Raw genomic sequence first — 51,692 nt, forward strand, 5'->3', positions numbered from 1 at the left:
CTGTAATACCTGATTTCTTAGGGACTACATGAACTTGGCTCACCCATTCACTATCTGAGATGATACCAGCATCGAGTAATCTCAACACTTCCACTCTAACTACCTCCTTCATGGTAGGGTTCAAATGACGTTGTGGCTCACGGGAAGTTTTCGCATTATCCTCCAAATGTATGCGATGTTTGCATACACTAGGGTTGATAAACGATAAAATGAATAGTTTACCTACGAAATGAACGATGAAACTCAAAATGTAAGTAAACTAAAACTAGATTATGTGTCTATATTTATCAAAGTTTCTACTCTCAATTCTATCGAAATAGAGTGGAGTAACAAATTCGTTCCACTCCTAGTTCTCTAGCATGGAATGTTTTCTAATCTAATTAATCGGTCTTAAGTCTAAAGAGAGATTTACGAAGGGTGTTATACTACGATACAATATGAACTTGATTATTTGAATTTAAACTACGAATGCTATGGAAATATGATTGTTTTTTAATCTAGAATAAGGATTAGAGGGGAATTGAATCCACCTCGAATCCAACTTGATAACCTAGCATAGATTCTTGTATCTCGATTCTTACGTTCTTACGGCAAGAATTTCGAGTTCTAATCCCTAGTGTTCATGGCATTTCTACCAAATACTAACTAGCATGTGAGGTCGTCCACTCATTCTCATGGCGAATCACGATCTTCTAGAGTGGAATAGATTCTACAACGCTTCTACACTAAACCACTAAGTTTTCATCAAAGCTTCATCAACCCCTCTAATGGAGGTTTTAGCCTTGTGTCATCAACCCATCATTTCCCATTGAATTATAATTACGCATCATATTAAAATTCTAACTTAACTAATTTAACTAACAATGTTTCAATCTACTTAAACTATGAAATGATAATCAACAAGAATTAAAACTAAATCTATAAATTGAAATAACAAAAATCGAAATTGACAAAAATAACTATTTTATTTATCTACTCAATCAAGAACAATGATTCAAGGACTTAATCTAAAACAAGAATTGAAAATGGAACTTAAACTTAATTACTCTACTGAAAACTAGATCTAGAATTCTATATAGTTTTAGGTTTAACTAGCTACATTTAACAAAGAGTGAAGCTTTGGTTTTTATACTTTCGGATCCAAAAATCGTGCATGGGCTTGGAGCCATGTTTTGGGCCAGAGAATAAGGCCCAAAACCCAATACTTTCAGTCCAAAAAGGCCTCTTCAGCTGCAGTTGGCTTCAACAAACTTTTTGTCCACTTCTGCTCCTCTGATTAGATCGAGGCTTAGACCATTGGAAAGCTCTTTCCGAGCCAGTCGTTTTGACATAAGGTAGGCCCCATACCAAGGTCTAAGTCCAAAGATACGGCCTTCGGAAGTTCTGCTGACTTGTGTGCTGTTTCTGCCCGCGTCGACTTTTCAGCTTTTGACTGGGCTTTAGAAAGGCTTTGTCTTCTTGAATCTTGGCCTTTAATCACGGAACTCCTTAGTAACCGACCTTTGCTCCTTTATCTCGCTAAAGTGGCACATTTCTGCACAGAATGGACTTTGAAACCTGAAATGCATAAAAACACGTAATCAGTGTTAACTCTTAATTATTACTCACATAATTGGTCTAAAAGTATGATTCTGTAGGTTAAAACTACAGTTTTGGGCTCTTATCAAACCACCCCAAACAGCATTTTGCTTGTCCTCAAGCAAAGATGAGAAAATTAGAATAAGTGACCAAAAATGGAGTTCTAACTACTCGTTTATTTGAGTCGCGATTGCATTGAGCATATGCAACAAGGCCTTAAACCACTAGGAGTTCCCTAGTGGACGAGTTATAGCCTCGTGAGAGTTTTCCAGTGAAAGTACTTACAAACTTCAACTATACTACAACAACTAAGAAATAAAACTATTGCTTCCTCATTCATATCCCAACTATCTATACATCTCACTAGCAAATGAATAAGAATAACCAAGTCAAAAACCTAAGTTAATATATGCATAATAATCAATCATCTATGATACGAATATAAATACTATGAGTAATACTATGAAATGTCTAGCAGGTTCATTTCTGAAAACTCGGAATAGCGTCCTTAAGTAGGTCCTCACATAAATGTCAAGACGAAAACCACTCACGATTTTTCGCTCAAGTTTTTTTACTCCGAAATGCAAGTGGGCACACTTTACCTTACAATCTCAATGACAACAAGGAAGCCGGAGTCGATGAAACACATCTCCCACTTACTATCACACTAACATATTCCTAATTGAGCTAGAGGTCTTTATTAGGTGTTGCGGGGATTAGGAGATGGTTTAAGAAGGAAGGAAATGGATATTCAAAAGGACAAGTCTGAGATAGTAGAGTCTTCATATTATGTAACTTAGAAAAAACCTTGTTATTTACTTTTGCTTCTACACTTTGTTTCCATCCTTAGCCATATATTTTTTTCTTTTTCTTTGGCTTTTGACTCCTTTTATTCTTTTTTTTTTTTTTTTTTTTTTTTTTTATTTTTATTTTTTTATTTCTATTTTTATTTTTTTTTTTCTTTGGATGGAAACTTCTTTTCTTTATTTTCTGAAGCAATTAACTAACTTTTGTTTACACCGTTTTTTTTTCTCTTCATCTTTCTTCCTCATTCTATTCTCAGACTTATTCTAGATTGGGTAGGTTGATTATTTATTTATTTTTTATTTTGTTTTGTTTTTGTAACAGGATAAAGGATTTGTGGGTTATGAAAGGCTACCGAAGGGCTCAGAGGGGCGACTAGCGGAAAATAATTCACAGGTTTGAATTTCTGGCTATATCGATCCAAAGAGGGCCTAAATTCTCGCTTAGGATATGGCATAGTGATCAAGCAAGTGGACGTGTGATTTCTCTATCCGGATTTTACTTCTCCCTTGTGTCATTTCTCAAATGTTTCGCTCATATAAGGCTTTAGGCTATATTCTCACAGGATTTGTAGAATAAGTACTCTAGCCTCGCTTTCAGAAACTTAGGGCCTATTTGTTTTTTTGGTTTAAGTTATAAGAGGGTCTTATAAGACATGGTCTTATAAGAGGGTCTTATAAGTGGGTCTTATAAACTAGTTTGTTTTTTATTTTAAGTTCCTCTTATAAGCACTTGCAGAAAAAGAAAAAACAAACATACAACATCTTATAGATGGTTATTTGACAAATATAACCCTGCTTTACATACCATTACATAGTACCAATTCACGTCTAATTTCATAACCACTTAAATGATAATGCATTGTCATATGCATAACTAATTAAATATCACATTACAACATAATAAAAAAAGTAGATTTCATAACCACTTAAATGATAATGCATTGTCATATGCATAACTAATTAAGTATCACATTACAACATAATAAAAAAAGTAGACCGAGTATGTTTTAAAACATCCCCACCAAGTTAAACTCCCATGCTAACCAATCTTGTGAGAAAAATCTTCTTATCCTCCATATCCTCCAATTCAACTAAGGCTTTCCTAAACTCCTTATTTGCATCAAGTTTCACCATTGCACCCATATACACATCCATAGTCATCTGCTCATTTTCTTTTAGATAATTCAGAATACCCATACATATAGACATAGAATAGGACTCCATGCTCTTCTTCACTTCAATCCTTTCAAGCTCCATATGTGTCACTAGATTCTTCACCACACCAATTAACTCTTGCACACCATCAGATTCCTCTTCATCAACTACCTTCTTCCTCTTCTTTTTTGAACCATCACTAGCAACACTACTAGTTCCACCTTGTTCAAAGTGGGGGGTGCTAGGTTGTGCGCTAACAGGAGGAGTATTGATGTGTACATTATCCCAATAGGAATCAGTTACCTCCACATCTGGGTCTGGAATTGGAATGGTATCATCATTCACCATATTTGAATCATCGTCATCAATCACCACGTGATCATCTGGCAACCCAACCTCCCCAGTAGCATAAGCAGCATCCCCCGTCGCCAAAGTGCCCTCAAACAACTTGTACAACTCTTCTGCATTACTCAGAGGCTTCTTCTTATAGATTATTGCAGTCGGGTTCCTCTATATTAATTTGGACCAAACAAAATAATTCAATAACATAATTAACACAAAAATAAAAACAAATTTGAATTATCACAAAACAAATTATGCAATATAATAGCACTTGCCTGAAGAACATCAGCCCAAACTTCTTCTGGCCAATTAATACTCCCAAGTGCAAAATTGATTCCTCCACCACTCTTGCCAACACAATTCCTCCAAGCCACATACTTTTTTTTCTGCGCATCCCACCAATTTTTGAAAGCCTTTTGCTCAAGGTTTAACTTAAACTTATCATTCAAGGTATCCCTTACGCGTTTCCAGCTAATAGGTTTTAGGGATGAACCTTGGTAACCCTCTTTCGTAACTTCATCCAAACACAAGTCTAGGAAAGCTTGAGCTAATCCAGGGACATTAGTAAATACATGGTGAACCTTGGCCGCGCTACTCTCAGTACTACCCTCAATATTGCCCTCAGTCGCATTGTCGACATTATTAGCCATGATATATATGTTCTAATGTAAACAAGCAAGTACCTTAAAAAAAACAAAAAAGAAAAACAGTTCATTAGATTATTTCAGCACTTAGAAAATCTAAATAACAATGCATAAACGAAATAACTGCTTATTTATAAGCATTAGTTTATAAGCATAACCGAGCCACCGGAATAGGGCACATGTTGGTATTTTTGTTAAGCTCGTCCCAGCCAGCCCAACACCTCTTTTACACTATACTTGTATCTATAGAAAGTAGAAACCAAATTTGGATTGCCTTATAAATTTGAATCCAAAAAAGGTTAATTTATTAATCACAGTTTGCTAAAAAAATTCAACACCATTACTACACAAATCAACTTATCAGGCATTTTCATTATGTACTAGATTCTGGATCAATCCAATTAAATTATTCAAAGATATTATATTATGAATATATTGATACAAATCAGAATAAATCAAGGGCGATTATACCAACTTAGATCTTTACGTTACAAGTCCAACCTATTGTCTTCCCTAAAATTTATATATGCCACTATAAATTAAAATCTTATTGCCGGCATCGCCTACTTTAATAAACAATTTGTTAAGAAATCTCGAGAATTTTGCGTTTTCACAATCTGGTCACCGACATTTCCATGAACAAATAGCTCTAGCAGGGGGCATCTTTGGCTCCAACCTTGTCAACCGAGTGAGGATGACTAGCAAATATTAGGTTGCAGGAGCTTCTCAAGATTATCTTTGAGGAGTACAAAAGACACATTGGTGGCAGCTTATGTTGACAAGACACTTGGCAATATGTTTGTTTTGCACAATGAAGCGGGACTCCACTTTTAAGAATCTTCTCTCTAAGCAATTACACCTCCACAAGAGTAAAGGCACTTAGGATAAACAAGCAGTTCATCGGGGACTTCTCAAGTCAAAATGATGCTGAAGCTACAAAGCTATTGTCCGTTTATATCGGTAAAATGTTGCGGGCTTATTAAGCTTTTTTATCCGTGAAGCAGTGTCTTAAGTAGTTCAAAGTTCAAACTTCTACACATTTGAGAAGATAAGATGACTCATGAAATCAAACCGAAATATTGTTGTTTCTCCCTGTAAAAAATGGCTATATGGATGGATAGCGAGAATCGAGGAAAATGAGTACACCAATGCAAGCCAACAATTGCGGAAACTTACAGGACACATTCAAGGCAAGCCAACAATTATTTATCTTCAATACACATCAAATAAACAATACCCAAATTACCATTTCCAAAAGGAACCAAAACCCAACCTCACTGAAGTGGATATAAATGAAGTGGATAAACTCATACTATTTCAAATATCATAATAGGATCAAGAAACTAGCAACAAAATATATTTCTATTTGTCAAATCCAGCCATCTACAAAAGCAAAATGATAATTGTGGGCTGATTTCATTTTCAGATGAAAACCAGTGCTTTCCAACGTCACTATGAAGTTTAAGCTTTAACCGAGTCACCGAGGGCTGACATATATTAAGGTAACAGCTGAAGTGTTCTTTACTACCGTGTGCAAAATGATCTTCACGCATTTAAATTAATCTTATCATATATTAAGATAGTCGATAGAAATTAACCAAAACCCAATCTTATCATTCACTACCTCGATAGGATTGTTGAAATTAATCTTAACACCATGAAAAGAAAACGAGTGGTGATCTAGAGATACTTACGGTGGCAGCAACAACAGAAATGAGCTCGTGATTGGTGGCAAAGAAACAATAAAGAAGAAGCAAGACAAAGCAAGACGGTGGAAGCGACACCGGTAGCGCCGCGGTGGAGCGTAAATGAGGCAATGGGTGTTGCGGCTTGGGTTGGGAAGAAATGAGTTTTGAGAGAAGGCAGAAGAGAACGAGGGCAAAGGGTAGTGTGTTTGGGGCGTTTGTGTCTTTTTCCAATTTACAAGACTTACAAAATTGTAGTAGATCCAATTTTGGTACTTACAGAAATCATGCCTCTTATAAGACATTTCTAGTAGAATGTCTCTTATAAGAGGCAAAAAACAAACCAAAAAAATGTCAAAAATCACTGGGCCACATCTTATAAAAGGTTATAAGACATCAATGTCTTATAAGAGGCAAAAACAAATGGCCCCTTACTGCTAACAATCATAGATACTCATATAATATATTTATAGATAGATGCAAAGATTATTACCTACATATTAACCTAAGTTTCTAACAATTATTCTGATGCAAAAACTACGTGAGGCTTCTAGATTGTTAAGAGCATAGAGACAGAAAACAATACCAATATTCCTAAGTGTATAGCATAAACTTATTTATTTATGTTTTTGAAAATTTTTAACTTGAAAACAAATGCATATTATACATTTCTATATCCTAACAGATGTTTAATTGCAGACGTGTTTCTATGCCCCCAAAACAAGAAACATGCTTTGTCCTCAAAGCATTTAAATAAAGAGGGTAGAAAAATACCATAGAAACGGCGTGAAATTCGGGACATCTGCGCAAAACAAGGTTAGAACATACTAATATAGGAAATAAAAATACTGACGCAACTCTATAAGAGTTCCACCCATTATGGGGTTAACAGAATTAAATTTGTTTGGGACATAAGCAGACAATAACAAAACTAAAAACATACATTATCTCCCGCTTAAGCATCATCCTCCTCCTTAAAGAGATGAGATTCCTTCGCATCCTGCCAGTCCATTATAACTTGCCAAGCTTGCCGCCATTTATCATCTACTAATGCTAACTTGTTAAGTGTTATTATGTCCGATGGGATGTAATGGGCGACCAAATGAAATGCGCACCGCCATCCCGCCAAGTCATTATTCGCAATGAGGCGAACCACCCAATTGGTGGGTCTCATGACTTCAACCCTTTTCCAATCGTGAATTTTTTCGAATCACGTAAACAACTACGCATGATACGGCTTACTAAAAACAGGCATAAGAAGATACTTTCGCCTCATGCTTTGGGCTCTCTTAAGACTAGCGACTAAAACTTCGGGGAATGTCATATCGGCGACGCCCCTCGCCTAAAGCGAGGAAAAATGTCACTGCAGAGATTGTTTGCAGAAATGAAGCGCCATTCCCCAAAATATTCATCAGGATGAATAACATGGTGGTGCCTACGTTTAGGGAATGGCTACCAAGGGCAATGCTATATCGCCCCTAGTCCATTACTCGAAATACCCCTGCCCCATAATACTCATGGAAATATGTATAATCATAAAGGTATGCATTATCGGTCATATATGCCCATGTGTGAACATGATCAGGTATTGGTAATCCTGAAACTAAAGCGACCACATTTTTATTGAATTGATGTGTCGTGTCATCGACTACGACGGAGAATTCTTGTTCTCCATCCTGATTACAATAGAATTTAACGTGGTCGTAGAAATAAGTAGTAAGCTTTGGTGAATATGAATCGTCATCACTTACCAGTAGATGACGCCATCCTAACTGCAGGATCCTGTGTCGGAACCAATGTCCATAGGTCTCGGTTCCCAATACGTCTTCGAAAGACTGTTCAGGTATGACTATAAGAGATGTCATGTCAGCGACTCCTTGAACAGTTCAAAATCCTGGAAAGACCCTCAAAAATTGGAACTTCCGTGTTCACGGATGGGGGCGATGCTCGCTATGGTAATGGTGGCGCTTCGGGGTTTTTAAAATTACGGTGTTTGGGCGTGAAGTCGCTCAAGGGAGGGGCTGGTTACGCTCGAGTTTTAGAATTACAGAGTTTGGGCGGGTCGCGCTCGACTAAACTGTGTGAAATTATCAGATGTGGCAGCGCTTCGTAGAATCTTTGAAACAGGAGTTTAGAGGAAAAAAGAAGGAAAAGCTCGGAGTGAAAGGTGCGGGATGATGGTGGGGTGTAGTGTGGTTTGTTAGTGTAGAATGAAGGGAGTTTAAATAGGTTCTGAGCTTCCAAAACAAATCGGCAAGTTCCCAAATTGTTTTAAGGCAATTTCCGAAAATAGAAAAATTCCAACCCCGAAAACGAAAACAAACCATTTTCGTGATTTTCTAAAAATCCTGGTATCTTTCATAATGGATTTAGAATAGTAACTTCTAAACTCTCCTACATTTCATGCTACCACCACACAAATCATAGATATGCCGATATCGGCCAAATTCTCAACCTTTCCTCCAAAACAACTTTACAGCAGATGATCATATAACGAATTATATTAAAACTAAAATTTAAAAGCAAACAACATAAAACAAACACCTTAATATTTAAATTTAACTACTTAATTAAAATCCAACTAATAAAACAAAATCATGAAATAACAGCGAACACAAACTGATGGTGAACACCTAGTTATGTGATGAAGATGGACCCTGAGATGGAGAATGGCTTGAACCATCGTCGCTGGCGGCGACGACGCTCATGCCTGTTGGACTCGGCTGAAACAGAGTCCTCCACGAGTGGCACGCGTCGTAGCATCTCTATTCGAACAAGTATTTGTGCTTCCATCTCATCCCGAAATCGCATCTTGGGCTTGTTGATGCCGGTGGTGGATAGTCTCCATGTTAGACAAGATATCATCCTGAACCCCTTCGAGCATTTCAAGTCTCATCTGAAGGTTCGTTTGCTTCTTTCGAACTACAATCTGTCTATCTCGGATATCTTCACAAATACCATAAACGCAACGCAAGGCAGTTTGCAATACTTGCATGCGTTCTAAATTAGAACTACATTTATCTAATGCATCGTCATCCAGACATGTCATATCCTCCCTTTCATCCTCCGACTCAACCACCTTTTCTTCAGACAACGACCAAGTATCTTGGATGCAATCCGTATAGATACTTACATTAGAATGAAATTTGATCTTAATAGGAGCAGATCTTGCGACAGCTCTAAAGGAGAGCATGATCTTAGTGATCAATACGGGAAGAGGCGCCAAGCTCTTCCCCACTCCTTGAATCACATTAAACATTAAATCGAGGATGCAGAAATTATACTTATTTGTTTGCAAAATCCAGAGAACGTGCAGACATTGCAGGCCGATATCACTAACTTTGTCTTTCCCGAGGGCGTTCCTACCAATCCACCGAGCTACTGACCCGGTTGATTGGTTCTCGTGGTTGATCATGGGACGAATGAGATGTCGGATTGTATTCACCCTCCACGACGGTATCCTTCATCAAAGCGGGAACTCTAGTATCTTGGGATTCCTGAATTGTCGTTACGAAAGTTACTTTCAAAGCGTAATTCCCTAACAGTTCGGCCCAACAACCGCCTCGTTACTTCCCTCCTCGTTCCTCGCTACCTTTATGAAAATCCTATCCCCTCAAATTCTCGCTTCTTATAAAACTGTTCTACCAAATCATAGTGATAGAACTCCTCGGTCGAAAGTACCACGATCCGTTCTAATGCCTCCTAATCATCTTCCGTCATAAAAAAATAAGCGAAGTTTGGAAGAACGGCGTGCTCCGCAAAAATTATTTGTCGTAAGCGCCATTGAAGTTTCGAGACAACTAATGGTTTTGTAGACTGTGGGGAGGCGAAGTTTGAAGAAAAACTACTAAAACAACGGTGGTGGCGGTGGTTGGTTTGAATTGGTGGCAGTTTTTGGAGTTGGGGTGGTGGTGGTAATGGTTTAGAGAATATTTTAGTTGGATTTGATTATCTTGGTGTGGGTGTAGTTAGGTTTTCTTCTCTCTCTCTATTTTTTTTTTTATTTTTTTTTTTGGTGTTCAAGGTTTAATTTAAACTTGGTAACCGGCGGGATTGAAAGGGAAAGAACTGTGCGTTTTTTGGGAAGGAAGGAGACGCACAGTTGTGCGTGCGGTTTGGGCCCAAGCCTAATTTGCATTCCGAAATTTTTCGATATTTCGCGCAATTTCAAATTCAATTTGCCGCTTCGTTACTGGCCCGATTTTGGCGAATGAGTTATGGAAATGATCAGTAGAGAATTTCCAATCCAATGATCCATAAAACACTCAATTCCAACCATGGGTGACGTATAAGAGGGTGGAAAAATGCCTCGAAGTGCGTGTGTGACGTAAGTTATGCGAACGAAGGAAATCTAAGTTTAAGATAACGTCAACCCAATTGAACTACAAGTAATGGGCCTAAGCAACACAAATGGAAAGTTCGAGCAATGGAAAGACCGATTGCCCACCCCCAAACAAGTTTTTAAACACAAAATTTGTTCTAACGTGGGTCGTTTAAAGTCATATTCCCTAGACTTGTTGGATTGCTATTTCTATGATTTAGAATTTTTTATTAGTTTATTATAAGAAAAATGAAAAACAATAAATACATAATTCACCCCATAGATTAACATGACTCAAAAATCGAGAACACATGCAAAAGTGGAAAACATGAATTATGTTAACCGTGGACTTAGGATCCGGTACTTACAGCCACACACTCCATAGGGAGGGCCCGGTTACCTGAATGGTGCATTTACCACTATATGGAAGTGAAAGGAAGTACACCAATGACAAAGGTCAATCCTCATAGACAGGGTCCTGTAAAAGGACTTCCTCTACATCAGGGGACAGAAGTTCATGAAAATGTTTTAAGTGTTTACCATTAACTTGAAATGTACTGTTGTCATTTGGATTTACCAAGGTGATTGCCTCGTAAGGGGTGACTTCAGTAACCAGAAAAGGGCCAGACCAACGGGTTTTTAGTTTTCCTAGGAAAATATGTAGACGGGAGTTGTAAAGCAAGACCTTTTGACCGTCCAAAAACTCTTTGCGCAAGATTTGCTTATCATGAACACGTTTCATGTTAGCTTTATAATCCCCAGCGAGATCGTAAGAATCGCTTTCACGGATTTCTTCAAGCTCATTCAATTGCAAACTTGCGTTTGACACCTGCCTCATCAATATTGAAGTTAAGGCTTTTATAGCCCACGAGCACGCGGTGCTCTAATTCAACGGGCAAATGACATGGTTTCCCAAATACAAGTCTAAAGGGAGACATACCTATAGGAGTTTTGAAAGCAGTTATATCGCCCATAAGGCATCCGATAGACGCCGACCCGTCTCTTTCCTATCGGGGTTTACAGTTGTTTCTAAAATCTTTTTGATTTCCCTATTAGAAACTTCTACTTGTCCGCTAGTTTGTGGATGATAAGGAGTTGCTACTTTGTGTGTAATTCCATACTTTTTCACTAGGGATGCAACAACTCTGTTGCAAAAATGTGTTCCACCATCACTAATGATGGCTTTAGGAATGCCAAATCGATAGAAAATATATTCTTTAATAAAAAATACAACGGTCTTATGGTCATTGCTACGGCAAGCTAGGGCCTCTATCCATTTAGGCACGTAGTCCACGGCAACTAGAATATAAATGAAACCGTGGGAAACAGGGAAAGGACCCATGAAATCAATGCCCCAAACGTCAAAAATTTCTACTATCAAGATTGGATTTAATGGCATCATATTACGTTTCGTGATTCGCCCAAGTTGTTGGCAACGAATACACATCTTGCAATGCACTTGGGCATCCTTAAAAAGGGTAGGCCAATAAAATCCACATTGAAGAACTTTAGCGGCTGTTTTCATCCCACTAAAATGGCCACCACACTCTTTGTCATGGCAGAACGATAGAACTTCATTATATTCCCATTGGGGAATACAACGACGAATAATCTGATCCGCATAATACTTAAAAAGGTATGGCTCATCCCAGTAGTATAACTTAACTCTGGCCAAGAACTTCTTACGTTCATTTCTTGACCAATTATAAGGCATAACATCAGCCGCTAAATAATTTACAATGTCAGCATACCATGGTGCTAAAAGAATCGCATACAGATGCTCATTAGGAAAAGAGTCCGGTATGGACTCAGAATCACTCTGATCGTCGTTTGTGAGTCTAGATAAGTGGTCGGCAACTACATTTTCGACCCCTATTTTGTCCTTTATTTCTAATGTGAACTCTTGCAGGAGAAGGATCCATCGGATTAATCTATGCTTAGCATCATTCTTTGCAAGAAGGTACTTAAGGGCTGCATGGTCCGTGTAAACTAAAGTTTTAGAACCAACCAAATAAGGACGAAACTTATCTAAAGCATAAATGACAGCTAAGAATTCTTTTTCGGTAGTTGAATAATTCCGTTGAGCATCGTTTAAGGTTTTACTAGCATAATAAATAACAGTGGACTTATTATCTAGTTTTTGTCCCAAGACTGCACCAACTGCATAGTCACTAGCATCACACATGAGTTCGAAAGGTTTAGACCAATCGGAGGCAATATAATTGGTGCAGAGAGGTTAGGGCGCTTTAAAGTTTCAAAAGCATCGCGTACAGTTAAAATTAAAATCAAAGATTGCATCTTTCCAAAGCAGATTAGTTAAGGGCCTAGCTATTTTCAAGAAGTCTTTAATAAACCGCCTATAAAAACCTGCATGGCCTAAAAAGGCTCTAATATCACGGACAGTCCGTGGTTTAGGTAGGGTCGCTATCTTATCTAGTTTGGCTTTATCTACTTTGATGCCATCACTAGATACGATGTGACCTAGTACTATGCCCTTTTTCACCATGAAATGACACTTTTCCCAGTTTAAAACGAGGCTCTTTTCTTCACACCGTGTCAAAACCTTAGACAGGTTGGACAAACAGTCTTTGAAGGAGTCTCTATAGATAGAAAAATCATCCATGAAAACTTCCATAAAGTGCTCTACCATGTCACTAAATATATGAAGCATACACCGCTGGAAGGTACCAGGAGCATTACAAAGGCCAAAAGGCATTCGTTTATAGGCATACGTTCCAAAGGGACATGTGAAGGTAGTCTTTTCTTGGTCATCAATATCAATAATAATCTGAAAATAACCTGAGTAGCCATCTTGAAAACAATAAAAAGCATGACCAGCTAGGCGTTCAAGCATTTGATCTATAAAAGGTAAAGGAAAGTGATCACTTTCGTGTCATAGCATTTAAACGTCTTTAATCAATACAGATTCTCCATTTCATAGGACCTTGTGTGACAACATAGTCACCCTTCCCGTTACGTACCATGGTAACTCCCGATTTCTTAGGAACTACATGAATGGGGCTTACCCATTCGCTATCAGAGATTGGGTATATGATACCCGCATCGAGTAATCGTAAAACTTCTTCCCTAACCACCTCTTTCATGGCGGGGTTCAAGCGCGGCGAGGTTTCGCGAAGTCTTCGTGGTTATCCTCCAAATGGATACGATGAGTGCAAACATTAAGGTCAATTCCCTTAATGTCGGCTAGGGACCAACCAATCGCCAACCGATGTTCCCTAATCACCCGGATTAAACGTGTCTCTTCATTCTTAGATAACAGAGAAGATATAAGTACCGGATGACTACCATCCGGATCAAGTTGAATATATTTTAACTCCGGGGGAAGAGGTTTAAGACCGGGGTGGAAGGAAAATCAATAGATGTTTTTCGGGGTCCTCATTTTGCATAATGAATACTTGCTTAGGTAGCAAGTCTTCATCTTGAGTATATGAAACAAACCGAAGGGTCTACAATTGGTGTGGACTCAAGGATGGTGTTGACTTCCTCTAAGTAGGAGTCATTTACAAAATCTGAAGTTCCAAAAGAAAGAAATTTGTACATATTGTTTTCGGGAAACGTGTTGTTAAAATAATCTTGAGCTAAACTCTCGATCATGCTAACCTCCCCATCTATAGACAAATCTGGTAACTGTTTCATCATTTTAAAAATATTTACCTCAACTGTAAGATGGCCAAAAGATAAGGACATCTTACCATCGCGGCAATTTATAAGTGCGTTGGCAGTTGCCAAGAAGGGGCGCCCTAAGATGATCGGTACAGAGTCGTTAGCGACTTCTGTATCGAGGATAACAAAATCAGCAGGATAGTAAAAATCCTGAACCTTAACAAGGACGTTTTCCACTACACCCTTAGGATACTTAATTGACTTGTCCGCTAATTGCAACGTTATTTTTGTAGGTTGCATTTCATGTAGACCTATTTGTTTATACAAATAATACGGGAGTAAGTTAACACTCGCCCCGGGTCTAATTAAACGGTCGTAGGTGGGAATCTCCTAAGGTGCATTTTCTGATGGGGGACCGGTGGTCCTTATACTTAACAATTCCATTATTTTCGGATAAAGTTGGGAACCGATTCGGTTAAAAGGCGTCTTTAGGTATGTTGGTCTTCGCCTAGTAGTGCACAACTCTTTAAGAAACTTAGCGTGGTTAGGGAGCTTTTTAATAGCTTTGAGAAAAGGAAGGTTTATCGTTAGATTCTTGAAAACGTTCCTAATCTCCTCAAAGTTTGTATCCCTGGTTAGCATGGCTAACTTATGAGGGAATGGTAGTTTCGCTCTATATTTAGCGTATGGCTCAACTTGATGTGTTACCTTGGCTTTCTGTTTCTTAGTTTGTTGTTTAACTGGTACCTCTACAGTGGTAGGCTCTTCAGTTTCTACTTCGGTATCTAGTTCGATATTCGGTGTAAGGAGTACTGATGGGGTAACTATAGGCATAGTTACTTTCTTATCAATCACTCTTCCAGAGCGGAGAGTGGTGATGGCATTTAGGTCACCTACTACTGTCGTTTCCGTACTAGTATTACCGTTTACCTCAAAGGCTATGTTTGTTGTTTTAGGGTTTGGTATCGCTTGTTCTGGAAACACGCCTTTTGGTTGGGCTTTCTCTTGGGCTAACTGTTGTATGCCCTGATTTATGGATTGTAAGATTTGTTGGTTTGATTGAGTCATTGATTGGAAAAGTTGTTGGGTAACCTGTATAAAGGCGTCTATACGACCTGGATGTGATGGTGTAGTAGTCACAGGTGGTGCGACTGGAACTATCTCACGTTGATTATTTATGGGTGGGTTGTGATAGTTACTATTGTTAACCGAACGATACCTCTATTGGTATTATAACTATTATAATTACCCTGACCTTGTGCTAAACCTTGTCGTGGTTGCACTTGGTTGTTATAATTATTATAATTTCCCTGACTTTGTCCGTGTCCTTGCCTAGGTGGAGCTTGATTATAGTTGTTCGCTTGCCTAACATTTTGGTTATTAAACCCTGGAGGTGAAACTTGTTGATTGTTTCGCCAACTAAAGTTGGGATGTTGTCTCCATGGGGCATTAGGAATAGGATAGCTATTAATGGAGCAAACATTGTCTTGCTCTAATTGTTGTTGTTCATAGGCGAGAGGACAATAGGATTCAGGGTGCTCAGGACTCAAACAGACATTACATGGGTTAGAGTTAACATTCATGACGGGGATAGGCTTTTGTTGCACAAAAATAGCCTCAACCTTTTTAGTTAGAGATTCGATTAAATTTTTAAGTTCTAGATCGGGTTTCATCTCAAACATACCGGCTGCCTTAACTGTTGAAGAAGAACTAACAGCGCGGGGGATATCATCACTACCCCCAATTGTTATTACGTTTAGTTTGAACTTCTAAAAATTTGTAAGCCTCCGAGGCTCCTTTACTTAGGAAACTACCCCCATTCATTATGTCAAGGACTTTTTATGGTGATGTTGAAGTCCTTTGAAAAAGGCACGAACTAACGTGTCTTTTGCTAGGTTATGGTGTGGACACTCAATAAGCAGATCGGTGAAATGATTCCAAGCTTCCGAAAATGATTCATGAGGATTTTGTCGGAAAAAATGAATCTTGGAAAGCATCTCATCCGTCTTTAGGGGTGGGTAAAAATGTTCCATAAACAAATTTGAACAAGTTTAGCCCACGAAGTCCCAGAGTTAGCGCTTTGGTTAAGTTAACCAAGACGCCCGCCTTATCGGCTAAGGTGAAGGGAAATACCCTCAGTTTAATCTGTTCCGTACCAACCGTAGGATGATGGAATGTTGTAAGGACTTGTTCAATCCTACGCATGTGTTGATAAGGTTTTTCATGGTCTAAACCATGGAAAACGGGTAACAAATTAAATATGTTTGGGGGAATTCGAAAATCCCCCACTAGGTCTGCTAGAACGATGCAAGATTTAGGGCTATCGCTCAAGGCTTTGTAAAAGTCAGAGAGAGGAGTCTCTCTTTCTTCAGCCATTATGTCAGGTGTGGTTGGTGGAATAGTAGCTAGAGGTGTAGGGATTGGTATACTTGATAGATTTGTTTGTTGACGCTGACGGTTAATTACGTTTGGTGTTTTTCTTCGACCAGACCTTAATCTCATGCAAGTCTAAGTCTAAACACGACAACACTCCAAACAATCTTGATATTTTAGTATAAACCTCTAACTGGAGATGCGAGGTATGGAAGAAAGGAATACCGATAAGCGTCCTTGTTTTAAGCTTATGAATAGCGTCTTGTTTACGCGTGTTGAGTGTAAATAACAAGTTAGAACACTGAAAAACTTAAAAAATCGGGTTCAAAACAAACCTGTAGAAAACCGGAAAATTTAGCTAGCTTAGCGCTGGTCGCGCCCGAAAGTAACTTGAAATTTCCAGTGTTTTAAATAACTTGAAATTCAAGATGGGGCGGGTCGCGGCTCAAGGTTCAGTGTTTTTTTAGGCGGCAGTTCTTTCGGTTGAAGCCGTGATCGCTCGCGGTATATATTTCGCGGAACTTTTCAACGCTGAAACGGACAACCACAGTATGAATCAAACAAGGGTGGGTGGGTTTAATGGGACTTAAAAATGACTAATTATACTATGAAAACAATGCTAAAGTGAAACTAAGATGGCAGCGGCGCCATTTGATAAACGATAAAATGAATAGTTTACCTACGAAATGAACGATGATACTCAAAACGTAAGTAAACTAAAACTAGATTATGTGTCTATATTTATCAAAGTTTCTACTCTCAATTCTATCGAAATAGAGTGGAGTAACAAATTCGTTCCACTCCTAGTTCTCTAGCATGGAATGTTTTCTAATCTAATTAATCGGTCTTAAGTCTAAAGAGAGATTTACGAAGGGTGTTATACTACGATACAATATGAACTTGATTATTTGAATTTAAACTACGAATGCTATGGAAATATGATTGTTTTTTAATCTAGAATAAGGATTAGAGGGGAATTGAATCCACCTCGAATCCAACTTGATAACCTAGCATAGATTCTTGTATCTCGATTCTTACGTTCTTACGGCAAGAATTTCGAGTTCTAATCCCTAGTGTTCAAGGCATTTCTACCAAATACTAACTAGCATGTGAGGTCGTCCACCCATTCTCATGGCGAATCACGACCTTCTAGAGTGGAATAGATTCTACAACGCTTCTGCACTAAACCACTAAGTTTTCATCAAAGCTTCATCAACCCCTCTAATGGAGGTTTTAGCATTGTGTCATCAACCCATCATTTTTCATTGAATTATAATTACGCATCATATTAAAATTCTAACTTAACTAATTTAACTAACAATGTTTCAATCTACTTAAACTATGAAATGATAATCAACAAGAATTAAAACTAGATCTATAAATGGAAATAACAAAAATCAAAATTGACAAAAATAACTATTTTATTTATCTACTCAATCAAGAACAATGATTCAAGGACTTAATCTAAAACAAGAATTGAAAATGAAACTTAAACTTAATTACTCTACTGAAAACTAGATCTAGAATTCTATATAGTTTTAGGTCTAACTAGCTATATTTAACAAAGAGTGAAGCTTTGGTTTTTATACTTTCAGATCCAAAAATCGTGCATGGGCTTGGAGCCATGTTTTGGGCCAGAGAATCAGGCCCAAAACCCAATACTTTCAGTCCAAAAAGGCCTCTTCAGCTGCAGTTGGCTTCAACAGACTTTTCGTCCACTTCTGCTCCTCTGATTGGATCGAGGCTTAGCCCATTAGAAAGCTCTTTCCGAGCCGGTCGTTTTTACATAAGGTAGGCCCCATTCCGAGGTCTGAGTCCAAAGATACGGCCTTCGGAAGTTCTGCTGACTTGTGTGCTATTTCTGCCCGCGTCGACTTTTTAGCTTTTGACCGGGCTTTAGATAGGCTTTCTCTTCTTGAATCTTGGCCTTTAATCACGGAACTCCTTAGTAACCGACCTTTGCTTCTTTATCTCACTAAAGTGGCACATTTCTACACAGAATGGACTTTGAAACCTGAAATGCATAAAAACACGTAATCAGTGTTAACTCTTAATTATTACTCACATAATTGGTCTAAAAGTATGACTGTTATAGGGTTAAAACTACAGTTTTGGGCTCTTATCAAGGGTCAATACCCTTAATGTCGTCTAAAGACCAACCAATCGCAGAACGATGTTCACGAATAACCCTAATAAAATTTGCCTCTTCAGTAGTAGATAACTGAGATAATATAATAATCGGATAAGTGCCATCCGGATCAAGATGAATGTAGTTTAACTCAGCAGGAATAGGTTTAAGCTCAGGGGTAGGAGGAGTGGGAATGAGGGATTCAAGAAGGTCTTCCTCCTCTAAAATGCAGATTTGTTCAAGAATGAGTTCTTCAACTCAGGAGCTAGATCATGGGTAGGAGTAGATTCTAAGAGGACATGTACTTCTTGGATATAAGAATCCTCAGTACTGCCAAAGGAAAGAAATTGGTGCATCTGATTTTAGGGAAAAGTTTTGTTAAAATAATCTTGAGCGAGACTTTTTATCATGCTAACTTTGCCATCTATAGTCATGTCTGGTGTCTATTGCATCATCTTAAAAATATTTACCTCAACATCAAGGTTTTCAAAGGAAATGGACATCGAACCATCGCGGCAATTAATGTGGCATTGGCAATTGCCAAGAAAGGACGCCCTAAGATGATAGGAACAGAGTCATGAGCGACTTCTGTGTCTAAAATGACAAAATCGGCTGGATAATAGAAGTCTTGAACTTTAACAAGAATATTTTCAACTATGCCTTTAGGTTACTTAATCGAACGATCGGCTAACTGCAAATTCATTTTAGTTGGTTTAAGATCATGTATACCTAGTTGTTTAAAAAGGTAAAACGGGAGTAAGTTAACACTCCCCCCTAGATCTAGAAGAGCAGTTGTGGTGAAAGTATCGCCTAAGGTGTATTGTACCGTGGGACGACCAGGGTCCATGTACTTAACAATTCTGTTGTGCTCAAATAAAGAGGGAAATTGTTCTGTTAAGAAGGGTTCTTTAGGTATGTTTGTTTTCCTCTTTGTGGTGCATAAATATTTAAGAAACTTAGCGTGTTTTGGAAGACGTTTTATGGCATCAAGGAAAGGTAGGTTTATAGTTAAATTTTTGAAAACTTCTCTAATCTCATCAAAATTATCGTCTTTCTTTAGTATAGCTAGTCTCTGAGGAAACGGGGGTTTTTCCCTATATTTAGAATAAGGGTCAATAGGAGTATTGCCCTTTTCTTTAGGTTTTGCTCGTTTCCCCTTAGGTTGAGGTTTAACTGGTACTTCTATAGTGGTAGGATCTTCAGTTTCAACTACGGTATCTAGTAAGGTTCCTTAATCTTTATTAGTTTGTGGGGAATCCTCAGGTATTATTACTTTGTTGTCAACCACTTTCCCTGAACAGAGAGTAGTTACGACCTTTAATTCTCCTTGTATTAAATTTTCATTACTAGGATTACCGATTAATTCAAAAGCTGTGTTTGTTGATTTTGGATTAGGTACAGGTTGACTTGGAAACATGCCTTTTTGTTGGGTTTTCTCTTGGGATAATTGTTGGATGGCCAGTAATATCTGTTGTTGAGTTTACATGTATGCATCAAATCTATTAGATTGGGAATGTTGAGTTGCCACGAGTTGTGTAACAGGAACTATCTCACGTTGATTATTAACGGGTTGATTTTGATAGTTGTTATTTACTGGGACTAAACTTCTATTATTATTATTATTATTACCTTGCCCTTGTCCTTGCCTTGGTTGATATTGGTTGTAGTGGTTGGTGGGACTAACTTTTTGATTATTAAAATCTGGAGGTGCTGCTTGCTGGTGTTTATTATGCCAACTAAAATTAGGATTTTGTCTCCAAGGTGCATTAGGTATATTAAAAGCGCTGACATCTTCTGGCTGTGGTGGTGGTTGTTCATAGGCAAGAGGACAATAATAATCGGAATGCTCAAGACTAAAATAGAAATTACAGCGAAAAAAGTTTATATTCATGACAGGAGTGGGTTTCGTTTCTTGTTTATTGACAGAAAGCGTATCTACCATATGAGTGAGGGATTCAATTAAAGTTCTAAGTTCATGATCTGGTTTATCCTCAAACATACTGGCTGCCTTAGCTGTAAAAGAAGAAGGAATGGAGCGGGAGTAATTGTTACCTCCCCAGTTGCTACTTTTCTTGGATTGATTATCTAGAAAGTTATAAGCATCTGTGGCTCTTTTACCTAGGAAATTTCCTCCATTCATGATATCTAAAGTCTCTTTATGGTGTTGAGATAGGCCTTTGAAGAAGGCACGAACAAGTGTGTCTTTACCAAGATTATGATGGGGACATTCTACTAGAATATCAGTGAAACGATTCCAAGCCTCAAAAAAAGATTCTTGAGGATTTTGGTAATAGAAATGAATATGTGATAGCATTTCATCAGTCTTCTGTGGTGGGTAAAATTGCTCCATAAATAATTCAATTAGTTTTTCCCTTGTGTTGACAGAGTTCGGCTTTTGTGTTGTTAGCCAAGCAGCCGCTTTGTTAACTAGGGTGAAAGGAAATACCCTAAGCTTTATTTGTTCAGGTCTTACGTTAGGATGATGAAATATAGTAAGAACTTGTTGTATCCTTCGTATGTGTTGATAAGGCTTCTCATGGTCTAAGCCATGGAAAATAGGTAGCAGATTAAATATATTGGGAGGGATTCTAAAATCTCCCGTAGTATCTGCAAGAATTATGCAGGACTCAGGTCCATTATTTAAATCCGAATAGAAATCAGAGAAGGGTCTCTCTGCTATTTCTTCACCCATTGCTACAAATGTAGTGGTGGTGGGTGTGTGGTGATTGGTGAATTTCTAGATAGGCGATTATTTCTGCGTCTACGATAAACTAATATGGCAGGTTTATGTGTACCAGATCTTAATCTCATACAAGTTTTAAGTCTAATATGCAATTCCTAACAAGCATGCAAAAATAGCCTGATTATTACTGGAAATAGAATCCTCTGACAGTAAATTTGAGGATGTATAGAGGTGTTACCTGGAGCGTCTTTGCTACGCATATAAATAGCGTCTTCAACATCCTTAAAGCATGTCTAGTGTTACTTGAACAATTATATGAGTACTGGTCCAGGTTCATGGTGTGGATTGTGAAGTCTTATAAAAAGATTAACCTGATTAGTCCAAGAGTTTTAAGATTTAGGTTAAGGATTTTTACTATGGGCTTCGTGTTGGGCCTTGATGTTAGGCTTATAAAATGGGCTTTCGTAGTGGGTGGGCGTACTAACTAATATTAATTAATTTTTTTGGTATTTTGTATCAAACCAACGGCCAGACCACTTAAGAATTGAGGGAGGTTGTTCATGTGTGCACGTTCCTTAATTAGAGGCAATTTTTTGAGTTTTCTAGACATCGTTTAGAATGGGGAAAAAAAAAGGAAATTTTGGAGTTGATAGTATACGAGTACTATACTGTACTTGTGATATAATATTGCGAATAATATTAAAAAATTAAGTTAAGCTAATTAACCTAGGGCGCGTGCACCCTTAAAAATAAGGCAAATTAGGCGCGGGTCGCGCCTAAGAGTAGAATGCGGGTTGCGCTCAGTGAAGGCAAATATGAGGCGAGTGCGCGCTCGTGAATTAAAACTAGGGTTTGAATTTTTTTAAGGTCAGGTCACAGGAGGACAGTGAGTTGGTTGAGCAACTCGTATGCACTCAAACAGTAGCAGAAAAATTTGCAGAAATTGTGAACAGTGTTTTCAGTATTGGTTTTGTGAATAGTAAAAATAGTGTTTTCTAATCTAAACACACGTAATGTAAACGAACTAGATGGAAAGTGGCGCCATTGATAAGATATATAATTATGCTATCAAAACAGTAATTTGATGGTGAAGAAACAGTGCTTTAGAGATGGAAAAACAGTAATCAAATACTCTCAAAATTCATAGAAATAGTGAGGAGTAGTCGTATTCGAACCACTCTAGTCATACATTACTTGGATGCATGTCTAGATTAGATAAATGTTTTACTAGTGAAAGTATAAACATTAGATTTAAAGGTAAAAACAGTGTTTAATATGATGAGAGAAGATATTAGAAGGGGTTTAATCCGCCACGCGATTTAATTGACTATTACTTAGTATCGAATTACTTGTTTGATCCCTAGTGAACACCAATTCGTCTCGGATCAAGGTTTCACTAGCTTGAGAGTTTAGCTCCACCACAAATCTCTTTTGTGGTGGCTCTGATAAGAGCCCAAAACTGTAGTTTTAACCCCTTAATAATCATAATTTTAGACCAATTATGTGAGTAATAATTAAGAGTTAACACTGATTACGTGTTTTTATGCATTTCAGGCTTCAAAGTCCATTATGTGCATAAATGTGCCACTTTAGTGAGATAAAGAAACAAAGGTCGGTTACTAAGGAGTTCCGTGATTAAAGGCCAAGATTCAAGAAGATAAAGCCTTTCTAAAGCCCGGTCAAAAGCTGAAAAGTCGATTGGGCGTAAAGACGACGATAAGTCGTGAGAACTTCGAAGGCGTATCTTTGGATTCAGACCTCGGAATGGGGCCTACCTTATGTCAAAACGACCGGCTCGGAAAAAAATTTCCAATGGTCCAAGCCTTGACCCAATCAGAGGAGCCAAAGTTGACAAAAAGTCTGTTGAAGCCAACTGCAGCTGAAGAGGCCTTTTTGGACTGAAAGAATTGGGTTTTGGGCCTGATTCTCTGGCCCAAAACATGGCTCCAAGCCCATGCACGATTTTTGGATCTGAATGTATAAAAACAAAAGATTAGCTCTTCGTTAATGGTAGATAGTTAGACCTAGATTAGAAATTAGATTAGTAGCCTCCATTAATTAGTTTTAGATCTCAATTTTAGAATTTCATTCCCTGTTTTAGATTAAAACTTTAAATCATTGTTCTTTATTGATTAGATAAATAAAATAGTTATTCTTGTCAATTTCGATTTTTGTCATTTACAATTTATTAGATCTAATTTCAATTCTTGTTATCATTCAATTCTTAGTTATTAATTTGATTTCGATTATTGTTTAGTTAAATTTCATAAAGTTAGAATCTTTGTAATATGTTGTATTCAATTTCAATGGGAAATGATGGTTTTATGAATCAAGGCTAAAACCTCCATTAGAGGGGTTGATGAAGCCTTGATGAAAACTTAGTTGTATAGTGTAGAAGCGTTGTAGAGTCTATTCCATTCTAGAAGGTCGTGTTTCGCCATGAGAATGGGTGGACGACCTCACATGCTAGTTATAATTGGTAGAAATGTCATATTAATTAGGGATTAGAGCGAGCAATTCTTACTTACCGAAGAACGTAAGAATTGGATTACAACATCTATTCTAGGTGATTAAGTTGGATTAGGAGGTGGATTCAATTCCCCTCTAATTCTTTATCTAGATTCAAGAGCATTAGTATTTCCATATATTTCGTAGAGTGACATTGAACATATTGCTTTTCATATTGCATCGTAGTATAATTCCCTTCAGAAAAGCTCTCATTAGACTATAAAATGAGTAGTCTAGGAAACAATTAAATGAACTATGAATTCACAAGTAAACTAGAACTATTCTTTTTACGAAGTCGATTATCAAAGCTTCTACTCTCAATGCTAATTGCACTAAATGGAGCACGAAGTTAGTTCCACTCCTAGTTCCCTAGCATGGATTGTTTTCTAAGTCTAACTAGTCTCTCTTAAGTCAATGAGAGCTTTACTGAAATATTATACTACGATACTTAATTAAGATGATTACTAGAAATTAACTACAAATGCTATGGAAATACTATTGTTTGACTCTAGATAAAGGAATTAGAGGGGAATTGAATCCACCTCGAATCCAACTTAATGACCTAGTACAGATTGTGGTATCTCGATTCTTACGTTTTCACGCAAGAATTCGAGTCTAATCCCTAGTGTTCATGGCATTTCTACCAAGTACTAACTAGCATGTGAGGGGTAAGCCCACCCATTCTCATGGCTAAACCGACCTTCTAGAGTGGAATAGATGCTAAAACGCGTTTCTATACTAAACAACTAAGTTTTCATCAAGGCTTCATCAACCCCTCTAATGGAGGTTTAGCCTTGAATCATCAATCTAACATTTCCCATTGAATCTAAACTAAACATAATGTAAGAAATTTAGATTTACTTAATTTGAACAATAATGAATCTAACTTAATGGGTGGAATGAAATAGGAACAAGAATTGAAATTAGATCTATCTTGGAAATGACAAAATTCAAACTTGATAAAAAATACTACTTTATTTATTTAATCAATCAAGAACAATGATTCAGAGATTTAATCTAAAACAAGAATTTAAATGGAACTAAAACTTAATTTAATTAATAAAATTAGATCTAGAATTCTATATCTTAATTTAGGTCTAACTAGCTACCATTAACAAAGAGCTAAGCTTTTTGTTTTATACATCCAGATCCAAAATTCGTGCATGGGCTTGGAGCCATGGTTTGGGCCAGAGAATCGTGCCCAAAACCCAATCTCTTCGATCCAAAAGGCCTCTTCAGCTGCAGTTGGCTTCCACAGACTTTTCGTCCACTTCTCCTCCTCTGATTGGGTCAAGGCTTGGACCATTGCAAAGCTCTTTCCGAGCCGGTCGTTTTGACATAAGGTAGGCCCAATTCCAAGGTCTGAGTCCAAAGATATGGCATTCGGAAGTTCTCTTTGGCTTTTGCTCCTTTATCTCGCTTAATGTGGTACATTTCTGCATAATGGACTTTGAAGCCTGAAATGCATAAAAACACGTAATCAGTAGATTAACTCTTACTTATTATTCACATAATTGGTCTAACAAGATGATTATTAAGGGGTTAAAACTACAGTTTTGGGCTCTTATCAAACCACCCCCAAATGCATTTTGCTTGTCCTCAAGCAAAGATGAGAAATTAGAATAAGTGACCAAAATGGAGTTCTAACTACTCTCATTTAAGCTGCGTCGCGATTGCATTGACCATATGCAACAAGGCCTTAAACCACTAGGAATTCCCTAGTGGACGAGTTATAGCCTCGTGAGAGTTTTCCATGAAGGTACTTCATAAAACTTCATCTATACTTCAACGACTAAGAAATAAAACTATTGTTTTCTCATTCATGTCTCAACTATCTATACGTCTCACTAGCAAATACATAAGAATAACAGTCAAAGAACCCTAAGCTAATATATGCATAATAATCAATCATCTAAAATAAACATATAACAATGAGTAATACTTATGAAATGTAATAGCGGTCCGTTTTGAAAAACTTCGAATAGCGTCCTTAAGTAGGTCCTCACATAAATGTCAAGACAAAACCACTGGATTTTTCCACTCAAGTTTTCACTACTCCAGTGTGGGTGGGCACACTTTACCTTACAATCTCAATGACAACAAGGAAGCCGGGGTCGATCAAAACACATCGCCACTTACTATCCCACTAACCTATTCCTAATTGAGCTAGAGGTCTTTATTAGGTGTGTCGGGGATTAGGAGATGGTTTTAAGAAGGAAGGAAATGGATATTCAAAAAGGACAAGTCTGAGATAATAGAGTCTTCATATTATGTAACTAGAGAAAACCTTGTTATTTACTTTTGCTTCTACACTTTGTTTCCATCCTTAGCCATATTTTTTTTTTTTTTTCTTTGGCTTTTGACTCCTTTTATTCTATTTTTTTTTTTTTTTGGAGTTTTTATTTTTTTTTATTTTTTTTTTTTTTGGATGGAAACTTCTTTTCTTTATTTTTCGGAAGCAATTAACTAACTTTTTGTTTTTACGAGGTTTTCTCTTCTTCTTTCTTCACTCATTCTATTCTCGGACTTATTCTAGATTGGGTAGGTTGATTTTATTATATTTTTATTTTATTTTGTTTTGTTTTTGTAACGGGGGTAAAGGAATTGTGGTTTATGGAAGGCTAAAAGAAAGGCCGGAGGGGCTACTAGCGGACAATAATTCATAGGTTTGAATTTCTGGCTATATCGATCCAAAGAGGGCCTAAATTTCGCTTAGGATATGGTTTAGTGATCAAGCAAGTGGACGTGTGATTTCTCTATCCGGATTTTACTTCTCCCTTGTGTCATTTCTCAAATGTTTTCACTCATATAAGGCTTTAGGCTATATTCTCACAGGATTTGTAGAATAAGTACTCTAGCCTAGATTTGAAAGAAAACTGCCAAACAATCATAGATACTCATGTAATATGTTTATAGATAGATGCAAAGATTATTACCTACATATTAACCTAAGTTCCTAACTATTATTCCGATGCAAAAGCTACATTGAGACTTCTAGATTGTTAAGAGCATAGAGAAAGAAAACAATACCAATATTCCTAAGTGTATAGCATACTTTTTTATTTTTATTTTTGAGTTTTGAAATTTTAACTAGAAAACAAGTGCTATATCCTAACGGATGTCTTAATTACCGTGTTTCTATGCCCCCCAAACAAGAAGCATGTTTTGTCCTCAAAGCATTTAAATAAAGAGGGTAGGAAAAATACCATTGAAAGCGGCGTGAAATTCGGGAACATCGCAAAACAAGGTTAAAACATACAAATATAGTAATAAAAAAAATCTTGTATGACTCTATAAGAGTTCCACCCATTATGGGGTTAACAGAATTAAATTGCTTGGGACATAAGCGGACACTAACTTAACTAAAACTTACCTTCACCCCAAGCATCTACCGTCATCCTCCTCTTCTATATGAGGTTCTTTCGCGATCCCTGCCATGCCATAACAACTTGCCACGCCTTCACGTCGTGTATCATCAACTAGTGCTTAACCTCTAGTGTTATTTGGTGCGATGGGGTGTAAGGGGCAACCAAATGTGGTTGCACCTGCCATCCCGCCAAGTCATGGCTCGGAATGATCTTACCACCGATTGGTGGGTCTCATGATTTCGACCCTTTCCCAATCTCGGTAATGCGTGTCTGAGATCATCGGGTAGGCAGCCGCCATAATAAGACAAACCAAGACAGGCATAAGAAGGTACTTATGCCCTCAAGGAATGGCCTCGCAGCAAGTAAAACTAAAACGGGGAATGTCATACCGACGACGCCCTCGGCTAAAAGCAAGGAAAAGCGTCACCCGGCGATATTATTGGCGTAAATAAACTGCCGTTCCCTAGAATGTTCATCATGATGAACAACATGGTTATGCCTACATTCAGCGATAGGCTACTCGAGGCGATGTTATATTGGTCTTGGTCCATGATCGAAACACCCTCCCCATAATACTCATGGAAATAGGCATATTCATATAGGTATGAGTTATCGTCATATATATCCCGTGTGTGCATAGGTCAGGTAATGGCAATCCCGAAACCAAAGCTATCAAGTGTTTATTGAATTCCATAGTCGGTACCATCAATAGTAAGGGAAAATTTTTGTTCTCCTTCTTGGGTACAAAAAAAAGTAATATTATTATAGAAGAATTCAGTTAGCTTAGGTGAAAAGAATCGTCATCACTCACCGGAAGATCATGCATCCTAATTGTATGCGATCGGCTCGTGAACGATGCTCCATAGGTATAGGTTCCCATCAAGTCTTCAAAAGACTGTTCAGGAATCACTATAGGTGGTGTCATCTCAACACTACTTGTAGAATAGCTGCGAAAACCTGGAAGAACCTCAGAAAATCGAAAATTTTTTGTGATTCTTGGAAGGCGCTGGCGCTTCATGATAGATGAAGTCGCCAGCTTTGGTTTTGAAATTAGTTGTGTTTAGCGTCGCTCTACTTTGCGCTGGCGCCGCTTCTAGGGATTTTTCGATTTACAGTGTAATAATGAAGTGAAGCTCTGCTTGCAAGCGCGCCAGAGGGTGCAGAAAGTGAGTTTCTAAGAAAACAACAAAAAAAAGGTTGGAGTGAAAAGTGAAAGATGATTGTGGTGTGTAGTGTGGGTTGTGAGTGTAGTATGATGGAAGTTTAAATAGGTTCGGGTTTCCAAAGCGAATCGACCAAATTGCCAAATTGTTTTAAAGGCAATTTCAGGAAATAGAAAAACTGCCAAAACCGAAACCGAAACTAACCATAGTTTTGATTTCCTAACAACCACGGTATCTAAACTCTCCTACATATCATGCTCCCACTATTTTCAACTTTTACTCCAAGACAACCTTACGAAAGATGATCAAAATAAATTATATTAAAATAATATGAAATCCAAGCAATCTAAAACAAACAACTTAATATTTAAATCTAACTCTTGAAATAAAATTCCACTAACTACTAAACAAAAAACGATGAAATAACAGGGACAACCGATGGTGAACACCTAGGCGTGTGAAGAAGATGGTCCCCGAGATGGAGACTGGCTCTGTGGTGACGAATGGCTTGAGCCATCCGTCAAGGGCGACGACGCTCATGCCTCTCGGACTCGGTGAGACGGACTCATCCAGTGGCATCGTCGTCAGCATCTCTATCTGAACAATGACTGTGCTTCCATCTCGATCTTGAGTAACGATCTTGGGCTTGGTGATTCTTGTGGATAACCTCCAAGTCGGACAAGGTATCTTCCGACCCTTTCGAGCATTTCAACTCTCGCCCGAAGGTTCGTTTGCTTATTCGAAGTACAATTTGTCTATGTCTAATATCTTCCACAGATCGATAACGAATGATCGCGAAACCCGGTTTTGCAAAGATTATCATTCGTTCTAAATTAGAAGTATGACTATCAAAATTATCCTCAACCAACCATGTCATATCTTCCCTACATTATCCGACTCAACTTCCTTTCTCTGCAGACAACGGCCAAGTCTTTGGATGCATTCCTTATAAATACTTGCATTAGAAGGCAATTTGATCTTAATAGAGCAGATCTAGCGACGGCTCTAAATGAGAGCATAATCTTAGTGATCAATCTGGGGAAGAGGCGCCGGGGCTCTTTCCCACTCTCTCTAATCACATTCAAAATTAAATCAAGGATGCAGAAATTATACTCCTTCGTTTGCAAATTTCGAGAGAACGCGGACACCGAAGTCCGATGTCGCCGACTTTGTCTTTCCCGAGGGCGTTCTTACCAATCCATCCGAGCTCTGACCCGGTTGATTGGTTCTCGTGGTCGTCTGGCTTAACGAATGATGAGATATCGTATTGTATTCACCCTCTATGACCGTATCTTTCATCAAAACAGGAACTGCAGATATATGGGGTTCCTGAATGGTCGTATCTAGGTTGGTTTCTGGCGTGATTCCTAATAGCTCAGCCAACAACCTGTCTCAGAACTCCTCCTCCGTTCTCGCTATCCTAATGAAAATCCTATTTCCCTCCACTTCTCGTTTCTTATAAAACTGTTCTACCAAATCATAGTGATAGAAATCCTCAGCCGAATACCACAATCCGTCCAATTTCTCTTAAACATCTCCGTCATAAAATGGCGCGAAACTGTCGGGCGCAAACGCATTTTCCGGCAGAATTCTACGTCGTAGCGCCATTGAAGTTTGAACTGATTTGGGGTTTGTAGATGGTGGTGGATTCGAGTTTGATGAAAACTAACCAAACCAACAGTGGTGGTTATGGTAGGTTAAGCCCACGGGTTCGAAAACTTGAATTGGTGGGTGGTTTCTTGGTGGAAACGGTTGGATTGTGTGGAAGATTGGTGTTTCACAATGGGCGTGGGTGGTCTTCTTATTGTGATGTATTCTATTTTTATTATATATATATATATTTTTTATTTTGGTTGATAGGGTTTGGATTTTAATTTGTGTCAGCTGCTGGAGAAGATGAAGGTCGCGATTTGTTTTACTGGAGGCTAAGTTGTTTTTGTTGGAATTGAGTTGGCCCAAGCCCACCTGTATTTTTCGACTTTTCGCCGATTTTTAGCGCAATTTCAAACTAGATTTCCCGCTTCGTTATCGGTCCGATTCTTTCGAATGAGATATGGAAATGATCAGGAGAGAATTTCCAATCCAATGATCCATAAACTACTCTATTCCGACCGGGGGTGACTAATAAGATAGTGGAAAATGCCTCGTAGTGCGTGCATGACGTAAGTTATGCGAACTAATGAACACTAAATTAGATGACGTCAACCCCAATGAACTATACTAATGGACCTAAACAACACAACTAGAAAGTTCGAGCAATCCGGATGGAAAGACTGATTTCCCACCCCCAAACAAATTTTTAAACACAAAATTTGTTTACAACGTGGGTCGTTTAAAGTCAGATTCCCAAGACTTGTTGGATTGCTATGTCTATGATTTTAAAATTTTAATTTATTTTATTTGTTTATTATGAGAAACGAAAAACAATAAATACATAATTCACTCCATAGAGGAACATGACTCAAAAATCGAGAAACATGCGAAAAGTGGAAAGCGTGAATTATGTGAATCGTGGACTTAGGATCCGTACTTATAGCCACACACTCCATAGGGAGGGCCGGTTACCTAAATGGTGTACTTATCGGTATATGGAAATGAAAGTAAGTACACCAAATGACAAGGTGGAATCCTCATAGGCGGGGTCTGTAAAAGAGGACTTCCTCCACATCGTGGGACAAAAGTTCGTGAAAATGTTTTAACCGTTGACCATTAACTTGAAAGGTACTGTTGTCCTTGGGATTTACCAAGGTAATTGCCCGTAAGGGGTGACTTGAGAACGAAAAGGACCGGACCAATGGGTTTTAGTTTCCTGGGAAAAATATGTAGGCCGGAGTTGTAAAGCAAAACCTTTTGTCCGACCACAAACTCTTTCATAAAGATATGCTTATCATGAACACGTTTCATGTTGGCTTTATAATCCTTCGCGATATCGTAAGAATCGCCACGGATTTCTTCAAGCTCATTTAATTGTAACTTGCGTTTTGCCCGCCTCATCAATATTGAAGTTAAAGGCTTTTTATAGCCTACGAGCACGGTGCTCTAATTCAACGGCAAATGACATGGTTTCCCAAATACAAGTCTAAAGGGAGACATACCTATAGGAGTTTTGAAAGCAGTTCTATATGCCCATAAGGCATCCGATAGACGCCGACCAGTCTTTTCCTATCGGGGGTTTCTTGTTGTTTCTAAAATCTTTTTGATTTCCCTATTAGAAACTTCTACTTGTCCGCTAGTTTGTGGATGATAAGGAGTTGCTATTTTACGTGGTAACTCCATTACTTTTTTAACTAGGGATGCAACAACTCTCTGTTGCAAAATGTGTTCCACCATCACTAATGATGGCTTTAGGAATGCCAAACCGCCGAGAAAATATATTCTTTAATAAAAATACAACGGTCTTATGGTCATTCTACGCAAGCTAGGGCCTCTATCCATTTAGACCGTAGTCCACGGCAACTAGAATATAAATATAACCGTGGGGAAACAGGGAAAGGGCCCATGAAATCAATACCCCAAACATCAAAAATTTCTACTATTAAGATTGGATTTAATGGCATCATATTACGGCTGCGGATTAAGCCCAAGTTGTTGGCAACGAATACACGCCTTGCAATGCACTTGGGCATCCTTAAAAAGGTAGGCCAATAAAATCCACATTGAAGAACTTTTAGCGGCTGTTTTCATTCCACTAAAAGTGGCCACCACACTCTTTGTCATGGCGAACGATAGAACTTCATTATATTCCCCTTTGGGGAATGCAGCGACGAATAATCGATCCGCACAATACTTAAAAAGGTAGGGCTCATCCCAGTAGTATAACTTGACTCGGCCAAGAACTTCTTACGTTCATTTCTTGACCAATTATAAGGCATAAGATCAGCCGCTAAATAATTTACGATGTCCGAGATACCATGGTGATGAAAAATAGCATACGATGCTCATCGGGGAAAAGAGTCGGTATGGACTCGAATCACTACTATCGTCATTTGTAAGTCTAGATAAGTGGTCGGCAACCACGTTTTCGACCCTCTCTTTTGTCCTTTATTTCTAATGTGAATTCTTGCGGAGAAGAATCCATGGATTAATCTCGCTTAGCATCCTTCTTTGCAAGAAGGTACCTAAGGGCTGCATGGTCCGTGTAAACTAAAGTTTTAGAACCAACCAAATAAGGATTGAAACTTATCTAAAGCATAAATGACAGCTAAAATTCCTTTTCAGTAGTTGTATAATTCCGTTGGCGTCGTTTAATGTTTTACTAGCATAATAAATAACCGTGGACTTATTATCTATTTTTGTCCCAAAGGCGGCACCAACCGCATAGTCACTAGCATCACACATGAGTTCAAAAAGGTTTAGACCAATCGGGAGGCTGTATAATAGGTGCGATGGTTAGAGGCGGCTTTTAAGGTTTCAAAAGCCTGTTTACGATTAAAATTAAAATCAAAGATTGCATCCTTCAAAAGCAAGTTAGTTAAAGGCCTAGCTATTTTTGAAAAATCTTTAATGAACCGCCTATAAAACCCCGCATGGCCTAGAAAGGCTCTAATCTCCGCGGACGGTCCGTGGTTTAGGTAGGGTCGCTATCTTAACTAGTTTGGCTTTATCTCCCGATGCCATCACTAGATACAATATGACCTAGTACTATGCCCTTTTGACCATGAAATGACACTTTTCCCAATTTAAAAGCGAGGCTCTTTTTCTTCACACCGTGTCAAAACCTTAGACCGGGTTAGACAAGCGATCTGTGAAGGAGTCTCCATAGATAGAAAAATCATCCATGAAAACTTCCATAAAGCTTCTACCATGTCACTAAATATATGAAGCATACAATTTGGAAAGTACTAGGAGCATTACAAAGGCCAAAAGGCATTCGTTTATAGGCATATGTTCGAAGGGACATGTGAAGGTTAATCTTTTCTTGGTCATCAATATCAATAATAATCTGAAAATAGCCAGAGTAGCCATCCAGGAAACAATAAAAGGCATGACCAGCTAGACGTTCTAGCATCTGATCTATAAATGGTAAGGGAAAGTGATCCTTTCGTGTCATAGCATTTAAACGTCTATAATCAATACAGATTCTCCATTTCATAGGACCTTGAGTGACAACATAGTCACCGCTTCCCGTTACATACCATGGTAACTCCCGATTTCTTAGGAACTACATGAATGGGACTTACCCATTCACTATCGAGATTGGGTATATAATACCGCGATCGAGTAATCGCCAAGACTTCTTCCCTAACCACCTCTTTCATGGCGGGGTTCAAGCGGCGAGGTTCGCGAAGTCTTGGCGTTATCCTCCAAATGGATCACGATGAGTGCAGACATTAGGGTCAATGCCCTTAATGTCGGCTAAGGACCAACCAATCGCAGACCGATGTTCCCTAATCACCCTTATTAAAGATGTCTCTTCATCTTTAGTTATGAAGAGAAGATATAATTATCGGGTGACTACCATCCGGATCAAGTTGAATATATTTTAACTCCGGGAAGAGGTTTAAGCGGGTATTGGACAGAATGTCCGTTGATGTTTCATAAGTGTCCTTATCTTGCGTAATGAAAACTTGCTTAGGTAGCAAGTCTTCATACTCGATATATGGAGCAACCGGCGGTTCTACAATTGGTGTGGACTCGAGGATGGTGTTGACCTCCTCTAAGTAGGAGTCATTCACAAAATCGAAGTTCCAAAAGAAAGGAATTTGTACATATTGTTTTAGGAAGCGTGTTGTTAAAATAATCTTGAGCTAAACTCCGATCATGCTAACCTCCCCATCTATAGGCGAATCGGTAGCTGTTTCATCATTTTAAAAACATTTACCTCAACGAAAGATGGCCAAAAGATAAGGACATCTTTCCATCGTGACGACAATTTATAAGCGCGGCGGTTGCCAAGAAGGGGCGCCCTAAGATGATCGGTCATGAGTCATTAGCGACTTTCGTATCGAGGATAACAAAATCAGCGAGGATAGTAGAAATCCACGAACCTTAACAAAACGTTTTTCACTACACCTTTGGGATACTTAATTGACCGTCCGCTAATTGCAACGTTATTTTTTGTAGGTTGCATTTCTGTAGACCCATTTGTTTATACAAAGTAATCGGGAGTAAGTTAACACTTCCCCGTGTCTAATAAAGCGGTCATCGTGTAGGAATCTCTAAGGTGCATTTGACAAATAGGGGCGACCGGGGTCCTTGTACTTAACAATTCCATTATTTTCGGATAAAGTTGGGAACTGCCCGGTTAAAAAAGGCGTCTTTGGGTATGTTCGGTCTTACGCCTAGTAGTGCACAACTCTTTAAGAAACTTAGCGTGGTTAGGAAGCTTTTAATAGCCAGAGAAAAGGGAGGTTTATCGTTAGATTCTTGAAAACGTTCCTAATTTCCTCAAAGTTTGTATCCCTAGTTAGCATGGCTAATTTTTGAGGGAACGGTGGTTTAAGCTCTATATTTAGTGATATGGCTCTACTTGCGCGGTAACCTTGGCTTTCGGTTTCTTTGGTTGTGATTTAACCGGTACCTCTACCGTGGTAGGCTCCTCAGTTTCTATTGCGGTATCTAGTTCAATATCCGGTGTAGAGTAATCGATGGGGTAACTATAGGAAGTTACTTTGTTATCAACCATTTCTTCGAGCGGAGAGTGGTGATGGCATTTAGGTCACCTACGATTGTAGTTTCCGTACTAGAATTACCGTTTACCTCAAAGCGCGTGTTTGCTGTTTTAGGGTTTGGTATCGCTTTGACCGAAACACGCCTTTTGGTTGGCTTTCTCTTGGGCTTGTTGTATGCGATTTATGGATTGTAAGATCTGTTGGTTTGATTGAGTCATTGTTTGGAAAAGTTGTTGGGTAACCTGTATAAAGGCGTCGATAACGATCCGGTTGTGTAGGTGTAGTAGTCGGGTGGTGCTTGTTGGAACTATCTCGTTGATTATTTATGGGTGGGTTGTGATAGTTAGTATTATTAGAACGATACCTATTGGTATTATAATTATTATAATTATTCGACCTTGTGCTTGACCTTATGCGGGTAGTTCTTTGGTTGTTATAATTATTATAATTCCCTTGACCTTTGTCCTTGTCTAGGTGGACCTTGGTTATAATTGTTTGCTTTGCCTAACGTTTTGATTTATTACCTGAAAGGCGTTATTTGTTGATTATTTCTCCAACTGAAGTTGGGATGTTGTCTCCACGGGGCGTTAGGAATAGGATAGTTATTAATAGAGTAAACATTATCTTGCTCTGGTGGTTGTTGTTCATAAGCTAGAGGACAATAATTGTCAGAGTGCTCTGGACTCAAACAGAAATTACATGGGTTGGAGTTTACATTCATGACGGGGATAGGCTTTTGCTGAACAGAAATAGCCTCTACTTTTTTAGTTAGAGATTCCAGTAAATTTTTAAGTTCTGGATGGGTTTTATTCTCAAACATCCGGGCGGCCTTTTTTGAAGAAGAAGAACTAAGCGAGGAGGGGATATCATCACCTCCCCAATTATTATTCGTTTAGTTTGGTATTCTAAAATTTGTAAGCCTCCGGAGGCTCCTTTACTTAGGAAACTACCCCATTCATTATGTCAAGGACTTCTTTATGGTGATGTTGAAGTCCTTTGAAAAGGCGCGAACTAGCGTGTCTTTTGCTAGGTTATGGTGTGGACACTCTATAAGGAGATCGGGTGAAACGATTCCATGCCTCGAGAAAATGATTCATGAGGGGTTACGTCGGAAAAAAATGAATCTTGGAAAGCATTTCATCCGTCTTTAGGGGTGGGTAAAAATGTTCCATAAACGGTGAACAAGTTTATTTGCGAGTCCACGAGAATAGGCTTGGGGCGTTAATCAAGGCGCGCCTTTAATTTAAGGTGAAAGGAATACCCTTAATTTAATTTGTTCAACCAACCGTGGGATGGTGGAATGTTGTTAGGACTTGTTCAATCTACGCGTGTCTTTGGTAGGTTTTTCATGGTCTAAACCATGAAAAGCGAACGGTAACAAATTAAAATGTTTGGGGGATTCAAAATCCCTTGGGTGGGTCCGCTAGAACGATGCAAGATTTAGGGCTATCGCTCAAAGCTTTGTAGAAGTCGAGAGAGGAGTCTCTCTTCCTTAAAATCCATTATGTCGTGTATGGTGTGTGTGATAGTAGCTAGAGGTGTCGTGGGTGGTGTACTAGATAGACTTGTTTGTTGATGTTGTTGTGTATTCACGTTAGGTGTTTTGTTCGGGCCGCACTTTTAATCTCATGCAAGACTAAGTCGAGCTTAACTAAACATGCAACACTCCAAACAGATCCGATGTCTAGTATAAAACCTCTAACTAGAAATCACGGTATGGAAGAAAGGAATGCGATGGCGTCCTTGCTTAAGCTTATGAATGGCGTCCTTGTTGTGCGTGTGTTGATTGTATATAAGAGATTAGAACCTTTGAAAAACTTGACAAACTTTCGAAGTTGAATCAAACCGTGGAAATCCTGAAATTTCAGCTAAGGCGGTGGCGCTTCCTATTTGAAGCGGAAAGCTCGATTCCAAAGTCGAGCTCGATGGCGAGGCGGGTCGGCGCTCTCTTTGAAGTAGGCTTCATTTAAACGAGAATTTAAGATAGCGGGTGGTCGTAAACTCTCTTTGTTGTTGCTGGCTTCGATTATATTTTCTCATGAATTTTTCCAAAACTGAAGCGGCAACCACGGTATGAATCAAACAAGGGGTGGGTGGGTTTAATGGGACTTAAAAATAACTACTTCTACAAAGAAAACAATGCTAAAAGTGCAACTAAGATGGCAGCGTATTTGATAACTATAAAATGAGTAGTCACCCACGAAATGAACTATGAATTCACAACGTAAAGTAAACTAGAACTATTCTTTTACGAAGTCGATTATCCAAAGCTTCTACTACCAATGCGAATTGTACCACTAAATGGAGTCTGAGAAGTTCGTTCCTCCTAGTTCCCTAGCATGGATTGTTTTCTAAGTCTAACTATTAATTTCTTAAGTCGATGAGGCTTTACGAAATATTATACTCACGATACTTAATTAAGATGATTACTAGAAATTAACTACAAATGCTATGGAAATATTATTGTTTGACTCTAGATAAAGGAATTGGGGGAATTGAATCCACCTCGAATCAACTTAATGACCTAGTACAGATTGTGGTATCTCGATTCTTACGTTTTCGGCAAAGAATTCGAGTCTAATCCCTAGTGTTCATGGCATTTCTACCAAGTACTAACTAGCATGTGAGAATTTTCGCCCATTTCTTCATGGTGAAACACGACCTTCAGAGTGGAATAGATGCTAAAACGTTTCTATACTAAACAACTAAGTTTTCATCAAGGCTTCATCAACCCCTCTAATGGAGGTTTAGCCTTGAATCATCAATCTAACATTTCCATTGAATCTAAACTAAACATAATGTAAGAAATTTAGATTTACTTAATTTGAACAATAATGAATCTAACTTAATGGCATTTGGAATGAAATAGGAACAAAATTGAAATTAGATCTATAATGAAAATGACAAAATTCAAACTTGATAAAAATACTACTTTATTTATCTAATCAATCAAGAACAATGATTGAGGAGATTTAATCTAAAACAAGAATTTAAATGGAACTAAAACTTAATTTAATTAATAAAACTAGATCTAGACTTCTATATCTTAATTTAGGTCTAACTAGCTACCATTAACAAAGAGCTAAGCTTTTGTTTTATACATCAGATCAAAATTCGTGCATGGGCTTGGAGCCATGGTTTGGGCAGTAGAATCGTGCCCAAAACCAGATTCTTTTCAGTCCAAAAGGCCTCTTCAGCTGCAGTTGGCTTCCACAGACTTTTCGTCCACTTCTGCTCCTCTGATTGGGTCAAGGCTTAGACCATTGCAAAGCTCTTTCCGAGCGGTCGTTTTGACATAAGGTAGGCCCAATTCGTGGTCCGAGTCCAAAGATATGGCATTGGAAGTTCTGGCGGCTTTTGCTCCTTTATCTCCTTAATGTAGTACATTTACGCATTATAATGGACTTTCAAGCCTCGAAATGCATAAAAACACGGAATCGATTATTAACTCTTTACTTATTCACATAATTCCACGGTATGATTATTAAGGGGTTAAAACCGGTTTTGGGCTCTTTATCGATTACTAAACCCACATCTCATTTTTTCCATGCTTTCCTGCAAAACTTATCCCGATCCACCATATTTTCCACAACCATTCACTTTTCCACACTTATTCACTTTAGGACACCCTCTCGTTCAAAGATGAAACAGCATAATTCCTAACAGTTCAGCTAACAACTGTCTCGTTACTTCCCTCCTCGTTCCTGCTACCTTTATGAAAATCCTATCCCCCTCCAATTCTCGCTTCTTATAAAACTGTTCTACCAAATCATAGTGATAGAACTCCTCGACCGAAATTACCAGGTCCGTTCAATGCCTCCTAATCATCTCCGGCGTCGTTAAAATGATGGCGAAGATGTCGGCAACAACGGCGTGCTCCGGCAAAATTCTTCGTCGTAGCGCCATTGAAGTTTCTAAGACAACTAATGATTTTTTGGGGAGGCCAGTTTGAAGAAAACAACTAAAAACAACGGTGGTGGCGGTGGTGGGTACTTGAATTGGTGGCAGTTTTCGGAGTTTGGCTTTGTGGTGGTAATGGTTTGGAGAAGATTTAGTTGGATTGAATTGCTTGGCGTGGGTGTAGTTAGGTTTTCTTCTCTTTCTCTCTCTCTTTTTTTTTTTTTTTTTTTTGGTGTTCAAGGTTTGATTTAAACCTGGTAACCGGCGGGATTGAAAGGGAAAGAACTGTGCGTTTTTTGGGAAGGAAGGAGACGCACAGTCGTGCGTGTGGTTTGGGCCCAAGCCCAATTTGCATTCCGAAATTTTCCGATATTTCGCGCAATTTCAAATTCAATTTGCCGCTTTGTTACTGGCCCGATTTTGGCGAATGAGTTATGGAAATGATCAGTAGAGAATTTCCAATCCAATGATCCATAAAACACTCAATTCCAACCATGGGTGACGTATAAGAGGGTGGAAAAACGCCTCGAAGTGCGTGTGTGACGTAAGTTATGCGAACGAAGGAAATCTAAGTTTAAGATAACGTCAACCCAATTGAACTACAAGTAATGGGCCTAAGCAACACAAATGGAAAGTTCGAGCAAGGGAAAGACCGATTGCCCATCCCCAAACAAGTTTTTAAACACAAAATTTGTTCTAACGTGGGTCGTTTAAAGTCATATTCCCTAGACTTGTTGGATTGCTATTTCTATGATTTAGAATTTTTTATTGGATTATTATAAGAAAAACGAAAAACAATAAATACATAATTCACCCCATAGATGAACATGACTCAAAAACCGAGAACACATGCAAAAGTGGAAAACGTGAATTATGTTAACCGTGGACTTAGGATCCGGTACTTACAGCCACACACCCATAGGGAGGGCCCGTTACCTGAATGGTGCACTTACCACTATATGGAAATGAAAGGAAGTACACCAATGACAAAGGTCAATCCTCATAGACAGGGTCGTAAAAGGACTTCCTCTACATCGTGACGGGTTCGCGGAAAATGTTTTAACCATTGTCCATTAACTTGAAAGGTAATCGTTGTCATTGGGATTTACCAAGGTGATTGCTCCGTAGGGGGTGACTTCGAGAACTGAAAAAAGGACTGACCAAAGGTTTTAGTTTCCAGGAAAATATATAGACGGGAGTTGTAAAGCAAGACCTTTTGACCGACCACAAACTCTTTGGCGCAAAGATTTGCTTATCATGAACACGCTTCATGTTTTTATAATCCTTCAAGGAAGTTCGTAAGAATCGCCACGGATTTCTTCAAGCTCATTCAATTGCAACTTGCGTTTGACACCGCCCATCATCAATATTGAAGTTAAGGCTTTTATAGCCCGCGAGCACGCAGGTGCTCTAATTCAACGGGCAAATAACATGGTTTCCCAAATACAAGTCTAAAGGGAGACATACCCATAGGAGTTTTGAAAGCAGTTCTATCGCCCATAAGGCATCCGATAGACCCTTCGACCGATCTTTTCCTATCGTGGTTCTGTGATTTCTAAATTTTTTGATTTCCTATTAGAAACTTCTACTTGTCCGCTTAGTTTGTGGATGATAAGGAGTTGCTACTTTGTGTGTAACTCCATACTTTTTACTAGGGATGCAAATGCTCATTTGGAAAAATGTGTTCCACCATCACTAATGATGGCTTTAGGAATGCCAAACCGACAGAAAATATATTCTTTAATAAAAATACAACGGTCTTATGGTCATTGCTACGGCAAGCTAGGGCCTCTATCCATTTAGACACGTAGTCCACGGCAACTAGAATATAAATGAAACCGTGGGAAACAGGGAAGGGACCCATGAAATCAATGCCCCAAACGTAAAAAAAAATCTACTATCAAGATTGGATTTAATGGCATCATATTACGGTTTCAGGATTCCCAAGTTGTTGGCAACGAATACACGCCTTGCAATGCACTTGGGCATCCTTAAAAAGGGTAGGCCAATAAAATCCACAATATTGAATAACTTTAGCGGGTGTTTTCATCCCACTAAAACGCCACCACACTCTTTGTCATGGCGTAACGATAGAACTTCATTATATTCCCATCGGGGAATACAACGACAAATAACTGATCCGCACAATAATTAAAAAGGTAGGCTCATCCCAAGTAGTATATCTTAACTCGCCAAGAACTTCTTACGCTCATTTCTTGACCAATTATAAGGCAAAACATCAGCCGCTAAATAATTTACAATGTCGCGATACCATGGTGTTGAAAAAAATAGCATACGATGCTCATCGGGAAAAGAGTCCGGTCCGGACTCTCGAATCACTCGATCGGATGGATTTGAAGTCTAGATAAGTGGTCGGCAACCACGTTTTAGACCCTCTTTTGTCCTTTTTATTTCTAATGTAAACTCTTGCAGGAGAAGGATCCATCGGATTAATCTCGCTAGCATCCTTCTTTGCAAGAAGGTACTTAAGGCTGCATGGTCCGTGTAAACTAAAGTTTTAGAACCAACCAAATAAGGGCCTAAACTTATCTAAAGCATAAATGACAGCTAAGAATTTTTCGGTAGTTGAATAATTCCGTTGAGCATCGTTTAAGGTTTTACTAGCATAATAAATAACAGTGGACTTATTATCTAGTTTTTGTCCCAATACTACACCAACCGCGATAGTCACTAGCATCACACATGAGTTCAAAGGTTTAGACCAATCGGGAGGTCAGTATAATTGGTGCAGAGGTTGTATGGATTTTAAAGTTTCAAAAGCCTGCTTATAGTTAAAATTAAAATCAAAGATTGCATCTTTCAAAAGCAGATTAGTTAAAGGCCTAGCTATTTTCGAGAAGTCTTTAATAAACCGCCTATAAAACCCTCGCATGGCCTAGAAAGGCTCTAATATCACCGGACAGTCCGCGTGGTTTAGGTAGAATCGCTTATCTTATCTAGTTTGGCCTTATCTACTTCGATGCCATCACTAGATACTGATGTGACCTAGTACTATGCCCTTTTCACCATGGAATGACACTTTTCCCAGCTTTTAAAACGAGGCTCTTTCTTCACACCGTGTCAAAACCTTAGACAGGTTAGACAAACAAATCGGAAGGAGTCTCCATAGATAGAAAAAATCATCCATGAAAACTTCCATAAAGCTTTACCATGTCACTAAATATATTAAGCATACACCGAAGGTACCGGGTGAGCATTACAAAGGCCAAAAGGCATTCGTTTATAGGCATACGCTCCAAAGGGACATGTGAAGGTAGTCTTTTCTTGGTCATCAATATTGATAATAATCTGAAAATAGCCCGAGTAGCCATCCGTAAAACAATAAAAGCATGACCCGCCTAGGGCGCTCGAAAGCATTTGATCTATAAAAGGTAAAAGGAAAGTGATCCTTTCGCGGTCATAGCATTTAAACGCCCTGTAATCAATACAGATCTTCCATTTCATAGGACCTTAGGTGACAACATAGTCATCCTTCCCGCTACGCACCATGGTAACTCCCGATTTCTTAGGAACTACATGAATGGGGATTACCCATTCGCTATCGAGATTGGGTATATGATACCCGCGATCGAGTAATCGTGAAGACTTCTTCCCTAACCACCTCTTTCATGGCAGGGTTCAAACGCCGAGGTTCATGAGAAGTCTTCGCGTTATCCTCCAAATGGATACGATGAGTGCAAACATTAGGGTCAATTCCCTTAATGTCGGCTAGGGACCAACCAATCGCAGAACCGATGTTCCCTAATCACCGGGGATTAAGCGCGGTCTCTTCATCATTAGATAACAGAGAAGATATAATTACCGAATGACTACCATCCGGATCAAGTTGAATATATTTTAACTCGGGAAAAGGTTTAAGACCGGGTGGAAGAAAATCAATAGATGTGTTCGCCGGGTCCTCATTTTGCATAATGAATACTTGCTTAGGTAGCAAGTCTTCATACTCGCGATATGGAGCAAACCGGCGGTCTACAATTGGTGTGGACTCAAGGATGGTGTTGACTTCCCTAAGTAGGAGTCATTTACAAAATCTGAAGTTCCAAAAGAAAGGAATTTGTACATATTGTTTTCGGAAACGTGTTGTTAAAATAATCTTGAGCTAAGCTTCCGGACATGCTAACCTCCCCATCTATAGACTATCGGTAACTATTTCATCATTTTAAAAACATTTACCTCAACTGTAAGATGGCCAAAAGATAAGGACATCTTACCATCGCGCAATTTATAAGCGTTGGCGGTTGCCAAGAAGAAGCCCTAAGATGATCGGTGCAGAGTCGTTAGCTTAATTTCAGATCGAGGATAACAAAATCAGCCAGGATAGTAGAAATCCCGAACCTTAACAAGCACGTTTTCCACTATACCCTTAGGATACTTAATTGACCCCGTCCGCCAATTGCAACGCTATTTTGTAGGTTGCATTTCGTAGACCCCATTTGTTTATACAAATAATACGGAGTAAGTTAACACTCGCCCAGTGTCTAATAAAGCGGTCGCCGTCGGTGGGAATCTCCTAAGGTGCATTTTACAAGATGGATCTAACCGTGGTCCTTGTACTTTAACAATTCCATTATTTTCGGATAAAGTTGGGAACTGTTCAGTTAGAAAGGCGTCTTTAGGTATGTTGGTCTTACGACTAGTAGTGCACAACTCCTTAAGAAACTTAGCGTGGTTAGGTAGCTTTTTAATAGCTTCAAGAAAATGAAGGTTTATCGTTAGATTCTTGAAAACGTTCCTAATCTCCTCAAAGTTTGTATCCCTGGTTATCATGGCTAATTTATGAGGGAATGGTGGTTTCACTCTATATTTAGCATATGGCTCGACTTGATGTGTAACCTTGGCTTTATGTTTCTTAGTTTGTTGTTTAACTGGTACCTCTACAATGGTAGGCTCTTTAGTTTCTATTTTGGTATCTAGTTCGATATCCGGTGTAGGGAGTAGTTACTTTGTTATCAACCACTCTTCCAGAACGGAGAGTGGTGATGGCATTTAGGTCACCTACTATTGGATTTCCGCATACTAGTATGACCGTTTACCTCAAAGGTCGTGTTTGTTGTTTAGGGTTTGGTATCGCTTTGTCCCGAAACACGCCTTTTTGGTCTTTCTCTTGGGCTAACTATTGTATGCCCCGATTTATGGATTGTAAGATCTGTTGGTTTGATTGAGTCATTGATTGGAAAAATTGTTGGGTAACCTGTATAAAGCGCCTATAACGATCCGGGTTGTGATGGTGTAGTAGTCACAGTGGTGCAACCGAACTATCTCACGTTGATTATTTATGGGTGGGTTGTGATAGTTACTATTGTTAACCGAACGATACCTCTATTGGTATTATAACTATTATAATTACCCGACCTTGTGCTAGACCTTGTCGGGTTTAAGCGCTTTGGTCGTTATAATTATTATAATTTCCCCTGACTTTGTCCCTATCCTTGCCTAGGTGGAGCTTGGTTATAGTTGTTTGCTTGCCTAACACTTTGGTTATTAAACCCTGGAGGTGAAACTTGTTGATTGTTTCGCCAACTAAAGTTGGGATGTTGTCTCCATGGGGCATTAGGAATAGGATAACTATTAATGGAGCAAATATTATCTTGCTCGATTGTTGTTGTTCATAGGCTTAGAGGACAATAGGAGTCGTGGTGCTCACGGACTCAAACAGAAATTACATGGGTTGGAGTTTACATTCATGACGGGGATAGGCGTTTGTTGAACGTAAATAGCCTCAACCTTTTTAGTTAGAGATTCAATTAAATTTTTAAGTTCGGATCGGATTTCATCTCAAACATACCGCCGCCTTAACTGTTGAAGAAGAACAAGCAGAGCGGGGGATATCATCACTACCCCCCCCAAATTGTTATTGCGTTTAGTTTGCTCTTCTAAAATTTGTAAGCCTCGGAGGCTCCTTTACTTAGGAAACTACCCCATTCATTATGTCAAGGACTTCTTTATGGTGATGTTGAAGTCCTTTGAAAAAGGCACGAACTAACGTGTCTTTTGCTAGGTTATGGTGTGGACACTCTATAAGTAGATCGGTGAAATGATTCCAAGCCTCAGAAAATGATTCATGAGGATTTTGTTGGAAAAAATGAATCTTGGAAAGCATCTCATCCGTCTTTTGGGGTGGGTAAAAATGTTCCATAAACAGCTGAACAAGTTTAGCCCACGAGTCCACAGAGTTAGGCGCTTAGGCAGTTAACCAAGACGCTGCCTTATCGGCTAAGGTGAAGGGAAATACCCTCAGTTTAATTTGTTCCGCACCAACCGTAGGATGATGGAATGTTGTAACAACCTCAGCAAGACTTGTTCGTTGGAGACAGATGGATGTTGGAAAGTGGTGGCTACTTGCTGAATCCTACGAAGGTGATTGTACGGTTTCTCATGGTCTAAACCATGATAAATAGGTAACAATCTGAAAATGTTGGGCGGAATTCGAAAATCACCCTCAATATCCTCGAGTTTGATGTAGGAAGAAGGTATTTCCTGTAAGGCAGTATAGAAGTCCGAAAGGGGCTTCTCTGTTGGAGGATTTGTTTCATCGGCCATAACGAATGGAATTAATGGCGTCAAAGGATTTTAATGATTTTTATTAACAGATGAAAAACTTTGTTGAGGTGAGAACTTACGCAATTGCTTATCGTATTTTCTCCTACGATAAGTATGTTCAAATTATTTATTATTACCAGACCTTAATCTCATGCAAGCATAAATTTAAATCTAAGGCACAAAAGGAACTTATTTTTACATGAATTTTTTCATAGATGTAAGCATTTGAGGTGAACAATGTAACCCTGAGCTTCTACTAATAGCAGCAGCAAGGCGAGGAATGTGTACATATACCAACAGCCAGGTCACAGGAGAGATATGAGGGAGGTTTTCCGTGCAAGCACGTTCTTTAATTAAAGAACCTCAATCTTTCAAGTTTCCTAGACACTGTTGGAATATGTTTTTTTTTTTTAAAGTTATTTACAAATTATGTATAGGATAAAGGAATAATTTTTTTTGTTATGTTATTTTTTATCATTATTATTATTATTATTCTTTTTTTTTCAAGTGTAAGTTACTCCATATGCATATAAAATCTAATCATGCGAACATAGTCCACTAAGACGTAGCTATAGACGTTAGTATGTGAGATTCTACTCATACGTATATATATATAGGCAAAGATGTATCATCTATATACTTCTATACTAACATGCAAATATATATATCAATAATACGTATATGGATGCTAATAGGCAAATATATATTACGTATACGTAAATCTACGCTAATAGGCAAATCGAAACCACTCATACGTATCTAGATATGTCAAACATGCAAATATCAGTTATACATGCTAATATACACATGCTTCATACAAAACAAATACTAGAGGCATATGAATAGTATCTATCATGCAACAACGTCCACTGATACATATATATATGCTAAACATGCAAACAAATTCCACTCATACGTATATATACACTATCATGTCAATCGTAATATATAACATGATAATATAGAGATACGGGAGTATTAGGAGTTGAAACCTAGAAGTGGCCTTGCTACGCTTATAAATAGCACCTTCAACAGCCTTGAAACACGTTCTTATGCTATTGGAACACGATCCGAGAACGGTTCCAGGTTCGAGAAGTGAATTGGGATGTCCTAAAAAAAACTCAACCTGATTAGTATTACTTGGAGGGCGGGCGCGCTCTAAAATAGGCAAAATAAGGCGTGGGGCGCACTCGGTACAATTGGTATGCGGGCAGTCTTTTTATTGGATCGAGAAACGAGGCGCACTCTGGACAGGTCAATCAAGGGTGCGTGCGTGCTCTAAACTATGGGCAGTCAGCTAGATTTTTTTTGGTCACTTCATAGTGGTTCAAGGAGTTGGTTTTTCAACTCTTACACACTCAAAGGTACTTGCAAGCGAAAATAAATGACAGTACCTAATTAGTAGCAAAACACGAGTAAAATACTAACGAAAACCAAACGCAAAATGAAAAATGAAAGAGATGAAAGGGTAGGAGTGGGGGGTTCCTAGTTGAGCTATTCCAACTTGGTATGCGGTTTCTCGAGCCTTTAGGATGGCAGCGACGCCAATTGATAAATGTACTTTTACACGTGCAAAAATTGGTTCTCACACACACTCGAGTACACTCGTTCAAACACCTCGCTCACATGCACGTTGCAATTTATTTCGAGCAAGAGTTTCGTTCCAAACCAAAAGACTAGAACTCTAGTTAACAACCAATTGGAAATTTCTCGCCAAGGGAATCATGTGAGCAAGATTTTTACTTTTGATTTAAACTACGCCCGGGTTGCAAGAGATCCAACCGTTGAATCTTACAAATAGAGGTATCACTAATATTTTTGAAAATGGAGGGGGAGTGTTTAACACTAATTGCAACTAATAATGGGGGTAACACTAACTGACCCTAATTTGACTTTGTTGACATATATGAGTTTCTGGCTTATAAGCTAAATGCATATGGATGGTGGATCTCAACTAAGCATATCTTGTTTTAGCATCATGACAAGTAATTCTCATTTGCAGCATATAATATTCAAAGTTGTTGGAACTAAAAATTGTTGAAAAAAAGACTGGAGTAGTTGATTCAACCGTAGACAATGTAGCTGGGCATTTGTAAAGTTAAGAAAGAATTATTAACAATATATGATGACAATTACATGCACTAGTACCGCATTTGGTTGGTGGCAGAGATGGACTAGACAAACATGTAGTTTATATCCAAATATTCTATAATCTTTGGATATAGGGGTGTTCTAATTTATGTTCTTTAGCATAAAAAAAAATTATCATTAAGCTGCTATATGGTGTGTCTGTGTGTATAAATTTTGCCAGATTCTACAAACACAAATGATCCGTTCCATGATAGCAATAGAATTGTCACAGCCCGAATTTCTAAACAATAACAAAGTGAATATTTGAAATATAATTATCTCAAACATCACTAGGTTCACTTGTTTAAAAACCCAGACTATGACGGAGAATACTACATATACAAACCCTAATATCCATGTCATAAAAGAAACAACTTTAAATAAAATAATCCCAATAATTATCCAAAATCTCTTTATTAAGATTACATCCTTCCAAATAAAACATCAAACAACTCTCCAAATAAAATTCATCACTACCATGTTCTCATGCCATGAAAAAGGCAAAATACGTTATTACATTCTTCCAACAAAGAAATCAAACCTAAAAGAAAACTATCGACCGCTCCGTGCATCTAATCACAATCACACGCCATGTTCCATCCGCTTTCCACCTATGTTCCTAAGAACACACCCACGCTACAAAACAAAGCAAACATGGGTCAAAGAAATTTGAATTTGCTGGTATGAGTAGACTAAACACATATAAACATTTTAAACTTTTCTTATCCAACTAACACTTTAAATTCTATCATAACCTAATCATTCTCAGCTTGGAAGACAAGTAGTTCCGTCATCTCAAACGGCATAGTTTCTTCCCAAGCAAAACTTCCATTTTATTAACTTCCATCTCATTAACTTATTCTAATAACTCCTTTTTAATATCTAAATAATTGAATTTCAACTTACCGTTATCCGGCACAGATAAGGGTAGGACCGTGGTCCCAAGACACAAAATATTATTAAGTCCTACCCTCCCCGCAAAAGAAAGTTAGAACTTGTATATATAACAGATGTAGATATTCTATATGTATTCAAAGGTAAACCCAAGCACGCGCGTATAAACAAATCCATTTCTCTTATCAATTAATCAATTACTTTATCTTATACACCCACCCTTTAGTACCTACTCCACGATTTGCACTCCACACATTTGCCAAATCACACATTCTGTGCCTCTCTCCCAATCAATACCACAATATCATAGCCATCTCCTCGGGCTTTCATACACATATTTCATGACCTCTTTGGGCACAAAAACTCAGGTCATTCATGGCACATTCAATGAATACCTATCATATCACTAACGGGCCATTCATGGCACATTCAATGAATGCCCTGGGTCATTCCTGCCACATTCAAGGAATACCCAATCCTACATTCCCGTACATTCAAGGAATACAACTAACTCCGCAAAATAATACCTTAGTTCCTCTTTAGGGCAGTCAACTACAATCTGGTCATTCATGGCACATTCAATGAATACCCGGGTCATTCATGGCACATTCAATGAATACCCTTATATAACACTAACGAGCCATTTATGGCACATTCAATAAATGTCCACCTACATATGACTTCATCAGTCATAAACTCAATTCTAAAACTTGAGGCGTGGAGAGTTCTAAAAGGGTGCGGTAAGTTTTGTTTACGCATTATTGTATTTTATTGAATAGATTATTTCAGAGAACGTAGGAATATCTTGATTCAATTAATTTTGGTTTACGCGTTATTAATTTCATGAATGTATAAGTGTCATAACGTGGTGTATTGCAAAAGACTGAAAAATCACCAAGCAGTAAATACACGTACACAAGTATATTTATAAAGGTCCTAGCCTAAATCAAACATGCTAATAGTCCTAGATTTATTCTAATAGACCGAATCATAATTTTAGGAAAAAGTCAAATTTTCGGGTCAACTGGTCAAAGTCAACCCCGGTCAAAGTCAACAATCAACTCTGGTCAAAGTCAACAATCAACTCGGGTCAACCCGCCTAAACTCCAAAACCCAAAAGCCCAAATCCTAAGGCCCATAGTCTAAAAAGTCAAATTTTAAAATCCAAAACCAAAAGAGAATAGCCCAACGATTTTGGCCCAAGCCCAAAATCGTTTTTGGGTAATCGCTCATCTCCTTCTTCAAACCAAACTTCCTCCACCACCCACCACCACACAGCCACCACCGCCACCCATCAAGAAAACAAACCCCGCGGTTTGGTTCAGGGTGAAAACCCCCATCTACCCATATCAAAAAACATAGTTTCATTTATACGAGAAAAAATCGACCGACGCCATTAAAGCCAATTCAAGCTTCAATTCTCAAATTTTCCAACACCCAAATCAACCCCCAACCATCAACATTAACCCAACAACAATCAGCAGCAAAATTCCTACCCAACAAACATTCCAAACAAACAAAAATTAGGACGGTTTGGGTTCTTGTTTGAAAATGACCATTAATGGTCGCTCAAAGCTTCACCGTCCATAACATACCTCCACCATCGCCCGTCATTGCCCGCAACCCACACAACCTATCTAACATCAATAACATTCACAGAACCATTTCAACCAACAAAAAATAAGAACCATACAAAAAAGAACCAATAACGGGCGAGTCTGGATGGATGGCGACGCCATCAAAATTTCTAGTGTCCGTGACTTCGGCAGCTTAATTGCCAAGAGTCGCCCTAATTCCTCTACTGTGGTTCCAAAGTGTATCTAACCCTTTAACAGAGTTTACAAAAACACGTAGAGAAAAACGCCACTCTGGTGTGTTTAAATCAAAACCAAATAAAAATATGATATAGTATGACTACTCATCGTTAAAATCGAGCGACCAAAAAACTCCCGAAATCGAAAACCTCCAAAGCCCCAAGTCCATAACGATCTTTCTTGTTCAAACCCCTTTTTTTTTTCTCTCAAGAAAACTCTCACCTTTTTTTTTTTTTTTCTCCAAACTCTACGTGAGAAACCCTTATTTTCTAGTTTTCCCAAACCTCTCCAAAACCCGGTTTTAAACCGATCTACTTTACTTACGGGCTTTTATCCTATCTACTTACTTTACGGGCTTTTTTTTCTAACAACTGGATATCCTATTTATGTATTCTATTTACATTATTATTATTATTAATATTTATATTATTATAGGAAAAATGCAATTAAAAAGACGGGTGTTATAATATACACACCTTTAAAAGGATCTCGCCCCGAGATTCAAGGTAGAGTGTCGAGAAGAGTCCGTGGTGCATCCGCCTTTATCTTATCTTCAAGTTCCTGTGTCACGCCATTTTCCCTTTTCACTCCAATCGCACTTTTACCAAGTTTACAATCCTCCTCCTAAGGTGTTTCACATCCCTATCTACTATCATGATAGGCCTCACCGTAAAAGTTACATCATCGCTCAACTCTAGCTCATTGGCCGGACAACCTCAAGAGGGATCTTTCACACATTTCCGTAGCATAGACACGTGGAATACATCATGAATCATCGCCAAGTTAGGCGGCAAGGCAAGACGGTACGCCAAACTACCAACGGAGGCTACTATCTCATATGGTCCAATATATCGTGGACTCAACTTTCCTTTCATGCCAAACCTCATAACTCCTCTCATAGGGGAAACCTTCAAAAACACAAAATCGCCTACAGAAAACTCTACCCGCTTCCTCTTCAAATCTGCATAACTTTTTCTCGCTTTACTCAGGTCGCCTTTAATCCTTTCTAATGACTTTAATCTGCTCAGATGTCTCTCTCACTATCTCAGGCCCAAGCAATACTCGGTCTCCCACATCTGCCCAACAAGCAGGTGACCGACATGGACGCCCATATAAAGCCTCAAAGGGTGCCATACCGATGCTCGACTGGAAACTGTTATTATATGCAAACTCCACCAAAGGTAAATGCTCCTCCCATCCTCCACCAAAATCCATTACACAAGAGCGTAACATATCTTCTAATATCTGATTCACCCTCTCCGTCTGTCCATCTGTCTGAGGATGATAAGCAGTACTCATCGCCAAACTAGTGCCCATAGCACGCTGAAAACTCTTCCAAAACTCGGAAGTGAACAAAGGATCTCGATCTGAAACAATACTCACTGGAATCCCATGTAACCTGAC

At 38.6% G+C, this 51,692-nt stretch overlaps 1 protein-coding gene across 1 annotated transcript; it reads right to left on the bottom strand.

The window, feature by feature from the left end:
- Positions 1 to 3,285: 3,285 nt before the first annotated feature.
- On the bottom strand, positions 3,286 to 4,546 carry LOC147487686 (uncharacterized). The gene is made up of 2 exons (XM_086572034.1): positions 4,157 to 4,546; positions 3,286 to 4,049 (listed from the first exon to the last, which is right to left on the bottom strand). Exons 1-2 carry the CDS (start codon positions 4,529 to 4,531, stop codon positions 3,411 to 3,413), a joined length of 1,014 nt encoding a protein of 337 aa, XP_086428160.1. The 5' UTR covers positions 4,532 to 4,546; the 3' UTR covers positions 3,286 to 3,410.
- Between the last annotated feature and the right edge of the window lie 47,146 nt (positions 4,547 to 51,692).

This window comes from Coptis chinensis, chromosome 7, assembly GCF_015680905.1.
Source record: "Coptis chinensis isolate HL-2020 chromosome 7, ASM1568090v1, whole genome shotgun sequence".
Lineage (NCBI taxonomy): Eukaryota > Viridiplantae > Streptophyta > Magnoliopsida > Ranunculales > Ranunculaceae > Coptis > Coptis chinensis.

Coding starts and splice junctions, on each gene's coding strand:
- LOC147487686 (XM_086572034.1), bottom strand. CDS start 4,531: ATGGCTAATAATGTCGACAATGCGACTGAGGGCAATATTGAGGGTAGT. Junction 4,050..4,156: donor TTTGGGCTGATGTTCTTCAG/GCAAGTGCTATT, acceptor AAATTAATATAG/AGGAACCCGACTGCAATAAT.